Source organism: Symsagittifera roscoffensis, chromosome 6 (assembly GCF_963678635.1).
Source record: "Symsagittifera roscoffensis chromosome 6, txSymRosc1.1, whole genome shotgun sequence".
NCBI classification, from domain to species: Eukaryota; Metazoa; Xenacoelomorpha; order Acoela; family Convolutidae; genus Symsagittifera; species Symsagittifera roscoffensis.
In genome coordinates, this window is record NC_087067.1 from 5,268,666 (window position 1) to 5,340,754 (window position 72,089).

The 72,089-nt window shown below is 34.4% G+C and overlaps 2 protein-coding genes and 1 long non-coding RNA gene across 3 annotated transcripts in view; all 3 read right to left on the minus strand.

The window, feature by feature from the left end:
- Positions 1–594: 594 nt before the first annotated feature.
- Positions 595–7,266, minus strand: LOC134848575 (uncharacterized). The gene is made up of 4 exons (XM_063866090.1): positions 7,082–7,266; positions 4,599–4,821; positions 1,363–1,446; positions 595–757 (listed from the first exon to the last, which is right to left on the minus strand). Exons 1-4 carry the CDS (start codon positions 7,264–7,266, stop codon positions 611–613), a joined length of 639 nt encoding a protein of 212 aa, XP_063722160.1. The 3' UTR covers positions 595–610.
- A 292-nt stretch (positions 7,267–7,558) lies between these two features.
- Positions 7,559–37,176, minus strand: LOC134847569 (uncharacterized). The gene is made up of 3 exons (XR_010162859.1): positions 37,052–37,176; positions 26,460–26,781; positions 7,559–7,689 (listed from the first exon to the last, which is right to left on the minus strand). It is a non-coding gene; the product is annotated as an uncharacterized LOC134847569 (long non-coding RNA).
- Positions 37,177–50,937: 13,761 nt separating this feature from the next.
- LOC134848576 (uncharacterized) overlaps positions 50,938–72,089 on the minus strand; it is a 26,254-nt gene continuing 5,102 nt past the window's right edge. Inside the window, exons 3-7 of the mRNA XM_063866091.1 lie at positions 61,805–61,943; positions 61,236–61,340; positions 54,362–54,578; positions 52,516–52,599; positions 50,938–51,084 (exon numbers count right to left, since the gene is read on the minus strand). Coding sequence (XP_063722161.1) covers positions 50,938–51,084; positions 52,516–52,599; positions 54,362–54,578; positions 61,236–61,340; positions 61,805–61,943 — 692 coding nt within the window. The remainder of the gene's footprint in view (positions 51,085–52,515; positions 52,600–54,361; positions 54,579–61,235; positions 61,341–61,804; positions 61,944–72,089) is intronic.

The following is a 72,089-nucleotide window of genomic DNA, read 5'->3' on the forward strand; positions in this document are numbered from 1 at the left end:
AAAAAGTGCATGCCATAATACGGAAATGTCAGTTGCTCCTCACACAAAACGTAGGACTTCTATTTCTCAATTCGTTAGAACTAGCTGTAAAAAAGGGCTTCATTAGTTTGAAGTTTTTACTCGGAATCGGAAAAGAATAAATTTCAGGTGATTTTATACTTTCTATAATTGAAAGCTCTTCAGGGAATGAGTTGTGAAATAGCTTGGATAGTATAGGGAAAAACCTGAAACCCAGCACAAAGAATGTTTGTTGCTGAGTTATGCTGAGTTAAATAAATGATTAAAAAAACATCCCAAAAAAACAATTTACGACTAAAAAACTTAATCCCAAATTACAGCAATCAATTTTTTGGAAGTCATTGCCGTTTTGTTTTAATTAGTTTATAGGTAATCTGTCTATTTAAACTCAGCACATTAAGCATCTCAAGAAAAATCACTCAATAATTTTAGCTTATTTTCAATTTGATTTTTTAAAAAAACCAATTGGCTTAAATAAGTTTTGATTTTCATCGATTTCTAATATTTGTTAACCTACTGAAATACAACTGTGCATCAATTTCTTGATTTTACTTTTTTATTATTTTTATGGTGATTTTTCTTGAGTGAAGAATTACTTGGATGAACAAATGATGTTGACAGTTTTTTTGAGCGCTTTGCGCATTGTAGGTATGGCCAGGTAGCTGAATGCTCTAGCAAATGCGCCCACTGAAGAGAGAATATGAGCCATGGTCACGACCAAGTTATTTGACGTCAGTCCCTGAAACATTTTTAAAGTTTTCTTTGTTAGTTAAAAAGCTTTCTTTGTTAGTTTTCTTTGTCATATAAAACAGTTTTCTTTGTTAGTTAAGAGTCCTACTTTGGTATCCCAATTTTACAGAAAGGCAAACAGTTCAGAAATTGAAAACCTACCTTCCAAAATGTGTGTTTCTTACTTGAGTTATGAAAAGTTCATCGGTTTGAAAATCCGTTCTAATTCAAGCTTCATAAACTTTGCCATACGTTATCGTATGACATTTGCTCTGCTTTGCTTAGCTGAACTTACATTTTTATGAGTCGTTTAGCGCAAATGAATCAATACTGGTGATTAGTCTAGGTTGAACCAGTTGATATTTGAATGTTTTTTTTTGGCACTGAAGTGGCCAATTAGACTTTCTAGAAGCTAGGTGTGATCAGTTTTGTACCCCAAATTTTAGCGTAAAACATTGAATTAGCAAAAATTCACATCAAAAACAGGATGATAATTGTTCGCGCATGTACATTTGCGCAGGTTATTGTTGTAGAACATTAAAACTTTTCATTTTGACGTTAACATCAGTTTAAAATTCTGTCTTTTGTAGAGAAAAACGTCAACTTTTCATTTACCCGGTTGTGTATGAAGAGCAAAGTTTGCTGGCCGAACGCAAATACGGTATACAACACGCAGTAAACCATCAGTCCTCTAGTCACCTGAAACCATTGCAGGAGATTAAACAAGTGTTAATCAAATTTCGAAATTTCACGATCATTCTTAATGAAGAATATTTCAAGTGTTTTTATTTTCTTTTTATTTTTTCAACAAAATTTGCATCAAAATGTTAATAGTCCCTCTAAAGTTAAAATTAATTATCAATGAAATTGATAAAAAAGATTTTAAAAACTTAAAGCAATTGGGTTGATAAAATATGCTGTTTTCAAACCTCAATATAATCTCATTTGATGTTACTACATCACGAGGCCAAACTGTGCATTTTGTGAATTGTAAGCGGATTCCGCAACCAGCTAAAATCAGATTCCAAACAAAAATCGTGGAATCCGCAAAAATTTTAAAGGAATACGAAACAGTTTATAGAATCCATGAGCAAATATATAAAATATAGGTGTTTAATAAACTTAAGCTGTCGTGGAATCCGCAACTAGAAGTGGAATCCGCAAACTGGAAGTAAAATCCGCAAATTGTATGTGAAAGCCGCATAAATTTGCGGAATCCACTTACATTTGTAGAATCAACTCACATTTGCGGAATCTTGAACAACTGCATACATTCGCTCGTTGTGGAATCCGCAACAAAACTAATGTGACCACAAAATTGACGTTACAGGTATTTGTACGCGGAATCCATATAATTTTTTTAGTGGAATCCACTTGCACTTTGAAATATCTGACTTGTCTCTGGAATCCACGAACATACAAACAAAAAATTGAGCTCCTATCCAGTGCACAGCTTGGCCTCGTAATGTATAATCTAGCTGAGAAATCTTCTAAATATAATTTTGGTAGCCGAAAATTTCTTATCAGTTATGTCATAACAGCGTAACATTAAGCACCGCTTACCCCAGATTTTTTTGAAACTCAGTATTCATGAAAAATCTACATCTTGTAAAATAACTTCCAAAAATTTTACTTCGAGCAAAATAGAACTCAAAAATTTAAAGGATTCAACAAAATTTTGTACAGGATTTTGATTTGAGTTTCGGACTTTGCAGTCTTTCAAATGTTTATTGATTACCTAATACCACTTAAAATTATAATAACAAATTTGAAGTCCTTTTTCATGCAATTAACGGGCCCATTTTTTAAGAAAAAGATGGAAAGGTTACAAAAATCTCACAGCATGCAAGCAAAAGTCAATTTTTAACAAATCTGCTAGAACTTTGCGAATGATTGATTTCAAGCTTGGAGTTTGATGTCTCTAAATTTTCTTTTGGGAACCTTACAAAAATCGAATTTCCGGGAAAAAATCTCTGAGCTCCTTTCTGATTTCAGAGCTCCTTTCTGATTTCTGAGCTCCTGTCTGAAAGAAAAAAACTCTTTGGGAACCTTACCAAAATCGAAAATCAAGAAAAAAATTATCTGGGCTTCTTTTTGAGCTCCTTTCTGATGAGGTCATTTTTTCCCGATTTTGATTCAGGAGTATACATAAAAGTTCTACTGACGTAGAGCTTTAGAATGATAGCTTTTTGTTATCTCAGGAACGAAAAGTTATGTGGCCCAAAAGAAAAACATGCGAAACAAAAAAAAACTTTTGAAACAACGTTCAGTAATCGTGAAAATATATCGCAAGATATTCATTCACTGCTGAATTTCAAGCGAAAACTTTAACCAGATATAACCAAAATATTCTTAAAAAATACTCTAGATCGGACAATTCTTTTTCCAATCATTTTTGTGGTTACTTTTTCAATCAATTGTTTTAATTCATTTCAGAAAGAGACGGCAATAATTGTGCAGCAAAACTATCATAGACGAATGAAAATTTGGAAAACACTCAGAACGAGAAAACCCGGAAACAGTTCTGGGGTCTCATGGACCAAGAAGATACATAGAGCCGAAAATCAAAGATCCGAAAGGGCAAATAGATTCGGAGGAATCAACATCTTCAGCCGGTAAAAACAATTGGGATTTCGAGGAGCAATAACCTGTAAGAAGTATATGTTTCTAGGTACGTTTCGACCGCGTGCTCGAGGTTTGTTTCGAATTTGTGCTCGACACAAACCTTTGTCTCGAGGATTCTTTTTCGGCCGGGCGCTGACATATGCTAGACTTTGAAAGTCAAAACAAAAAGTGAATAGCTCGACCCAGGTGCCAAGCACTAAAGGGAAGCACTAAAAACCAGTCACCGGAAAAACTAACGGACCACTAAAACCCAAAAGCAGTGACGATTCGAAGAAAACAGCCAGCAACTCCGAGTCAGCAACTCCCCAGTATTGGCTAAACAATGGATAGCACAATCGCTAGAAGACCTTGCCGAAAAGAGTCTCCAAACGAAAAAAGGCATGTTAAGGCAATTGACACAGAAACCTTTTGTGATGAAACATCGGACGTGACAAAAATCGTAGAATATAGCAGCTACCAAGATTACCCAAGATACGGCGGAAAACTCGGTGGCAAATGAAAACTAGGATAGACGGTTACTGCGCAAGTAGCACAGAATTTTCTGACCATAGTCTTTAGAAAACTATTTTTTCTGTTTGGTGAGATAAACCAATTTTTACGTAAAAGCATAACTTAGGCGTATTAGACAGTCATAGTATTAAAAAACATTTTGTAGAAAAATGAGTAGAAAAACTGAAAACCAATTTTTGCAGAAAATTTTTGAACTTTTTGAAGTTTTGGGTTTTCAAAATGAAGATAAAAATCTCCAAAAACTAGTTTTACTTACTTAGAATTAAATTTTAACGTCTTAAATGAAGCATAGTTTAGCTGCTCGCTCGAATTAAGACGAAAAATTAAAAATTTCAAACCGGTTTTTACTCGACACTGGGAAAATTTTAGCGATGATTATTTGTGGTACCTGATTTTGCGCGGAAAACAAGAAAAAAAAACAAAAACACATCCACATACAAAGTTCCTCCCCTTTTTCAATGGTCGGAACAAAAATAGCAGAGGTGAGGAGGAAAGAAAATCTGTATTGAACTGGTATAGAACAAAACTTAGACCACTGATAGAACAAAACGATTTGAGTTTCCTGTCTCTTTAGGAGTGTTCGCAGACCTTACCTCTTATCTAAGCGGTTTAGCCTTCAACACCGATTCCAAGTCATACACCGATAACCAAGTTGTTTCTGTTTCTGATTCCTGGTAAAAAAGAGGGGGGGGTGTAAAATCAGGTTGTAAACCAACAGCTTTGTTGTCCGATCTCTGCACAGTAGTATTGTTGGTGTCAGCGGCCGCCACTCGACTCTTGACTTGTTTGACTCTCCGTTGCAACATTGTCACCAAAGTCACAGTCAGAAGGGCCATGATAGTTATGGTCGGGATGGCCACCACTTCACGCGTGTTCTGAATGAACACATTTGTCCATGATGGAGCACACCTGCTGCGTTTGTCTGTTGCATCAATCCCGCTTGAAACATATATAGGTCCAAATACTTACATTGGACAGGGGCGGACATAAATAGTCGGGCAGAAACTTGATTGACCGAAATTGGAACGACTTACCAATCGAAGGCAACCTGCTACATAATGTGCTGAGTATCCAGATCTTAGTAAAACAAATATCCAATTAAAAATCAATTAAAATGCAGCCGGTTTCGTCAATTTCAACTTCAACAGGCATTGATTAGAATCTGAAAAAAAAAACACAACTAGACATCATATTCTGTACAAATGGTAAAAATTATGGAAATGAACAGGAACTAAATTTTAAAACAGCAACCGGGAAGACTCAATGGACTCGCAAAAGTTCATAAAGATCAAAAAGACTCTTCTGTCCGACCTAATCTGAGCATGATCAATTCGTATAATCACAGCCTTGCCAAGGACTTGGACGCCTTGTTTAAACCTCTTTTAGTGGCAAATATTTGCCTGAAAGATACTTTTGATTTTCTCTCGAAATTGGATGAAATCATCGAGAAAATGAGCTATAAAACGATTTATGGTCAGCTTTGAACGTAACATCGCTTTTGACCAACTTTCCTGTTGAAAAAATTTTTGGAAATATTCTCAAAAACTACCAGACGAATTTCATCTCCGCCCCAAACAGTGAAAGTGCTTCTGGAGATGGCTTGTCTTGATATTCTTTTTTGAATTGATGGCCAAACGTGGCAACAAACAGAAGGATTGGCAATGAGAAGCCCTCTTGGTGTATTGATGGGTGGATTTGCACTTGACATGATAGAAGCGCAGATATCAAGCTATGAGTTCCAACCAGAACTTCACCAGCATTACGTTGATGACTGATTCGATATCGTTGAAAACGAGAACCAGGCGACTATTCTTCTGAAAAGCCTGAATATTATTGTTCCTGAGTTGCAGTTCAAGCACAGAACAGAAATTTAGGGGTCGCTGAGCTTTTAAGACGTTAAATTGAGTAGAATTGGTGACAATTTTTCAACATCTTGGTACGTGAAACCCTCCAACACGGGGCTTCAAATATCGTTCTCATCATATTGCGATCCAAGATACAAAGAAGCGGTCCTTAGAAAGTTTTGCAGAGAGCTTTAACGAATAGCTCTGATTACCACGCTGTCATAGCAGCTTTGACAAAAATTTTGACGTTCGATATTTCTACTGATTCTGACAAGAAAAATGTGTTTTGGATGTTACTATTTATCGAGACTATCAACCATGTGCTAGCCTTGAAAATCTGGGCACTTAGAAACCGTGTCAAAAGATCCCCATGCCCCTACGAAAACTAAATTCAAAACCCTCATGAAACATCTGAGGACGAAAAATGCCGAATCCATCATCTTAAAGTGCGAAACTCGCGGAAAAGCTATGCTCAACAACTTTGGCAGTTCTCATACTTTGCTGCTGTTTTGAAATTTTGTTCTTTTTTATTTCCATAATATACACCAGTTGTATAGATTAGAATGTCTAGTTGTGTTTTTCAGATTCCAATCAATGCCTGACAAAGTCGAAATCGACGAAACCGCATGCATTCTAATCGACTTTTATTTGAATATTCGTTTTTACTGCGAAGACAACCTAATTGTTATTTTTGGGGCTAATGAACCCTATGTTTTTCTAAAAAGAATATTAAATAAGTTGTCGTTACGAATACAATGGTTCTCGAAAAGCTTACCAACCGGGTTCGAGTTGCTCGAATAAAATTGAATACATTTTGAAAATTTTGGCCAAAATACAGAACGTTTTCATTTTCTCGACAAACTTTCGGCATGATTAGATTACATCACCCCAACAAAAATTTACTCAATCCAGTTTGAACATGTTTCAATTTTTCGCCTAATTTTTGCATGTTTCGACTGTTTTGACTTTCTGGATCGAAAAAACTGTCCGTTAATTTGCTCGTGTCATCTCAATTTTGACTTTCGATCATAAGTCAATCAAACTTCTTATTTTGGATTCAAATTTCCTAAAATCGCCGTCCCTGTATTTGATCATCACCTAAAATTAAAAAAAAAACCAAATGGTTTACAAAAGTATATGTTAAATTATTGGCAAAATAGATTATTTTGATCTACTTCACATGGTCGAAAAATGGCGTTCGTCAGGTCAATTTGAATTTTGATGCAATTTGTGATAAAATCAGTGAAATGTTTCTTTCAGACGACAAATTGAGCAAATCTTGGTTTTTTAACAACGTAAAAAAAACGTATTTTGCCAACAATTTAGCAATGACTGAAACAGTGAAAACTGATCACAAGAATGTCATTCGGAATGAGCCAATCAGGAGTAGGACGAAGATTGAAGTCAGGACAGGAATGAAGGCCGCCTTCTGAGTGCAGTTATTTTTGTACCACACGCCACCTGCTCGATAGAGTCTTTTTTCACTTTTTATAACGAATTGATCAAAAGATGTTTTGACAAAAATGATTCTATCTGGCATTGAACTAGCAATTTTGTTTGAAATAATTAAGAGGAAATAGCTTAATCCATAACACAGAAAATCTGTCAACAGTAACAAAACTATTTTAAGAAAAACCGGAAAAAATAACCTTTTCAATTTTTGTTTTCAAATTTTTTTAAGGAAATTGTATGTTTTTTGGCGCAGAAAAAGCGCCAAATTTTTTTCACTGTATTGAATTAGTTTCAATCATAGGCAGAAAAAATGCCAAAACAATTTCACTGTAGGTGAATTAGTTTGACGCTGCTTAATAAGACTCGCTCGTTCCTTTTCTGTGGACTGCGATGATTCTGTCCAGAGACACGAGCACAGCCATCCAGCCAGGGGCGGTCGAGACCACGAAACTGATCATCTGCATCAATTTACAGCTGATGTCAGACAGCTGATAGAAAGTTCCGCCGCCAACTGAAATATTCAAAAGTCAAAAAGTATTATAGGATGAGCTGATTTGAGTCATTGTTATTGGAGATGAATCAATCATCTGCGTAATTGTAGCATTTTTATCAATTGAAATCTTTCTAACTAGTGAGTTATGTTTGAGGTGTAACTCATAGAGTAGTTTCGGATAGGGTACACCGCCTGCTCGTCGCGCTATCTTATTTTCGGCCGGATAGATTCGTGCAACTTCTTAGTCTAATACCGATCCTAATCTTACTCTTATATCTACTAGTCTCAGGGTGTTTAACTAGTCTCTGCTAGGCTCAATAGATCTAGAGTATACTGGCTTATTGCGACTGCTAAAGTTCTCTTGGAGAGGTAACTAATTTCTAAGTGAAATTCAAATCTCTCTGGTGCTGAAATTACAAGTAAATTCAGCATTTACAAATAAGGGGGTTGTTAGTTAGATGGATCGTGATTGGTTAATATTAAATATTTTAGAGAGACAAAATATCCAATTTATAACCAATAAAAAATATAGTTTATATCTGGTTCCACCCATCCGGGATTTAAAGAATTTTGAATCTTAGATCTTCTATCTGTAATGAAGGATGGATGTTGGTCGTTGTTATTTGGCGAGCATCATTTCCTGTTCTGTTCTTGGAGAAGAAAGCTCCAGGAAATTGGAGTCATCGATAGGAAGTTATTAGTTATCGTTTGACAAAAACTTTGACTGTCAAAGAAATCAATCTGATTTCAAGATGGTTTGCTATGATCGTCTGTTCTTGATTGGTTGTGGAGAACTGTGTTTCGATCTGGTTTGGGAATGGTGTGAAGATTGTGCTTGGAGGGGATGCCTTGTAACTCGGATCTGTACGTATACTTGAACATCGAGATGGTCATTGGTCTGATTCAATGAAGTCCTTTTCTGCGAAATCAAGTCGTACTCTAAATCCTTTATGAGTCGTGATTCTGAGCGGCATGTCAGTTGTATTTAGCCATTCTGTAGGTTGAGTGTGATGGGGTCGTGTAGTCTTTGGGTGCTAGTTTTTGTAGTTGTTTGTGATCTATGTACTGCATATTATAATTTACATTTTTTTATAAAATTTTGTTAATTTTAGTCTTTAGTTATGATTTTGATTAATTGTTTTCGCAAAAGCGTTTTAGTTTTATTTCAGTTATTTTTAAGAGTTACTCACACTTGAGTACCTCTTGTCAAAAATCGTGATATGGTCACAAAGCGTGGATGTAGCATGATGGGTTAGGCCGGCTATAGAGCATGCTCAGGACGTCCTCTCTGGTGGGTTAGGCCAGGAAGAGGAGTATGATTTCGTGCTGGTTTTTAAGGGGTCCTGTTTTGTGTTAACTTTTTTGTTATATTATTTTTTGTTTTCCTTTTGTTTCGTTGGTTGTGTCCTTTTCTCAAAAATCAAATTGTTTTTGGTTTGGGTTTGTCTTGCGACTTTTTGATGTTTTATTGTTTCTTTTTTAGACTGGTAATAGTCTTCAAAAGAATAAATTATCCAGTTTTAAGCAGGTTTGATCCGTTTTGGGTACCTTGGGTTTTCTTTTCTTAGTCTTGCTGTTATTTTATGGTTTATGGTTTTTAGCAAGCTGCGTTGGTTAGTTTGGTTATTATATAATTCCATTCCAACCGGGTTAAAGGAAAAGTGGAAACTTGTTTTTGCTTGTTTGAGTTGTTGTTAGTGCAAACTTAAAACTTGAATTCAATATTTTAAACAATTCTTCGTGGGCAAGCTGTGCGATTGTGGATAGAATTTCTGTGCGTTTGAACAGAAGTTATAGAAAAGGTTAGTGCTGCATTTCATTGTATGGTTTTACTGCTTTTAAGACTAAATTTACTGCTTTTGGGATTGAAAAGTATAAATTGATTTTCATCGTTTTTAAGTTTACTACATTTGGGGAAATAATTTAGAAATGAATTTACTACTTTGAATTAACTTTTACTGCATCATTTAGTGCTGTTGGTTTATTAGAGTTTAAAATGGAAAACAGAGTTTATATTTTTATTTGTCTTTTCTTGTTTTGAACGGCTATCGTGGTGTGAAGACTAAAGAAAAAGCAAATTACTAAATAAAAAGGTTAGCTCAATTTTGAATTAGTTAGTTTGAAAAATATTAAGATCGTAGTTACCTTCAGTCGTCGGGGAAAAAACCGTGAGGGAAAACATCGTGAATAGCGTCTGATGTAGTTAGTAGTTTTGCTAGTATGCGTATTATATTTTTAGTTTGCAGCAGTGGCCAAAGCAATTGCAGTGGTTTTATGGTTTTTAGTTCTTCGGTGCCTACTGCAAACTCATGAGGTGTGTTCTGAATTAGATTACAAATTTTATGATTGTGTTGTGGATGAATTCTAAAATGGGTACTTCTATGGGTTGGATATATTCATGCGGAATGATCAGGGGTCGGGATTCTTCGTCGTTGAAGGTCTTCGTGAGGGGACAAAATATATACACATGAGTGACGAGATCAGATTTCCGGAGGATGCCTTGGAAGTTAGTATTTTTAATGCAATACGTGATGTTTAGAAAAATGGTGAGCTGTATTTAGAATTAATGAATTAAAATCTGCGGTGAGGTTGTCGTGATGGTGTGTGTAAATGAAAATGATTTTGGATAAAACGATAATAAGTATAAGTATGTGTTTTCTTAGTTCTCAACTCAACATGATGTCGTGTGAGCAGTGCAAATTGCGTCCTTTTGATGTCAGGAAGTAAAAGGTTAGTGAAAAGGTTTGAAATTTTTCGTGAAAGGGTTCATACGTTTGAATGTCTGATAGTGCTTCTGAAATAATGTTATCATGCCTTTTATCAAGTATGTTAAGTGTGAATATGTATGATGATTTAGTAAAAAAAACTTTTTTGTGATTTGTGGACTAGCAAATTTATCGTCGTCAAGAAATTGGTCGTGATTAGATCTGATGATGTTATGATCGTAATATTCAATTGAGTAGTCGTTAGCGCGGGGTGCAGTGAATGTTTTTAGCAGTTTTTTATATCCTACGTATGTAAATTGTTGGGGAGTGAGTGCTGTGGTTAATCTGAATAATGGGTCTTTATTCCTTTCAATATCGATAGTGGTGTTATAGAGTGATAGCGTAAGGGGGTTAGTGAAATTATAATAAACTGTCCAATGAAGTGTAGGTATTAATACATGTTCATCTACAAAGTGACGTGGTTCAGGGTTAGGGTCGGATTTATTTAGTGTATATTGGGGAAATAAAGGTAGGGTTATTTGAACAAAATTCGTAGTATTGGTGTCGTCTGGATGGTTGATATATTCTCGGGTGGTTCCGGGTTTGGATGGGAATGGGTGATTTGGGAATTTACGTTTAAAATTTCTATAAGCACGGTTAGTACTATTGGATGATTCTGTTGAAGTGGATGAATGAGCTAATGATGGAGTATAATCTGAAATTGGTGTAGGTGTTGGTGGATTTGATGATGTTATTGTTGATGATAATTGGTGAATAGTTAGGGTGTGGGGAGATAGCAATTGTTGTTGGAGTGTTATAAAATTATCTAGTTCTTCGGAAATTTGAATATTATCTGGGGAGTTGTTGGTGGAGCGTTCATTATTGAATGGGGAGTAGGTTGGGGTTACTTGAAAAGGAGTGTAGGGAGATGTATGTTGGGTTTGGATAGGTCGGAAAGGGGTTTTGAGAAGATTGTTGAGCTGGTCGGGGTATGAGTTGAAGGGGATGGTTCAGAATCTGCGAAATCATCGGGAGTTTCGATATCAGAATTATTGAATTGTGAAAGTGTTGTATAAATTGTGATATCTGAGTTAGTTTCAGAAGTCATGCCTGATGATGTAATAGCTTGTGGTGAATCAGGTGGCGGAAAAGCAAAAAGTGGGATAATAGGGAGAGAATTTTGGAGGTTCGCAGTAAGGGAGTTTGATCGGTGGAGTAATCCAACTTGTCTGCTCATCTTTGGCTAAAAAAATGATTATTTTGAGACTGAAAGGTGGTGTTATGGGGTTATTCAAAGATTTGTTCGTATGTGTCGTCAATTGGAGGTTGTTGTGTCACTATATGTTGGATGGGGCTTTGTGTGTGGCTGGTTCTTAAGTTTGGGGGGTTTGGTAAGTTTCGAAAACTTCGTGAGACTAATGATAATGGATGATTATGATGTAGATTTGGCAAATGGGGTGCCGCAGATAATGCGTTTGTTTTATTATTTGAGTCATCCTATGCGTTGGGACTTGTTGATAGTTTTGTTTTATATTTTTTAATTTGTGCATCTAGGAGGATTTTATTTATTGATGATGAAAATATTCCAAAAAATCCTGCAAATAATATGCGTGCTACGCTGGCTTGTCGGTTTACTTGTGTATATGTTGCGCATGTGTTATAGATTCGTTTTAGTAATGAGAAAAGAAATCCAATAAAAATAAACATTGCTTATAAAATAGTCAATCTTTCTAAGATGTATTATGGCCATCCTAGAAAGGCTAAAACTTCGTTTTTGAGTTTTACAAAACTAAAAATATTTATTGGTGAGATATCTTGTGGTCTATATTTTTCACCGTTTAATTATATGTAATTTTTAATATCTTTAAATTATCCGCTGTAATCTTGTGCGTAAATATCTGCAAATCCTGCTGTTTTTGCAAGTTTTCGTAAATTTTGGTCTATTGATTGTCGTTGTATAGAGTCCATATGTGTTAGTAGTTCTTGAAACTGTTGTGTTCTAATGTGATGTTGTAAATCGGATTTAGAATATATACCGATTGATTGTAAATCAATATTTGGGTTGCGAGCAATAGCTCGAATGCTTTCTGGTGAAAACTTTTTTACTGGCTGCATGAGTGTAGGGTATGCTGGAAGTAGGTAGTATTTTTCTTCGTCAGGGTTAAATTTTACGACGTTGTGGCTATTTTTGGATCCACATGGGACTGCGGTATCCCAAAAATATGTTCGTCCTGAAAGTGTATCAACAAAATGTACTTTATTTTTGTAGAATATGGGGATTCTTTTGTAACATCTTTTATCTTCAAAAACATACAATGGTGATACTTTTTTGGTGAAAGTATAAAACCATAAAATGTTTCCTTCATATTCAAGGAAATTTGTTCTATTTCTGGATAACAAATATCCTGCGTATGATATTTTTAGAAATGCTAATGCGAGTGATTGTATAATTTGTGTTCTTTCTCATTCGCATAATTGATGGAGTGTTTCTAATTCAGAAACTGAAAATACTTAAAAAATTCTACTAATTGTGTAGTCTAATTTCATATCTAAGTGAATGTCATAATGTATTGCGCCAAAATAAGTTTATGTTCATTAATGATAGTTCTTGTAAACGTGTGCTTTCACTGTCGTATGGTTCTATTCTTCCACCAGGATTTCCTGCGCTTTTGCGGAGGTTCACTGGGATGTATGATGTATCTTCGTTTATTAGGTGATGTGTTGCGTAGGGGTCAAATTTTTTTCCAGTGGTCATGTCAAAACCTTCGTCGTATTCGTTGTTTAATGATGATGAAAAAATTCCAAAAAATCCTGCAAATAGTTTACGTGGTACACTTGCTTGTCTGTTTACTTGTGTTTGTATAGCGCATGTGTTATAGATTCCTTTTAACAGTGAGAAAAGAAATCCCATAAAATTAAACATGGCGTATAAGATAGTTAATTTTTCTAAGATGTAATAGGGCCATCCTAGAAAAGCTAGAATTTCGTTTTTTAAGGTTACAAAACTGAAAATATTTATGGGTTAAATATCTTGTGGTCTGTATTTTTCACCGTTTAAATATATGTAGTCTTTGATATCTTTAAAATATCCGCTATAGTCTTGTGTATAAATGTCTGCGAATCCTGCGGTTTCGGCAAGTTTTCTTAAATTCTGGTCAATTGATTGTCTTTGTATTGTGTCGATTTGTGTTAATAATTCCTGAAACTGTTGTGATCTAATGTGATGTTGGATATCTGATTTAGAATATATTCCAATTGATTGTAAATCAATATTTGGATTACAATATTCGGTTGAAAATTTTTTGAGTGATTGCATTAATGTAGGATATGGTGTATGGAGATAGTATTAATTTTCATCGGGATTTAGTTGTACTACATTGTGGCTATTTTCTGATCCACATGGGACTGCGATATCCCAAAAATATGTTCGTCTTGAAAGTGTGTCGACAAAATGTACTTTATTTTTATAGAATATAGGGATTCTTTTATAACAACGTTTGTCTTCAAAAACATATAGAGGTGATACTTTTTTGGTACAAGTATAAAACCATAAAATGTATCTTGCGTAATCTAGAAAATTTGATCTGTTTCCTGATAATAAGTATCCTGCGTAAGGTATTTTTAGTACTGCTAGTGCGAGTGATTGTAAGATTTGTGTTCTTTCCAATTCGCATAGTTGATGAAGTGTCTCTAATTCGGAGAGTGACATTTCTTGAAAAATTCGACTAATTGTGTAGTTTAATTTCATATCTAAGTGGATATCAATTTGAATATTACCAAAATAGGTGCTATTCATTAGTGATAGTTCTTGTAAACGTGTGCTTTTACTGTCATGTGGTTTTAGTTTTCCACCAGGTTGACCTGTGCTTTTTTGATAGTTAACAGGGATGTATGATGTTCCTTCATTTATAGGATGACTTGTGGCATAAGGGTCAAATTTTACATTTCATTTTACATTTCCAGTGGTCATGTCGAAACCTTTTTCGTATTCGACAAGTATTTCGGAGTATTGTATTTTGTAGAGTGGGTTTTTGTATTTACATGCAAATTCTGTTTCGTGATAAATTTGAAAACGTGTCAATTTGTTTTCTATATTATGGATGTTTCTAAATTTGTTATTTCCTCTTTGAGTTGGTTTTACTTTTTCAAAGGGGATTGATTCAATAAAATATTTTTGGTGAAATTTAATCATTCTAGCGTGTATTTTTGCGACTTGGAAAACTGTGCAGGTCTCTGCAGGAAAGCATACTATGGTTGCTTGTGTGCGTGTTGTAGGATCGCAATAACCTTGGTCATTTTTGCAAGGAAGTCGAATGCTTTGGTAAAGAATTGTATCGTCTTTTAAATCTCGTGTTAGTTGTACTTTTTCAAGTTGTATTTTCCAATCAAAAAACATTTTTTGTTGATATCCTTTATTTTTTGTATCTGCTTTGCATTTTGAGGGATCATTGATACCTATATGTGGTAACCAGTGTTTATCATGTAGATCGTATGTCAATCTTCCGTGTGTTCATGAAAGGGGAAATTTCTGTCTAGTCTAATGTGACCTTGGTGTTTTTCAAGTTCTGCTTGATGTGATAAGTCTGGGAAAACTTGAAAAAATATAAGTTTTCTTTTTGTTCCATCTTTTTGTGTTAAGTTTAATCGTCTAAGTTCATTCTTACAATCTTGAGGGTTAAGATATAGTAATCTTTCTATGTTACTCTGATAGAAAGATTTGTGGTCTAGTCGGTTTTTATTTCCGTTTGAGACTTGTGAGCAATATATTTTCTTTTCGGAAAATATTGCTGTAAACTTGTATCCTTTTAATGTTGTTGATCGGGATTTTGCGTATAGTGTTGCTATTACATTTGTTCTTTCTATAGCTTGTGGTTCTGATTCGCATTGTGTTACTTGGTTTATAGCGTATTTGTGTAGTGTTTTTTGTTCGTTTTCTTCACAATCATAGTGTGTTACTAATAAATCCCGAGGTCCTGTACGAGGGGATGGATTTGTGTTTTGTTCGGAAAAAATTAGAAAAAGGAGGTGTTGAAATGTAAATATCTTTAAAATATACATATGTATGATAATCCAGAGTATGGGTTATAAAACTTGATATTTCCAATTGTGTTTTTGTTGTATCTATCGTGTTTATATATTACTTCAGTTGTTATAAATGGAGGAGGTAGTGATTGAGCTGTTATGTTTGGTGGACTTAGGGGAAAAGGGTGTTGAACAATATTATTAAGTTTGACTGTGATTTCAAACTTTAATTGGAGACTGTTTTGTTGAAGTATTTGAATGTTATATTCTCGGATATCTTCGTGGATATCTTGTCTATATTGTAGTCTATTAAGTGCCCAACTATGGAGTCGGTTACTTTCTTGATGTTGTCCAAATAGTGTGGGAGGTGCTACGAAAGTATTCCAATCTAATCTTAAAGAGATATTTGACGATGATTGTTCTCGGTATCTAGCGTCGAGGTTGTTTGGAAAATTTATAGGGAAAAGTGTTGGTGAGACTTGACTTATTGATGGTGTTGATGGAAGTGAGAGTGTTCCTGGTAATGATGATAGCGTTCTATCAGAAGAAATATCTATTGGTTCAATTACTATTTTCGGTTCACCTTGAGTATATGGGTGTGGGTGTGATGTCCAATATTGTGGTCGTTCTGTGGTGTCTGGGGGATTAAACGGGTTTTCTCGGATTTGTTGTGATGTTGTGGTTGAACCTAGGTAGTCTGAGGGTATATTTGAGATGCTATATTGTGAAAGAATTGTGGGAGTTTCTGATAGTGTACTGCTCGAAAGTTCTGAGGTAGTTGGTGTTGGTGATTGGGGTATATCAAAATGAACTCTGGGGGTTTGAAAATACCTATTTCTTCGCGGGTGTATAATTTGTCTATGTATCTCAAGTGTATTTTGATTTTAGCTAATGTGTCTGTCTCGAGTGAGGTCTTGTTGCAAGGTGGGATATAAGTTACATGTTGTTTCACTTAAAGATGCTTGTCGATGAACTGGTTCTAGTGGTTCTGATAAGCGTGCTTGTCGTTCTTCAAAAGTGTATGGGTTGTCTTGAAAAGAAATGCGTGTTGATGGTTGGGGGTTGTTTGTAAGTGTAGGTGTTATTTGACTTTCTTGGGATGTGGTTGGTGGGGGTTGGTTTGGTGGTGGTTGATTAGCAATTTTGGAAGATTATTTAAATTTTAATTTTTACTGGAAAATTTGTGTTTACTATAATATTCTTCAATAAAAAGTATCAAGAGAATAGTTGCTAGGGCAAAGGTGACTATTGCTTTTTTTATACATTTGCACATTGTCATGATGAAGGAGATTAAAAATGTGAGGAAAATTATGAATAAAAGAAAAATATCTGTTTGACTGAAAATAGTTCGTATCATTTAGATAGATTATAAGTATTCGTACCTGTAGATGTGGTCAAGGATTTGGGAGAGTTGGAGATATATCTCAAATAGGGAATAGAAAATTTAAAAAGGATTGCAAAAAGTTATAGAAATTATTATTAGAGATTCAAAGGTTTCAATGAAAAAGTATATCAAAAATTGAAATAAATTGAAAAAATTTGTGGAGAGGCTAAGAAGTTTTTGTTTTACGTGATCAACTGTTATGGAAAGAAGCATTTAAGAAATGATTCGTTCGTCGAATATTTTTTAAAGTTTTGAGGCGAAATTCGAGTGTGGTCGGATTATTCATTGATTTTTTGACAAGTGGGTTGAGTTTTGTTGAGGGCTATTTTTTCGGTGTTCGCGAGGTCTTCATAGTATTGTTTTCATTTGTTGGATAAATGGGGGTATCTTTGAAATACTTGTACTTTAGACCAAATGATCATGGGTCTTTTTTACTTTAGGCTAATTTGCTATTTTTGGTTGGGGGACTTTTGAGGTCTGAATTGGGAAAATATTGTTGATTTTTACATAATCTGTAGGGTAGGGTTATAATATTGAAGTAGTGTTTATTTTAGTTGTCAAATTTTAGCAAATTGCTTATTTTTGACCTGGAGGTTGTAAGGTTATAGTTATAGATATGCCTGGAAATTAATTTCTATCGGCTAAATAAGCTTGTGTTAGACATATAATGGTGACAATTTGAACAATTTCTATTGGCTGAATTTGAACTAGAATTGATCGAGGTTATTTTCAGCATGTTTTTACAGAAATATGAAGGTTTAAAGTGATTAAAAAGAATGTTTCTGAAATTCAAATTTTTTAAATATTTTAGATTGTGGGATGAATGTTTTATAGTTTTTTCGTGGTTGACTTCTAAGACGTGATGATTCTCTATGTTCGGATTTTTGTTGTTGATCCTGTGGTAAAATATTTTCTGTTAATTTTCTGTTTTTTTTTCTTTTTGAGGTATTTTTGGTTCTGGTGTGTTTGATCTTTGAGAGTCTATACTTTTCTGTTGAATTGTTTTTGTAATTTTTGTGGTATTAACGTTTTGATTTTCTTCTATTTGTGGGTTGTTTTAAACGATGTGTAAACCCGTGAAAGAATATATTTGAGTTAAATCGCGGAGTGCGTTTTCTTTTGGGTAATAAGGTAATAAGTTGTTACGATGTTGAGCGATTTCTTTTTTATCTAAATCAGTAAGTTTGTATGTTACTTCAGTAAGTTTGTATGTTACTTCAGTTGGTTTATCAATTATTTGGTAGGGTCCTTTTCGTTGTAATTTTTTGGAGATTCCTTTTTGTGTATTAAAATTAGGCATTAAAACAAATGTTTCATTTTTTAAGTCTGTTGCTGGCATGAAGCGTGAATTAATTTGGTTATTTATATTTTGCCTTTGTAACAATTTCTTTGTTACTTTTTGGTAGATTTCATTGTGTTTTTTATCTCATTTTACATTTGGTAGTGTACCGGAAGCTAATTTCAAAACTTGTGGATGATGAAAGTGGTCTTCATCATGTGTGTGTAAGGGTAGGTTATAACAAATTGAATCTTTGTTTGGTTGACAATAACCTTGTGCATTTTTATGAGCGTTTGCTGTAAACATGATTGGTTTTTGTGGCTTTTGATTAAAAATCCTTTCGTATGGTGACATTCCTGAAGTTGTTGTGATTTGTGAATTATAGGATTATGGGAGTAGTTTTACTTCTGTTAACCATTCAGTGTATCTTGTATCATTTCCATTAATGATGCATCTAAGATATTCTTGTAGTGATTTGTTCATACCTTCGAGTAATCCATTTGTCCAAGGTGCATGAGATGTACGTGGCTTATGTTTAATACTATACAGATGTCATAATGTGATGATTTCGTTGTTAATGAATTCTGTTCCATTATCTGTGACTAGTATTTCTGGTAGTCCGAATTTAGCTATCAATGTTCGTAAAATTTTGTGTATGCGTAGTAAGCATTACAATGTGGTACTGGGTTGAGTGCTACGTAGTGTGTAAATGCATCAACAATTACCATAATAAAAGAATTTCCTTCGGAGGATGGTGAAATTGGTCCTTTTGTTTCGAATGAAATTCTATGATTGAAACATAGACTTTGTCCTTTGAAATCTTATTTTGTTGCTATTTGTTTTTGATTTGGATAAGGTTTATTTAATTGAAATATTATGCATTTGTTGCATAATACTTTAATCCAAATCGGTGCATTTGGGAAGTAAAAAATTTGGGTAAAATTTGATTATGTCTTTTCTGATCCTGAGTGTCTTTTTGTATATTGTGTATGGGATATGTCAAATGCTATCAGCATCATGCTTAGGGGGAGACAGGGTACTTTAAAATCGGGTGTTTGATATTCTAAAAGGTCTGTGGTTTCATTAATAGTTGTATCATTGTATTTTCTAAAGTATCGGAGGATTGTTTTATTTCCTAATATTGTGGTATCAGCTTTTGTTGCTTTTTTTTAATACTTGTGCCATGATTTGAGTTGTCGAATTACGGGATCAAAGTTTTGATATTTCTGTAATAAGTGTAGTGTAATTTTTTCTGTTGGTGGTAGAAAAATATTTTCAACTTCTCTTTTTGATAAAGGAATTGTGTCGAGTGGGTCATGAAGATCAAAATCTTGATTTATCGTGTATTTTGAATTATTTATTGGTGGTCCTGATAAATTTATTTTGTCAGTTAAATTTTCTTTTTCTATCAATGGAAAGGTGTCTTTTTTGTGTGGTTGCTGTTTCATTGTTTTTTGTAGAGTATTTTTTTTTATCCAATGTGAAGAAGGAATTGGTTTGAATGTGGATGTTTCTCATAGATCTACTTCATAGTGGTTGTTTTGGCAATCTAAATAGAGTGAGAAATGTTGTAAGTTATTTATTTGTGACTGATCTGTATCAATTTCTACTGCGTATTTGCATTTTAATCTTGGTGATGTTTCATGCTTTTTGCAATGTAGAATTTAATATGTTGTGGTATTTCAACTGTAGTTTTTTGTGTAAGTAGTTCAGGTGGTGTATTTCTACTTAATGTATCTGGTAGTGCAAGATTTTTTCCTGCTGTCCAAACTATATGTAAATTTGGGAATTTCATTAAAATTAATTGAAATATGTAAACTCTATGGTTTGGGTTTGATTTCTGTGTAAAAAGAAATATTATAGGTTTATGATCTGTAAATAGAACTGTTAGAAATTCATATTCGGTAAGTTTGTATATTAAGTTCGGTAAGCGCTCTGCTTGTGTAAATAAGCGAGAACTTGCTGATATAAGATTCGTTTTGTTTGTTCCACTGTGTGATTGTAGCAATGCTGCGCCGATGCCAAAATTCATATTCGGCAAGTGCTCTGCTTGTGTAAATAAGCGAGAATTTGCTGATATAAGATTGATTTTGTTTGTTCCACTGTGTGATTGTAGCAATGCTGCACCGATGCCAAAATTTGCAGCATCGCACATTGCGTAAAATGGTTGATTTGGATCTGGGATTGTATTTGATAATTGTTCTATTAATATTTTTTTAATTTCTTCGAATCTTGTTTGATGTTCGGTAGTCCATTCGAAGTTATTTTGTTGTCTAAGGGTGTTATAGAAAGGTCTTAAGTATAATTGCATTTTGTATACATATTTATTTACTAAATTTAACATTCCAAGGAATTCTTGGATTTTCTTTTTATTTGTGGGTGGTTGAAATTTCTGAATTTCGTTTATTTGTGATTTCAATGTAGTTATAGTATTTCTTTCGATAATGCGGCCAAGAAATTTTACGCGTGTTAGGAAAAAATCTGATTTGTCTGGGGCTGCTTTCCTGTTTTCATTTTTGAGTATTTGATGATATTGTTCTAAAATTATAAACAATTCGTCTTTCGTTTGTGACTGCATGAAAATTTCATCTAAGTATGTGATTGCATGTTTTTTGAGTATAAGTGGTCTAAAAATTTTACTCATAAAAGCTGAAACAGCTGCTGGTCCTATGGAAATTCCATAGAATAATCTATTGAATTCGTATTGTTGATTTCCAAAAGAATTGTGTTAATCGTCGTGACTGTCATCTAGTGGCATTTGATTTTATGCACTATTCATATCTGCGGTTGTGAAATATTTACCATTTATTTTTGTTAGAATTACTTGGATAGGTTCAATGGGCCAATTACATTTATATTCGTCAATTAGTGAATTGAGGTATCTAGCATCTAGAACAATTTTTAGTGATTCTCCTTTAGCTAAGATGATAACTGGGTTGATAAATGTATTACCTTTTAGTTGTTCTTCTTTGTTTACTGGTGATATAATTTCATATTGTTCTAAAATGTCAAGTAGTCTGTTTACTTTATCTTGTAAGTGTGTCGGTACTTTACTTGCTCTTTGCTTTTTGAAAGCTGCCTCAGGTTTTAAAAGTAGATGTAGTGGTGAACTAATTTTTCCAACATCGAATTTTAATGTTGCATAAACTGTTGGAAGTTTTAATAATAGGTCGGCTAATTTATCGAATCCTTTTTGTGTTAGTTGAGAATGTTGAAAATTAAACATTGTTAGAAACTTTTGTTGTTCTTCCGTATAATGTGATGATTTAAACGTTGGTTTAAAATATGGTGTTTTTTGTGAAGTAGTCAGTGTTTCTTTTTTCGTTGCTTTTTATGTTGTTTATTGATAATTCTTCATCAAGAATTGTGGATTGACATATATCTAGTAATTGTAATATATTATTGACTGGATATGCTACTTCGTTTAAGGGTGAAGTTGTAGCATTTGTTTCGCAGTATCCTAAGAGTCCTAAGGGTAGTGTTATCTGAAATGGTGAATTGTTATATACGTGTAATGAAATAATATCTGAGTTTGAATGTTTCATATATTTTCTGGATGAAATTGTGATTCCGAAAAATTTATGGATGGGTTTAAATTCAAGATCTGACATAAAGAAATGTTGTTTGTTTTGGTCTTTATCGTACTGGTGGACTTGTTTGATTGAAAAGTTATATACATTTCCTGATAGTGGTTTCAGGTGTTTTCGTTCCTGACTGTAAATAGGATAAAATTTGGAGAAAAATGGTGGTTGATTGTTTAATCTTTGAAAGAATGTTAAGGATGTGTTTTTTGTTCTTGTGTATTTATCTTTTATATGAAGTTTGCCATTTAAAATGTTTATTGTGGGAATATACTTAGTTATAAATGGTATGACAATGATATTGTTTTTTATGTCTGTAATGTGAAATGTTTGTTTAAATGGTTTATTTAGTATTTTATTTTGTTCCATTGTTCTAGTGGGAACAAGGTAAAGTTGGATGTTTCCATAGTTTACTATTGTTGATCCTTGTGCTGTTGCTAATTTACTGGCTGTCTTTATAGGTGTTAGGATTGGACGTAACGATTTGATTTCATTCCAGGTAAGGATGTTAATAAAATTTGATTCTGCTCCTCAATCAATTAAAAAATCTATTTCAAGATCGAGTGGTTGAACTTCTTTACTTTTTGGGCTTTCTAAGAGAAATGGGATTGTCCAAATTTTTTCTCTTGGCTGTTCTTTTTGTATATTTTGGTAAATGTGATTTGTAATTGAGCATTGTTTTTCGTTATTGACTACTGTATTTATTTCATTTACATTTTGTTCAACTGATACATCGTTTCTTATGGGTCTAGTATAGTAGTCTTGAAGAAGTTCCGATTGATTTTCGTAAATGTGTGAACTAAAGGGTTGTTCGTATACAATGGGTTTGTAGTAGTTTTCGAGTGTGATCATATTAACTGAGATAGTGTTATTTGTATCACTTTCGCTGTCTGTTGATTCACAATTAATGTGGTTTAATTGTAGTTCGGTACTCTCTGTGTTGTCATTATCAGGGGGATTTGAAGTTGTTTCTTCAGTTGCTTGTACCTGATTAATTTGTCGCTGATGTTTCGGTGTGTTACTTCTATATTTGGGTTGCGAATCAGGGTAACGATTGTTGTTTCGATAAGGGGATTGAAAATAATTTATTCGATTGTATTAATTGGGATTCCTATTTTGTGAGTTGTTTCGTGACCTATTATAGTAATTGTTATTGTTTCTTTGATAATTAGATCTGTTGTAGGAAATGTTTCTTGATCTATTGTTTTGGTAACGTTGATTTATGTTGTTTGAATAACTTCTATTTCTGTTATTTGAGTATTTTCTATTTCTATTGTATGATGAATTACGTGATCTATCATTTGAATAGTGTCTGTTCCTAGAATTTGGATAGGAACTGGTATCAAAAAATGCTGTTCTGTTTGAATTTGATCGTGAATAGTTGTTTCTATACTGGTTATCTTGGCTATTTGATCGACTATATCTATTTTGTGAGAAATTTCGTGAATTTCGTTGTTCTGGTGATCTACCTCTATAACTAGTAATTTGAATTATCTGGGAGTGGTTTACCAGAGCTGTTATTACCATGTATTTTTTTGTTTGGTAAGTTTTGATCCTTTTTCCTGAATTGATAGAATGATTTATTTGGTTATTTGTACTTTTGCGGTTTATTCTGGTTATCTTGTTGTTTTTGTCTACATTCAGCAATGCTGTGTCCGTATCTTCGGCAATAATTACACCCTTTCTTGAAAGATGGTTTACCTTTGAAATTGGGGTTTTTCTCATATATGTTCAAAATTTCAGTGACTTTTTCAGTTAGGTCTACATCTGAATCGTGTATGTTGTTTATATGATTTTTTGTTTCTTCGAGTTTCTTTGTGATTTCTGCTTGTTCTAATTTTTTAACTAGATTTCCGAAATCTAAATCTGGTTCTCAGTTTGATGAGGGATGTAAAATTCTCTTTTAATAGCTATTTTTCTTAATTGGGGTGTTAGAGTCATCATTAAAATTTCTGTCATTTTCGTGTTTTTATAATAATGAGTGTTCAGTGAATATACTTTTTGAACTAGTGTTTCGATTTTAACTGCCAATTGTTTAATTGTTTCGTTTGGTAGTCTGCAAATTTCATTGCATAAAACTCTTTGGTGTTGTTTATATCTTTCAGAATCAAATTTTTTTGAAAATTCTTGTGTAAATCTTTTCCAATCTGTTTTTATGTCTATTGGTAAAACTGAAAACCATTTCTGAGCTGCGCCATCAAATGTTGTTTGTATTAACGCTGTGCGTCTATGTATCCAATTTTGATGGAGTGGTGTATTGATTGGTTCAGGTACGATATTTAAAACTAAATTTATTGTGACTGCGTTTAGATAGTCTTCTAGAGAATATTCAGGGTCTGTGCCTGTGAATACCATTAGTGTTTTATTTGATGTTATTGATGATCCACCCATGAGGTATGGACTCATAGTCATTTGTAGTGATTCTTTGGCATTTGGCATTTGTGAAATGATTGTCAGTTGATTTTTTGTTTTTTCTGGTTGTTGCAAATAATATGTTAGTGGTATTTCATTTTGTATTTGCGTTGGTTGATAATAATCAGTATTTGCTGGGTTCTGTGAGTAAAAATTATTATTTTTAGGTTCGTGATTTGATCTAGGTTGTCGCATATGTTGTTCTCGTGTGTATGGTTCAAAAATATCTGGTTGATTTACGTGATAAGAGTGGAGTCTTTGGTTTTGAAAATTTTGTTGATGGTTTTGGTCATGAAAATCGTCAGCATCTGATGAATGATGTTTAGTTGTATAGTAAGATGGTTTTTTTATTTTGGTATGGCTGTTTACTATTTTTTTCTGTTGAAAAAATGGATAGTTTTCACTGGGGTCTGTTGAATTTCGTTTGTAATCATTAAAATTTACAAATTTTGATGTTTGTTGTTGGAAATTTGGTCGTTGTGAAGATGAACGATTATGCGGGTTTGTACGAGGAGGTTTAGATGTTTGTGATCTATTTACAATTGTGTTATAATTTTGTTTTGCAATACAGTTATAATTTTGTTCTGCAAAATTACTTCTGGTGAATTTTCTTTGTTTTTGTGGTGGTTTCGTCATTGGTTTAAATGTTTGGTAATCCATATGTGAATATTTGGGAGCAACCGAGGGTTTAACCGTAGATTGCAATGTTACTTGAGGTAATAAAGAGGTCTTTGGTTTTGGCGCTGTAAAATTTGGATGTATTGGTGAAATACTTTGCTGTGTAGTTGTTACAATTGTTTCAACTATTTCTTCATTTATAAAATGTAATGGTGTTTGAATATCTTGTTGTGTAAGATTTCTATTTCCATTCAGGTTCTCTTGTTGTACAAGGGTTGAATTTAAACTATTATTTTGTCTTCTATCAGGTAAAAATGAATTATAGTTTAAAGGTGTTGCATCTATTGTAAGGGGAATTATCTTTACATAGTCTTTGTGAATAGAGATTATACTGATTTCTCGACTTGAGATGTCTATTGGTGTGTTCCGAAATAATGGATGACACCATTTAGGGTCCCAAATATAGTCTGATTGTTCTGCAATGACAGTGTCGTCATTGGTACTTTGAGGTCTGAAATTTTTTCTTGCTTGTGCAATTAAATCAATTTTATGTGCAAAATAATCAATTATGAACCATGCTAAGATTTTTTGTAAATCATGTTTGACATTTGGTGAAATTTTAGTGTTTGAAAAATTTTTACGAATTGTTTTTAAAAATGCTGAGAATGCGGCAATTTCATTTCTGACTTTTGTGTGTCTTGATGTTTGAACCGGTGATGTGCTTTCAGTTCCTATATTTTCTAGTATAGATACATAACAATATATTAGTGAAAAAACATCGTTGGTGAATATTGGGTTTGCTCTTTGGGAATTTTGGTGTTGTATATTTTTAATGTATTCTGTGAATACTTTTGAAAATTCTATGTCGACCTTTACTGTTTGAATAACATGTTTGCTGTGATATCTACTTTCTGTGCTGAGTTCTATGGTGTAGATTCCATATGGCTGTATTCTGCTCAATATCACAAGGTGTTCCAGCAGTGTCTCTTGTTGTTTAATGAGCCATACTAGAGTTCTTTTTACAGGTTACAGAAAAAAAATCAATTTGAGGAACGTGAAGCTGGTGTTCATCTAGGGTGAAAAGTTCTGGGAAACATTGAATGAAATTTATTTTTGGCTAGTGTTGTCATACTTTTTCAATCAACTTGTTACAATTGAACAATTGAAATGAGTTTAGGCAGCGATAACAAGTAATGCAAAAACTATGTCTACACTTTTTTAATTTCCAAATTATGACTCACAACAAAAATGTCAAAAAGTATATAGAAACAAAAACAATTTAATACATTTTTTTGTTCAAAGTTTTTCAATGGAAGGCTTTTCTTAGATGTTTTGGGCAACTTGCACATAAGCTTTTCACTCATAACATTGGTTTTTTTCCAATGCTTACGTTCTCATCAAAATTTGTCGAAACTCTAACGAAACAATTTATTCATTTCAATAGTTTCAAAATTAAGTGTCGTACAAAATACAACGGTGGTACTACTACAGGGGCGGATTTACGGGGGGGGGGGGGGAGCAGAACCTTTTTAGTGTTTTGGGAGAGCTAGGAAAATCAATATGGTCGCCCCCCCCCCCCCCCGCCCCCTTCGCGAAAATCCTAGACCCGCCCCTGGCTAAAACATTGTTTTTTGCGCTCAAAGGCGTCTGAAACCGAAATAATTTGCCGAATAATTTGATAAAAATGGACATACTGCAATCACTTTATAACTATCACGTGAACTCTCTGATTTTTGAAGTTGTTAAATTAGCAAAAGTTTGGGGCGCGAATGTGTCATCGTACTCACGTATGTAACGTTGAGTCGCCATGAGCACATTATGTACTCGCTTCAAACTTTCGAAGGTGGCTTGCACCCACATCAAAGTCTTGGCAGAGTAGTCGCCTTCTAGTCCTTTTGCTATCAAAATCACAAGTGCCTGTGACAGGAAAGAGACACTTGAAGTTCCTCCATTCGCAACAACTGCCCAAAATGGAGGGGCCGCCCTCAATGAAACAACCCGTCCTGCTCGGGCCTCTTGGTTGAATCCTGCTGAGTTTTCATAGACATCGATGATCGAGATATTGTTGAACTGATTTGATGCGTCCATTTTTACTGATGGACTGAGACTCTGACCAGAAAAGTAAAACAAATGTAAGCAAAACCAAAAGGCTATCAAAATTCTTTTAAACGAAATGAGAAAACAATCAACAAATTCCTGGTAAAAAAAAAACTACGAATAACTTTTTCTCTGTTTAGTTCAACGAACGAGTTGAAAATTCGTGAAATTTTAGCCAAACACAATTAACTTTTATAAAGAAATTCATAAATTTATGAAACCGCTGAAATGGCTAACTGATTTCGAGCTGTATTCCAAAGCAGGGGCGGATCTAGGTTTTTCACGAGGGCGTTGGGGGCAGATTTTCAAAAAATGTTCGAAAAATTTATCGACCTTTTTAGGGTGACTAAATTTTAGACATTTTTTAAAAAGTTTTGACCAGAAAAAATGAGTTTTTTTAGGCGCGCGCGCTCCTCTCAAAAATTAGTATATATTGGCGCCCGTTGAAAAAATTTAGAGTCCATCAGCCAAAAAATGGTATCTCATATTAGTGAAAGGTGGGAGCCTTTGGGTCGGCAGGTGGTCGACTGAAGGATTGATAGTTCCATTTTGACAAAAGATGAAGTGTCAAAATGGAAATTTCTTTGAATTTCCCTAGAATCAAAAACAAGCTGTTCTTCCCAAAAATTGATATTCGGACTGTTTAGTCAAAATAAAATAAATTTGATCAAACTTAACCTAGTAAAAAGCTTTATTACACAAAAAAATTGATGCTTATGGTAGGTGGGAGAGAGAGAGAGAGAGCCTGAAAATGACTTTTAATTTCTCTTTCACAATGTCCCTTGAGCAGTCTTCAGTGGCTAAAAATTACAAAAAAGAAAAAAAATTTCAAATACCGATCAAAATTAATGGCATCAATTCAATGAAGTGTCCTAAAAAGTAACTCAATTTTTCGAAATAGTTGCCAATTTAAAATGATTCGATGCTACCTTAACAATAAGCAAGGATATTGCAACCGGGTACTAATTTTTTCCCGTGAACAACTTTGTCCACAGGACTCAACTGGACGCCTGGACTCATCTCTACTTTTTTTATGATGTATTCAATTTTTCAATTTTCTTAGCGTTCCCGGCCAACTTAGCCTGGAGGTAACGAATATGCCTGGGACAGCGGTGGTCGTGGGTTCAAATTTGACCAGGACCTGTTTTTTTCAAATGGGTTATATTCTGTTTCAAATAAAATTGTTGGTCAATTAATTATCTGCATATCTGTTGTCGGCTTAGTTGTCACATCTTGGAAATGTTTTTTTTTGTGACCGCATTTTCTTTTAATATTGTTTTTAATGTTTGATTTACGTGTACACTTCGTATTTTACTTATCTTGACTTCATATTTACTTTTTTGTTTTTTTGTTTTGCTAATAAAATTCCTCGCCAGAATTATTTCGGCCTATTGACTCAATTTTTGGACCTTGGAAGATAAACACAGTTTTAGCACACGCCTCAGCATTTTTGCAAAAAATTAGTTTATCTCAGAAACTTTCCTAATTCAAAAAAGGGGATATCAATTGACAGACCAATCGCTCTTCTGTGAGCATGCGATCTCCTCAAGAGTCTTTTTACTTGATACTCCGTCTACAGCCTTCAAAAAAGTGTGGCCTAATGTTTGACACATCATTTTGATTTTTTTGTTTTCTCGATAACTACTCCTCTCAAAAATGAGTTTTTAATTCCAATGAATTGAACCATTTTGAAAAGTTACCCTGCATAAATGGCTATGAATATTTTTTGTTGCATATAAAGTTATGGCCCTCGAAACAGTCAAATTTTTGATTTTTGACTACTTTTCGAATCCGTTAGGTGGGGTCTTGTGGGTTCCAATCTTGTGGGTTCTCTGCTTAAGCGCCCATAACCTGCTGTTTACTGAGAAACATTATGGATTTTGGGAAGCCTTTTGAATGTTTTGGTCGAACATTTTACCGTTTTTTTGGAATCTTTTCGAGTTTTCTTATTATTTACACAATCAAACTTGAGTAAAAATTTTTACTGAAAAAACGGATTGCGATAATTGTTTCCGCAGAAGCGTCGATTCTTTAAGTTTCTGTTAAAAAACTTTACCTCCATGAGAAAATTGATTATCTCAAAATTTCTACTCTTCCCACTTGTTTTAGTAGAGGTTTTAGGCAAAAGTCTTAGGCGAAGTCCAATTTTCGAAATCAAACTTTTCGTGCCGCATCAAAATAGCAAACTCATTCAATATCAAATTCGTACCTTTAGTTTTAGCTGAAGGCCCTTAGTTTGTTTTTTATGGAGACAGGAGAAGTGCAATTCACCTAGTTTTTTTCATCATCTAATTTTGTTTTGACTTTTTTAATGTTTGTGTTGCATATATATTGTTACTATTGTTTCAAGGTCATACTGTTTTGATCGCAAACGTAACCGCACTGAGTTCACTATTCCGTACGTAGTTACGGAACCCAGTCAAACCTCACTTAGTTTGTGCTTAGTAAAACAACAGCAAAACTTCGTGTTAAATTACCATTTGAAATCTAATCAGTTTTCAACAAGACTTATAGGTATTGTGCTCAATATCACAAGCTGTTCCGAACTTGTTTGTACTTTTTTTCTGTTCAAACAAAATCAAGTTCCACAACAGTGTCCTATGGTGTTTAATGATCCATACTAGAGTTCTTTTTACAGGTGGTTACAAAAAAAATCAATTTGAGGAGCGTTAAGCTGGTGTTCATCTAGGGTGGAAAGTTCTGGGAAACTTTGAATGAAATTTGTTTTTGGCTAGTGTTGTCATACTTTTTCAATCAATTTGTTACAATTGAAATGAGTTTAGGCAGCGATAACAAGTAATGCAAAATTTATATATCTACACTTTTTTTAATTTCCAAACTATGACTCACCCAACAAAACTGTCAACAAAATAAGATATAGAAACAAAAACAATTTAATTCAGTTTCTTGTTCAAAGTTTTTCAATGAAAGCATTTTTTTAAGATGTTTTAGGTAACTTGCACATACGCTTTTCTCTCATAACATTAGTTTTTTTCCAATGCTTACGTTCCTATCAAAACTTGTCGATACTCTCACGAATTAATTTATTCGTTTCAATAGTTTCAAAATTAAGTGTCGTACAAAATACAACGGTGGTACTACTACAGGGGCGGACTTAGGGGGGGGGTGGCTTCAGAGTCTTTTTAGTGTTTTGGGAGAGCTCGGAAAATCAATATGGTCGACCTAAAAAGAAGGTAGGTGGGAGAGAGAGAGAGAGAGAGAGAGAGAGATAGAGCCTGAAAATGACTTTTAATTTCTCTTTCATAAAGTCCCTTGGGCAGTCGTCAGTGGCTAAAATTTTAAAAATTACGAAGAAGAAATTTTCTTCAAATACCGAACAAAATTAATGGCATCATTTCATTGAAGTGTCCTAAAAAGTAAATCAATTTTTCAAATTACTTGCCCATTTAAAATGATTCGATGCTTAATTACCCTTACAATAAGCAAAGATATTGCAACCGGGTACTAATTTTTTTTCCCGTGAACAACTCATCTGGACGCCTGGACTCATCTCTACCTTTTTCATGATGTATTCAATTTTCTTAGCTTTCCCGGCCAACTTAGCCTGGAGGTAACGAAAATGCCTGGGACAGCAATGGTCGTGGGTTCAAATTTGACCAGGACCTGTTTTTTTCAAATGGGTTATATTCTGTTTCAAATGAAATTATTGGTCAATTAATTGTCTGCATATCTGTTGTCGGCTTAGTTGTCACATCTTGGAATTGTTTTTTTTTGTGAGCGCATTTTCTTTTAATATTGTTTTTAGTGTTTAATTTACGTGTACACTTCGTAATTTTACTTATCTTGACTCCATTTTTACTTTTTGTTTTTTTGTTTTGCTAATAAAATTCCTCGCCAGAATTATTTTGGCCTCTTGACCCAATTTTTGGCCGTTGAAAGATAAACACAGTTTTAGCACACGCCTCAGCATTTTTGCAAAAAATTAGTTTATCTCAGAATCTTTTCTAATTTTCAAAAAAGGGATATCAATTGAATGACCGCTCACTCTTCTGTGTGCATGCGTTCTCCTCAAGAGTCTTTTTACTTGATCCTCCGTCTACAGCCTTCAAAAAAGTGTGGCTTAATGTTTGACCCATGATTTTGATTTTTTTGTTTTTTTGATAATTGCTCCTCTCAAAATTGAGTTTTTAATTCCAATGAATTGAACCATTTTGAAAAGTTACCCTGCTATGAATATTTTTTTGCGTATAACGTTATGGCCCTCGAAATAGTCAAAATTTTTATTTTTGACTACTCTTCGAATACGTTAGCTGGGTCTTGTGGGTTCCAATCTTGTGGGTTCTTAAGCGCCCATAACCTGCTGTTTACTGAGAAACATTTTGGATTTTGGGAAGCCTTTTGAATGTTTTGTCGAATTTTTTACCGTTTTTTTTTGGAATCTTCTCGAGTTTTCTTATTATTTAGACAATCAAACTTGAGATGAAAAACTTTACTGAAAGAACGGGTTGGGATAATTGTTTCCGCGGAACCGGTGATTCTTGAAGTTTCTGCTAAAAAAATTTACCTCCTTGAGAAAATTGATTATCTAAAAATTTCTGCTCTTCCCACTTATTTTAGTAGAGGTTTTAAGCAAAAGTTTTAGACAAAAACCAATTTTTGAAATCAAACTTTTCTTGCCGCATCAATATAGCAAATTCATTCAATATCAAATTCATACCCTCAGTCTTAGCTGAAGGCCCTTAGTTGGTTTTTTATGGAGACAGGAGAAGTGCAATTCACCTAGTTTTTTTCAACATCTAATTTTGTTTTGACTTTTTTATTGTTTGTGTTGCATTGCAAGTGGTGCAAAGCTCGGCTACGCCTCTGTGTTAAAAGATGAAATAAGCAAATCAATAAAACGCCAAAAAAAGTCTACTGAAATAAAACCATCAAATTCAGACGAACCAAAAAAATTAATGGATTTTTATTAAACTTCAATCTTAGAAAATCGGAAAAATGTTAAAAAACGTGAGCTCCAGGAGGTTTGTAAATGTGGCGAGGATGGCGTGAGTGAGGGGAAATGGGGGGGGGAACTAATGGGATGGTTCATAGTGGAGTGATTGGTCACGGGGGTGAGGAGGTTCGGGGGAAGTTGAGTGCTCTGCCTTTGTCTTCCAGCACAAAAAGTTAGATACAGAGCATAGTTTTTCTTGCAAACTTTCTGCAAAAAGATTGAAAAAATAACAGAATTTAGTCATAGACAAAATTGATTATAATCAATTAAAATTAACCCGAGGAAACTTTTATTGAATAAAATTACCCACATTTTACTTTGGTTTGGGTTTTAGTATTGAGTAAGTTTTTCTGCACGACACGTTTTAATGATTCCATTGAAACAATTAAAAGGATCCCAATTTTCAAAGTTTTACAGGATTTAAATCTATTAGAGATCATATGAAAAAAATCATGGTTGTTGATCATTCGAAACATAGCCATTATGATCCTCTGTTGATTATAATTAATTATTTTGATCGCATTTTCTAAATTTCTGTTGTATAGTTGATAACAATTTAATTGATAAACGTCAATTTTATCAGTTTTTGCCCATTTTCGCTTCAAACCATGCATATAAATTGCTTTTTTTGAAAAATTGGCGCATGTAGAACTTTGAAAACTTGTTTTTAGCAGTATAAAATGGATTTAGTTTTATATCGTTTTCAATTGTTCCTTTTCCTGAAATATTTTTTTTGAAACGCTTTTATAAATTTTCAACCACAGAATATCAACATCTTGTTTTATTTCCAAGATTTATTTGATTCAGACAAACTAAAAGAAAACAAGACTACTCACATTAAGAGATTTTGTTAATTGTAGCAAAATTAAAAGACATAAACTATAGGATATACTTTCTTTTGAAGGGTCAGTATATTGGTGAAAAAAGTTACTTTGTCGACTTAGAGAAGTTTTCCGATAAAACTCTTATCGAATATATTCGATTATAAGATAATACAATCATTTGGAAAAAATCACACATAAAATCAATTATAAGTCCATTAAAAACTTTCAAAAGTTTTGCAAATTATAATTGTCAAAAATCAACATAATTAAATCAATTACTTCAGCCTAAACTTGGACGTAGAACGTACAAAATATTGATTAAAAAGAAATGACCTTGGCTATATTATTCCTTAATACATGATTATTTTTTGAATGTGTCAGTTATAATTTATCAATGGTTCGTAGACATCATTCTTAGGGTATGGATGGAATTGGCGGATGGATGGATGGGAGAAAACAAAACATTGTTATCGAGAAAACAAAACATTGTTTTCTCGATAACTACTCCTCTCAAAAATGAGTTTTTTATTCCAATGAATTGAACCATTTTGAAAAGTTACCCTGCATGAATGACTATGAAAATTTTTAATTGATTTTAATTGATTTTGTTGCATATAAAATTATGGCCCTCGAAATAGTCAAATTTTTGATTTTTGACTATTTTTCGAATCCGTTAGGTGTGTCTTGTGGTTTCCAATTTTGTGGGTTCTCTGCTTAAGCGCCCAGAACCTGCTGTTTATTGAGAAACATTATTTATTTTGGGAAGCCCTTTGAATGTTTTGTCGAACTTTTACCGTTTTTTTTTGGAATCTTCTCGAGTTTTTTTTATTATTTACACAATCAAACTTGAGATGAGAAGATTTACTGAAAAAACGGGTTGCGATAATTGTTTCCGCAGAAGCGGCGATTCTCTAAGTTTCTGTTAAAAAAATTAACTCCTTGAGAAAATTGATGATCTCAAAATTTCTACTCTTCCCACTTATTTTTGTAGAGGTTTTAGGCAAAAGTTTTAGGCGAAGTCCAATTTTTGAAATCACACTTTTCGTGCCGCATCAATATAGCAAATTCAATCAATATCAAACTCGTACCTTCAGTTTAAGCCGAAGGTCCTTAGTTGGTTTTTTATGGAGACAGGAGAAATGCAATTCACCTAGTTTTTTTCAACATCTAATTTTGTTTTGATTTTTTTAATATTTATGTTGCATTGCAAGTGGTGCAAAGCTCGGCTACGCCTCTGTGTTAAAAGCTGAAGTAAGCAAATCAATAAAACGCCAAGAAAAGTTCACTGAAATAAAACCAACAAGTTCAGACGAATTAAAAAAATTAATGGATTTTTATAAAACTTCAATCTTAGAAAATCGGAAAAATATTAATAAACCTGAGCTCCAGGAGGTTTGTAAATGTGGCGAGGATGGCATGAGTGTGGGGAAATGGGGGGGGGGGGGGACTTTTGGGGTGGTTCAGAGGGGAGTGATTGGTCGCGGGCGTGAGGAGGTTCCGGGGAAGTTGAGTGTTCTGCCTTTGTTTTCCAGCACAAAAAATTAGATACAGAGCATAGTTTTTCTTGTAAACTTTCTTCAAAAAGATTGAAAAAATAACAGAACTTAGTCTACGACAAAATTGATTATAATCAATTAAAATTAACTCAAGGAAACTTTTATTGAATAAAGTTACCCACATTTTACTTCGACTTGGGTTTTAGTATTGAGTATGATTTTTTGCAAGACACTTTTAATGATTCCATTGAAACAATTAAAAGGATCCCTATTTTCTAACTTTTACAGGATTTAAATCTATTAGAGATCATATCAAAAAAATCATGGTTGTTAATCATACGAAACATAGGCATAATTATCCTCTGTTGATTATAATTAATTATTTTGCTCGCATTTTCTAAATTTCTGTTGTATAGTTAAAATATTTTAATTGATTAATGTCAATTTTATCATTTTTTTTTGCCCATTTTGGTTTCAAACCATGCATATAAATTGCTTTTCTTACGTTTTTTTGAAAAAGTTGACGCATGTAGAACTTTGAAAACTTGTTTTTAGCATTATAAAATGGATTTAGTTTTATATCGTTTTCAATTGTTCCTTTTCCTGAAATATTTTTTTTCTTGAAACGCTTTAATAGTTTTTCAACCACAAAATATCAACATTTTGTTTTATTTCCAAGATTTATCTGATTCAGACGAACTAAATGGTGACAAGATTACTCAAATTAAGAGATTTTTTTGTTAATTGTAGCAAAACTAAAAGACATAAGCTATAGGATATTCTTTTGAAGAGTCATTATTTTGATGAAAAAACTTGCTATAGTCGACTTAAAGAAGTTTTCCGATTGAACTCTGATCGAATTACAATCATTTGGAAAATATCACACATATAGTCAATTATAAGTCCTTTTAAAACTTCAAAAAGTTTTGCAAATTATAATTGTGAAAAATCAACATAATTAAATCAATTACTTCAGCCTAAACTTGGACGTAGGACGTACAAAACATTGATTAAAAACAAATGACCACGGCTCTATTATTCCTTAATACATGATTTTTTTTTGAATGTGTCAACTATAATTAATCAACGGTTCGTAGACATCGTTCTTAGGGTATGGATGGAATTGGCTGATGGACGGAAGCGAGAGAACCTCAATTTTTTCTACAGAAAACGTACTTTTTGCCTCTCAACAAATTTTTTTCTGGTTGGGCAGTACGCGACACAATCACGCCATTTAAAAAAATTCTCAAAAATGAAGCTAGAGCAAAAAAAAGCAAAAAAAGCTCCTACAGCGTAAAAACGCAAAAAACTTCTGCAGGGCTTTCTTTTGTTGGGTTCTGGCTAAGAAAATCTATTGGTCGACCTAAAAAAGCTTTAGAGATGCCTTTCATCATCTCTAAAAGTTTTTTTAGGTCGACCAAATGATTTTCTTAGCCATAACACAACAATTCCATGTCTGCTTCTATAGATCTCCCAGTATTGCTTATAACAAATATTCCCTGCCGCTGTAAACGCTCTGTTAATTTTTTTCATAAAAATTATCCTCAACACGTTATTTTAGTACAAACTGATCATTTTGGCTTAGTTACGTATCACTTCGAAAAAACAGCATGTCCAAGCTTATATTCGAATTTTCTCAAAATGGCAAAATTATCAATTGCCCAAACCATTCGTCACTTTTTTAAAAGTCGGAACAATTGCCATAGAACTAATGGCGCATAAAACTAAATAACTGTTACAAAACAACACAATGCTGCTCGCATATTAGAGTGAAGCCCTGAAAAAACCGAATGAGCTGTAATGCCTTTTTTTCTTCATGTTATCCTTTCACATGTTATGTAAAAAAGAAAACCTGCATTTAATGTCTGTTATCCTAAAATTTGGATCCTCGCGTCAAATTGGATAGGTTTTCTCTGCAACTTACACAGTAACAAAAATGCAAAACATCTCGTGTCAATCTTCACAAAAAAGCCAAAATGACAGCTTTCAAACTCCATAACTTTACAAAAACCAATCATTGATAAATTTTGTCTTATGTATGAGCTCCGGACAGCAATATGCTTTAGATGCTATTTAAATTCCTTAAAATGCTAATTGTTGGTATAAAAATGCTGGTTAAAAAATCATCAAAGTAATTAAGTTAAAAAGTTGAAAACTGACTGAACAAAAAACCACACCAGTTTAGATATTCCGTACTTCATATGACTGACGTAACATCAACACTACTGTAAAACTGCAAAATTTTCAAAGCTTTTTTTTGACAATTAAAGTACTTTTGATTTAAAAATGACGCTGTTTTTGAAATATATACTAGTATGTCCAAGACTTGCTTCTGCGTTTAAAACCGAAATGAATCAAATTGCAATTGAATAAAATTGATGAAGTTAGGAATTTTCCGCGCTTTCTTTCTTTTAACTTTAAATATCTAACTTACTCCCACACGCTATTAACATCACAAGTTGATTAATTTTGCGCCAACTAAGTCTTGCAAAAGACCAAGTACTTGGCCCACTCCATTTTGAAACAATTTTTCAGCCGGGTTATCCCACGTTTTTCTCGTTGAAGGCACACTATTTAACGCGTTAGATGTCATGATTTGGTCCAATTCGCATTTAAAAAACCCTTAACTCTTCAAAGTTCCGGGTTATTTAGCCGAAAATAGTGTGGTGAAAACAATGAAAAACTGTGACGAGGTTCCGGGTTATTTAGCCAAAAATAGCGTAGTGAAAAAATGAATAAAGTTGTGACGAAAAACAAAACTGCGCGTATAAGAGCACTAAAATCTTTAAAATAGCATAAATAAAATTCCATAGAAAACTTGTTAAGAAGTGGAAACTGGGTTGAATAAAAAGTCAACCATGACCTAAATATTTAGACTTAAAAAGAAATTAAATAATCTGGAAAAAAATTGTTAAAAATTAGAGGCAGAGAAAAAAATTGTTAATCTAAAACTACGTTGATTTTGAAATCTTTTTAAAAAAGTCTGTGCAACAAATTACATTACTTACTTCAATTTTGTTGACTCAAAACTTTTCGGCTTATTTCTGCAAATTTTATTTCAACAACTACTTTGAATAGCACAAGCTAAAAAGTATAGAAAAATCAATTTTATGAAAATGTCATTGAATTTATATCTACTCAAGCTGCTTATATAGTTAAAATAAAATGACCGTAAACAATTTGGGAGACAAAATTCGCCAATTATAAGTTATTTTTGATAACAAAATCACTTATTACAATCAATTAAAAAGTATATGCTTTTTTGCAATAAGATTTGATTTTAATTGCCCTGTCACTGAAACAAAACTAAAAATAACTTCACAACGCTCGAAAAAACAAATCTGCATTTTTGCTAATTTTTGTGGTGTATTCTCATATTGGAGGCAAATATTTTAACCAATCAGAATTGTTAGACGTTCCTATTAGCTAAATGACTTTTGCACAAAACCAAAATTTTTATTAACAGAAAATCAATTATAGTAACTATATTAAATGAACCAAGTTAACATCCTGGCCCGCATGGACCAATTGACATTTCCCGTCCCCAACCAAATAAAAGACAAAGTTCACAATTTATTGGACAACTAGCCTGGCCCGCTTGAACAGTCCCCCCACAACCACCCAGTGAAATTTCTCTTCCCCAGCCAACTAAAAAAAGACGAACTCAACAATTTATTGGATAACTAGCCAGTTTGATTGAATTTTTTATACCTTTCGAAATATTGGTGTCCTGGCCTAAAAATTAAAAAGATTTAATCTATGTCTTTTCCTTGTAAAATTGTGGGGGTATAAAGATTGCCAATTTAGCCGATTTGGGACAATTACCTCGCGACAAATAACCCAGGGAACTTTATGCCCCTAAATCAATTGGGAAGATTGTTGATATGATTCAACTTCTTCTCCCAAACACGTTTAGGGAGGATGTTAATTTGCTTTATTTTTTCTGCCAATCAGAACAATGCATTTTACTCGCAGCGGTTAGCAAATTTCATTTAATATTTACGCTGGAGGTGGGCATTTTAACATGGGGTATTTCGACATGATCATAAAAAGTGATAACAAACAAACTTTTTAATAGTTACTTTTTTCCCGAAAAAGGAAACCGTCTGTAACAAATTTTTGACGGTTGGGATGTGAACTAGTCTGCAGTTATTATTAGGGATCAACCGTACCACCTCACTTCCTAACTGTCCTACCGTGAAGCGCCCGTCTCAAGCATGTACAATGGAGTAGGTATAAATAAGGAAATTTTTCTTATAAAAATAGCATGAAATGAAATCGCGCAAATAACATTTTTACATTTTATATGCGGGATTGCTTTTGTATGCTGTCACTTGCTTAGATTCGTGTTTTAATTCAGTTTTTTATGTAAAAAACTTACTTTTCAATAAATTTAGGCTATTCTTAAAGTTGGTTAATAAAGCTCTATGTTTTCTACCCCCTAAATTGATAGGGGGATTGTACTGTTGATAAGATATTAGTTTTGAAATAAAATCATGATCGTTCTGACTTTCGAAGAAATTGACGAAATATTTGTTCTCTGCGGGTAATTTTTGTTCTTTAGAAAAGTTTCGTCTTTGTAACTAGCCATTGTTGACGAAATTTTTTGTTTCAGTCAAAAGATATTGATGTGCTGAGCACAAATTTAAATGATATTTTACCTTTGATATTTTTTATGCTGTTTTGGGTTTTTTTTTGTTAATTGTAGCAAAACTAAAAGACATAAACTATAGGATATACTTTTGAAGAGTCAGTATTTTGATGAAAAAACTTGCTATAGTCGACTTAAAGAAGTTTTCCGATTGAACTCTGATCGAATATATTCGATTATAAGAGATTACAATCATTTGGAAAATATCACACATATAATCAATTATAAGTCCTTTTAAAACTTCAAAATGTTTTGCAAATTATAATTGTGAAAAATCAACATAATTAAATCAATTACTTCAGCCTAAACTTGGACGTAGGACGTACAAAACATTGATTAAAAACAAATGACCACGGCTCTATTATTCCTTAATACATGATTTTTTTTTGAATGTGTCAACTATAATTAATCAACGGTTCGTAGACATCGTTCTTAGGGTATGGATGGAATTGGCTGATGGATGGAAGCGAGAGAACCTCAATTTTTTCTACAGAAAACGTATTTTTTGCCACTCAACAAATTTTTTTCTGGTTGGGCAGTACGCGACACAATCACGCCATTTTAAAAAATTCTCAAAAATGAAGCTAGAGCAAAAAAAAAGCAAAAAAAGCTCCTACAGCGTAAAAACGCAAAAAACTTCTGCAGGGCTTTCTTTTGTTGGGTTCTGGCTAAGAAAATCATTTGGTCGACCTAAAAAAGCTTTAGAGATGCCTTTCATCATCTCTAAAAGTTTTTTTAGGTCGACCAAATGATTTTCTTAGCCATAACACAACAATTCCATGTCTGCTTCTATAGATCTCCCAGTATTGCTTATAACAAATGTTCCCTGCCGCTGTAAACGCTCTGTTAATTTTTTTCATAAAAATTATCCTCAACACGTTAATTTTAGTACAAACTGATCTTTTTGGCTTAGTTACGTATCACTTCGAAAAAACAGCATGTCCAAGCTTATATTCGAATTTTCTCAAAATGGCAAAATTATCAATTGCCCAAATCATTCGTCACTTTTTTAAAAGTCGGAACAATTGCCATAGAACTAATGGCGCATAAAACTAAATAACTGTTACAAAACAGCACAATGCTGCTCGCATATTAGAGTGAAGCCCTGAAAAAACCGAATGAGCTGTAATGCCTTTTTTTCTTCGTGTTATCCTTTCACATGTTATGTAAAAAAGAAAACCTGCATTTAATGTCTGTTATCCTAAAATTTGGATCCTCGCGTCAAATTGGATAGGTTTTCTCTGCAACTTACACAGTAACAAAAATGCAAAATATCTCGTGTCAATCTTCACAAAAAAGCCAAAATGACAGTTTTCAAACTCCATAATTTTACAAAAACCAATCATTGATAAATTTTGTCTTATGCATGAGCTCCGGACAGCATTATGCTTTAGATGCTATATAAATTCCTTAAAATGTTAATTGTTGGTATAAAAATGCTGGTTAAAAAATCATCAAAGTAATTAAGTTAAAAAGTTGAAAACTGACTGAACAAAAAACCACACCAGTTTAGATATTCCGTACTTCATATGACTGACGTAACATCAACACTACTGTAAAACTGCAAAATTTTCAAAGCTTTTTTTTGACAATTAAAGTACTTTTGATTTAAAAATGACGCTGTTTTTGAAATATATACTAGTATGTCCAAGACTTGTTTCTGCGTTTAAAACCGAAATGAATCAAATTGCAATTGAATAAAATTGATGAAGTTAGGAATTTTCCGCGCTTTCTTTCTTTTAACTTTAAATATCTAACTTACTCCCACACGCTATTAACATCACAAGTTGATTAATTTTGCGCCAACTAAGTCTTGCAAAAGACCAAGTACTTGGCCCACTCCATTTTGAAACAATTTTTCAGCCGGGTTATCCCACGTTTTTCTCGTTGAAGGCACACTATTTAACGCGTTAGATGTCATGATTTGGTCCAATTCGCATTTAAAAAACCCTTAACTCTTCAAAGTTCCGGGTTATTTAGCCGAAAATAGTGTGGTGAAAAAAATGAAAAACTGTGACGAGGTTCCGGGTTATTTAGCCAAAAATAGCGTAGTGAAAAAATGAATAAAGTTGTGACGAAAAACAAAACTGCGCGTATAAGAGCACTAAAATCTTTAAAATAGCATAAATAAAATTCCATAGAAAACTTGTTAAGAAGTGGAAACTGGGTTGAATAAAAAGTCAACCATGACCTAAATATTTAGACTTAAAAAGAAATTAAATACACTGGAAAAAAATTGTTAAAAATTAGAGGCAGAGAAAAAAATTGTTAATCTAAAACTACGTTGATTTTGAAATCTTTTTAAAAAAGTCTGTGCAACAAATTTTATTACTTACTTCAATTTTGTTGACTCAAAACTTTTCGGCTTATTTCTGCAAATTTTATTTCAACAACTACTTTGAATAGTACAAGCTAAAAAGTATAGAAAAATCAATTTTATGAAAATGTCATTGAGTTTATATCTACTCAAGCTGCTTATATAGTTAAAATAAAATGACCGTAAACCATTTGGGAGACAAAAGTCGCCAATTATAAGTTATTTTTGATAACAAAATCACTTATTACAATCAATTAAAAAGTATATGCTTTTTTGCAATAAGATTTGATTTTAATTGCCCTGTCACTGAAACAAAACTAAAAATAACTTCACAACGCTCGAAAAAACAAATCTGCATTTTTGCTAATTTTTGTGGTGTATTCTCATATTGGAGGCAAATATTTTAACCAATCAGAATTGTTAGACGTTCCTATTGGCTAAATGACTTTTGCACAAAACCGAAATTTTTATTAACAGAAAATCAATTATAGTAACTATATTAAATGTACCAAGTTAACATCCTGGCCCGCATGGACCAATTGACATTTCCCGTCCCCAACCAAATAAAAGACAAAGTTCACAATTTATTGGACAACTAGCCTGGCCCGCTTGAACAGTCCCCCCACAACCACCCAGTAAAATTTCTCTTCCCCAGCCAACTAAAAAAAGACGAACTCAACAATTTATTGGATAACTAGCCAGTTTGATTGAATTTCTTATACCTTTCGAAATATTGGTGTCCTGGCCTAAAAATTAAAAAGATTTAATCTATGTCTTTTTTTTGTAAAATTGTGGGGGTATAAAGATTGCCAATTTAGCCGATTTGGGACAATTACCTCGCGATAATTTTCGCGGTATTAACGCGTAAGTAGCGACATAAGTGACCAAATATTTAATCATCAATATTCACTAAAAAACGCTTGGTTGAAATTTCGCATCGTTCAATTTGCGAAAAAACAAAATAACCCAGGGAACTTTATGCCCCTAAATCAATTGGGGAGATCGTTGATAAGATTCAACTTCTTCTCCCAAACACGTTTAGAGAGGATGTTAATTTGCTTTATTTTTTCTGCCAATCAGAACAATGCATTTTACTCGCAGCGGTTAGCAAATTTCATTTAATATTTACGCTGGAGGTGGGCATTTTAACATGGGGTATTTCGACATGATCATAAAAAGTGATAACAAACAAACTTTTTAATAGTTACTTTTTTCCCGAAAAAGGAAACCGTCTGTAACAAATTTTTGACGGTTGGGATGTGAACTAGTCTGCAGTTATTATTAGGGATCAACCGTACCACCTCACTTCCTAACTGTCCTACCGTGAAGCGCCCGTCTCAAGCATGTACAATGGAGTAGGTATAAATAAGGAAATTTTTCTTATAAAAATAGCATGAAATGAAATCGCGCAAATAACATTTTTACATTTTATATGCGGGATTGCTTTTGTATGCTGTCACTTGCTTAGATTCGTGTTTTAATTCAGTTTTTTATGTAAAAAACTTACTTTTCAATAAATTTAGGCTATTCTTAAAGTTGGTTAATAAAGCTCTATGTTTTCTACCCCCTAAATTGATAGGGGGATTGTACTGTTGATAAGATATTAGTTTTGAAATAAAATCATGATCGTTCTGACTTTCGAAGAAATTGACGAAATATTTGTTCTCTGCGGGTAATTTTTGTTCTTTAGAAAAGTTTCGTCTTTGTAACTAGCCATTGTTGACGAAATTTTTTGTTTCAGTCAAAAGATATTGATGTGCTGAGCACAAATTTAAATGATATTTTACCTTTGATATTTTTTATGCAGTTTTGGGGGTTTAAATACAGCCAGTTTGGTACAATTGGGATAATTAAAGGTCAATATAAATCATGCTATTGACGCATGAGCGGAGAAATTGTTCAATTTGAATTGAGGCATATTTTTAAACTATTTTAAATCTGCTATATGCTAGTTGCGTTATTTTGTACTTCAGATAGCATGTGGGGTTGAATTTCGCAAAAAAATCTGAAAAAAATCATCAATTTTTTGAAAGCAGCACTACTCCATGGATTCTAAAAGGCAGTCGGAACGCTCAGGGCTTTACCCTGTCCTACGAGCAGTCTTTGTTTTCTTTGTATTTTTTGTTACTTTTTGAAATACTGCTATAATGTTTGAGGAATTTTAAATTAAGGTTATCAAAACCATTCAGTTCATTCAACTAATTGGTCTGATTTTGCTCCTCAGTATCTAATCTTGGGCAGTAAAAGTTGCCAAAAATCAAAAATATGTTCAACAGTGCGGAAAGTTTTTTAAAACTGTTATTACTCATCAAAATTCACTTACAAGTATTTATACTCAAATTGACAAAAATTTAGAAGCCAAAAAAGACTATTACAATTCATACCTCTTGTTAAGCAAAGCAACAATCCCCAAGCACGGCGTCATACATTTTTGTGGCAATCAATTAACTCAGTAAAGTTGTCAAGTTTTTCGCTCGGTTTGCTCCAAAATAAAGTTATATTTAGACAAAAAAGCCAAATTCTCAAATAAAGCTCCATATTTTAAAATATCATCATTTTTTGGCACTGATGAAAACATTTGCAGTTTCGACATTGTTGTATTTTGGCACTGTTGATCGTCCCCATTAATCTGTTTTAATTTGTTCCAATTTGCTTGCATTACTTTGATCCAATTTACTTGCATTATTTACGTAAATGCTAAAGAATAAAATTTTGTTTTTGCATTTTTGTTTTGTATTAATTCAATGAGAGCTAAACATATTTATCAATCAAATCTCCTTACTTTGTTCGCAAGTTTGCTAGCTAATGGTCTGCGAAAACTGAGTGATTTTTTTTCTCTAACCGATATCAGTGTCAATATTGTGACGAAATAATTTAATTCATTTTGTTAAAACTGGAGATATTTAGTTTTTCGGCTATTCGGAAATGCGGCTCCATTCATTAGTCTCTGAATTTTAGTTTATCTGAAAAAAAAGTTATCTAAACTGCTAAAACGTTTAATTATTTGGCGTCAGTCAGTCTTGAGATTAAAAAATTATCGCCGTTATAGTTATTATCTAGTGAATCAAACTGAGTTAAAATAGCTCAGCGGACACTCGAATGGCGTCATTATTTTGACCGCCAGCCTTTGCATTTTTTGTTATGAAGAAGGCGATGAATATATATGCTCGGGTTTTTTTTTCTTTCAGACCAGACCACTTTTACAAACCTCTGGTTTCTCGGGGGATTGAGTTTTTGATCTGCATGTTGGCGGCCGAGTTTGCACATCACTATGGCTCGAGTATTCCTGCCTCAAGTATTCGTACAACTGCTTGCTGCAGTTCAAAATCGTTCCAAATTAAATTGAGTCTGCTAATTCAATTTGGTTTCATTAAACCAAATTGCGACTTTTAACTTTTGATATTATCAGCCTAAAATCCATAGCTTTGCCAATATTTAATTTACTAAAAATTATCCCAGAGCAATCAACACGCAGTCGGAAATTTCAGGGCTGGTTAATTTTTTCGCCTGAATTTTGTTCAATTTTTTGTTTAAATGCGCTGATTGGACATATATACATATTTACAAAAATATACATTTTTTTAAAATTTAACTTTTAGTTTCAAACGGCAGCAATGTGTTTTACTGACGCAAAGATTTGAAATGCATTAGTACTGATCAGACTTTTGAAAAGAGTGGGAAATTTTTGCTTTTTTTTTATTCGGACAACATTTAAAAACACTCTGGTCTCGCTCTGAATCGCTCTCTTGACCTACTTGCCGCCAACCGAGTGTACACAGCTCTATAATATCCCGCCATCTTGCACTGACGAAACTGGATAGCATTTAGCATGAAAAAAGTGCAAAGTGTAGATTAAAAATAATTAAGATGGATCTGCATAAGTTCAATTTAAAATTGGTATAAATTGATTTTAAATCTCAACCTATAAAACATCCAGAATGGTTTGAAATCATCTTAAAACCAATTTTTTTTGCCTATATATTTTTTTATTTTAAGAAGAGATTTAAATCGATTTAATTTTTTTTGAGTTTGTCTTGCTTTCGAGTTTCTGATGCCAATTCACTTTCTACCATTTAGATTCATAGCGTCTGGTAGCATAAAAAAATACCAATTAGTTTTTAAAAACATCAATAATATTCGATATTTTCCTTGCATACTTTCACCATTTAGTTGATTTGTTACATAAGTTTTTGCCCAAAAGCTGATTTGCATTGATGAATTTCTATCATTTCATTGCCTATTTATGAGCTCAAAATAAAATTTACATTGAGCATTTTCCTGGGATCTTACATATAATTTTGCTCAAAAACTGATTTACGTTGTTGCTTTCTCTGATCATATTACGTGTTTGAGCTCAAAAACTGATTTACATTGTTGCTTTCTCTGATTATATTACGTGTTTGAGCTCAAAATCTGATTTAATTGGAGAATTTTCAATTTTTTTTAAACAGGTTTTGCTCAAAAGTTGATTTACCTTGATGATTTACTATGATTTTAATGCATATTTTGAGCTCAAAATCAGAATATTTTGAACTTTGCTATGATTTGAGGAGTAGATTTTTTCCCAAAAGCTAGTTTACATGAATGATTTTCTAGGATGTCGTCGCATGTTGTTGTGCTCAATCATAATGATATTGAACATTTTCTCAGTTCGTTATATAATTTTTGCCAAAATCTGGCTCACGTTGGTGTTTTTTCTGATTTTTGTTGAATTTGGTCATTAGATCTTTTATCCAGCAAGTGTGTTTTTATTTGAGAAATCCAGAAGGAAATTGTTTTAATTTTTTTAATCGCATGTTTTCGCAATTGCAGCCAAAAAATTAATTTATTTCATTGAATGGAACGTTAGACATTAAAATTGATCTTCTTGTGAGTCCGGATTTCAGTTAATTTGGCTGGACTTACGATAGATTTTAGAGAGCCGAAATATCCATTCAAATCGAACTAAATAAAATTTTTAGACAGTTAAATTGATCCAAATTTTTTTAAATTTTTTAATTTTCGTAAAATGTACATTTTTAATCCATTTTTTTCATTTTGAAATCAGTTTAAAATCAATATAAATCAATCTTTACCATTTTGTCAGTTTTTAACACAAAAAATTCATTTTAAATGGACTTCTATATATTGAATTTCAGAAAAAATTAAGGGTTACTGGAAAAGATCCGAAAAACTAATGTGATCAAATTAGTTAGTCATAACGGGGCCAAACTGTGCACTGGATAGGTGCAAAAATTGGTGTCTGTATGGTTCTGATTTCCAGAGACAATTTTGTAAAGATGTTCCAAAATGTAAGGGGATTCCACTTACAAAATTTCCGCGGATTCTGCAAACAAACACCTGTAACGTAAATTTTGTCGGCACTATTTTTTTCGCTCATTCTAAAATAAGAAGCAAATATAGCTAGTTATTTTGATTCCGCAAATCTTTACAAGTTTTTGCAATTGAAAGCGTATTCTACGAATATAAGTGTAATGCAGTTTTGTTTGTTATGCTGAACTGAACCAGTCCTCGCGTGAACAGTTAAGAGGTATAGCTAAAATTGTTCTCTATTACATGTCGAATAAACCCGCAAGTTTTTAACTATAGTTAGTGGAATTCAATAACACATCCTAAGTCATTGATCAACGAAAATTGTGAATGTACCACTTTAGTTTTTGGATTGTATGAAAATGTTTAATAATTTAGTATTATAACCCATGAAATAATTTAATTCAGTTTGTTTTTGTTCTTTTAGTGTTTGCGATTGGAAAATTTTTCTTTCCTTCAGTATTTGAGATCAGAAAGTTTTTCACTCTTCCAGTATTTTAGATGGGAAAGGTTTTCTTTCTTTCAGTATTTGAGCTTGGAAAAATGCTCATTTTTTCAGTATTTCAGATCGAAAACAATTCATAATTTGGGATTGGAAAATTTTTCAATCTTTCAGTATTTGAGATCACAAAAGTGTTACATTTTTAGTATTTGAGATTGGATGGTATTTGAAATTTAGCCGATGAGTTCAAATTGTTTGCAGATTAATCTGTTGGACGGTCTTGCTGATGACCGACAACAATATTTAAAAATACGTAAATTCAAGGCGTAACTATATATGCTACTGAAATCCGAAAACAAAATACGGATTCCGCTTATAATTTGCGGATTCCACGTTCAAGTTACGGATTCCGCTTACAGTTGAGGATTCCGCAAGAGCTGAGTTTTACTATACCTAAATTTTATTTTTTTTATATTCCACAGATTGATCCGGATTCCGCAAATACTGTTGCGGAATCCATTTAAAGTTCACAAAATGCACATTTTGAACTCGTAATGGTTTATTCACAATGCAAAAATTCAATACATTATGACAACGCAACGTTGAGTTAATTTTTCAAAATTGAAATTCAAACGTGGAGGAACACTGCCCGGATCTTTTTCCCCTGCTTTTGCAAAAGGGGCAGATTTTCTACTAGGTACAAAGTTCTGAAGTGCTTAACGTTGATTCATTTCATTATAGGGATGGAGATTCGTTACTAGCAACTGGAGGGGGGATATAGTAAAAGAGATCCCGTAGTTCATTGCTTTACTCCTTTTTGTTGCATGAAGCTTAGTTTTCTGTAAGCAGCTTTCGAACTCCACACACTAAACGTTTGTTCAACTAAAAATGGGTGAAATTATGACACTGAAACAAAGCTACTGAATGGTTGCTTTCCCCCCGCTCATCGATCCCCCAATAAAAAAATTTGAGTTAGAACATCGACTGCACAAAATTTCCACCATAAAAATGATTTTTTTATCACAATTCTAAAGTTCACGTCTGATAAATTTTTCATTGGCAACAGACATTTTCTGAGTATCAAAAGTCTTGAGCTATACAAAAAATGCTGTTCAAAAAAGTATCAATAGTACAATCCCCCCATACGATATAGGGGAATAAAAAACCGGTTTTTTCCGAAGTTGACTTCGAGGGCAAAATAAATTGATCTAGTTAGTCAAAAGTTAATCCATGCCAAATTACCCGTATTGAAATAGCTGGTTTTGGATTCAATCAATTAGTCTTCAAATCACTTGTATATCAACCCAAATCGATTAACAATGTACTTTCGAGAAACAAAAGTTGGTTTGAGTTCGATTTAAATCAATATTTATGAAAAGTTTGGATAAAATTAAGTGCTTAAAAGTTCGATTTAAATCGATTTGTATGAATTTTTCATTTCCATTTACTAAATATCAAGCAAATCTTATTTAGTTCCAGCCAAATTGAAATCTACTTTAAAGAAAATCTGAGCAGATCAATTTTAAGTTCTAACCATTTAAAATCGATATAAGCCAAAACAGTCACGAAAATGGTCAATAATAATCAAACTCTGAGCTCAAAAACATGCAATTAGTTTGTTAAATAAAATCATAGTAAATCAGATTTTGGGAAAAACAAATAGAACGAATAAGAAAAAAATCAATACAAATCGGATTTTGAGCTCAAAATATGCTATGAAATCATAGAAAATAATCAATGTCAACCAGATTTGGAGAAACACAAAACATCAAATCAGGAAAATTGTATAAATAAATCAGATTTTGAAATTTAAAAAATATGCAAATAATCATAAAAACTTGTTAGTTTAATCAAATTTTGAGCAAAAAATGTGCAACAAATCAAAAAAATCAGATTTTGAGCTCAAAATATATATAGAGTCCTTGAATATTATCAATCTAAGAGTACGCGGCGATTTAACACATGATTTAAATTTGAAACGAAGTTTGAGTTTTCAACATTACTTGGTCTTTTAACCTTGGCACCAGATTCTATAGATTCTAAAGCTAGGAAACAAACAAGTCCAACATAAACTCAAAATTGAAAAAACTAGTCGAAAAAAAAATTGATTTAAGTCACTTCAACTCCTTTTTAATCCCCCTAAAAACAAAAAACAAATTCAGACTGGAAACATGGATTTAAGTAAATTTAAAGTCAATTTGGATCGGTTTTTATAGTTGAGTTTTAAGATCAATTGAAACCAATTCTAACATCTGGGAATAACATGTCAAAGTTTTGCATGGATTGTCCTGGACTTTCTGGAGAAGTCTAAGAGTCCAGGCAACTAAAAATTTAAGGCAACTAAAAATTTATCAAACATTTTTGTAAAAAAAATATCAGATTTCTTAGATTTCCTGGGAATGTGCCTAGCAGGTGTCCAGACCTGGTTTTCCAACGTTTTTATCTTGGACTTCTTGGCAAGGGTGTCTATATGGCTCGGGCAGGAAGTCCAGGATTGCCCTGGACTCTTTAGGTTCCTGGTAGAAAATCCGAGGTTATACCCTGGCTTTGTAACTGGGGAAACTAGCTTCGTTTTGACTGTCTCGATCAGAGAAAACACGTCTTTGACAGTGTTCGACCCAAAAAAGCTATGTTAGGAAATTCGACCAAAAAAATGTGTTCAACTGTGTTCGATCCTCCCGTGCTTTGTTTTGACGATCCGACTCAAACTGGCTATGTTTCGAACCGCGTCCAGACAATTCGGCCACCAACAATTCAGCCGATTTGAAATTCAGACAATTCAGCCAAAATTATGCAGACAATTCAGCCAAAGACAATTCAGCCAATAATTGTGACCGCCGCAGTCGCGCCAACGTGTTGCGAGCTTGCCAACAGAGGGTAGGACTCTATACAAAATTTAGAGCCGGTTATCGCCGCGAAGCGGTGACGCGCGCGTAGCGCGCCCACCGGCGACCTTAAACCGAGAAATAACTCCAATTCCAAATTTTTTTCTTCCGAATCTAGGGTTTTGTAAAACTGGCTGAATTGTCTCAGGCTGAATTGTCTGTATATTTCTGGCTGAATTGTCTGAATTTCAAATTGGCTGAATTGTTTTTGGCCGAATTGTCTGTGCGCCGTTTCGAACGAATCAACAAAAAAATGTTTGACTTTGTCCAAACTCTATATTATGCATTTCAACAACTGGCCTTCCTTAAAACTAGTGTACTAAATTGATTAATTTTCATTTGACATATGGATATATTTGATTTGGAGTAGTCTGATTTTTTAATTTGTTGTTGTCAAAAATGATAAAAAAATTTTAGTTCGTCAAAACTTCATTAGTAATTCTTTCTATAGGCTTATACCTATGATCATGAGTAGCATATTTCGTGAATTGCACTATGCTTCGACCTTTTTCTGTTCGACTTTGTGTCGACCATTCTTGATGGTCGACTTTGGGTTCTTCCATGACACGAAATTGTGTTCCATCGAAAGGGCTGTTTTCTACCAAAGATTTTGGGTCGAATTACATCCGTGTTCAAGTGAACTCTTTCAAAGCATAATTCGAGACATGCACCAAGACAAGATTGGGAAAGTATATGATGATTGATTTTTCCGATCTGTACAAATTTTATGAAAGAGATTCAAACTTTGCCGGCTTATTACTCGCACTTTAGCGTTGTATAAAACAAGATATGATTGAATTTTTAATTTCAGGATAGAATCGGAATGATAAGTTTATAAAATTCGAATGATTTTCAGGAAAAAGTTTGAGGAACAGTTTTGATAGCTTTGGGAGAAGGGTGCAGTCAAGATCGAACAAACTCTTATTGAGAAGAGGCAGCAAAAAATTAGCAGCAGAACATCAAGAATTGAAAGTTTGAATCGTTTATTGATGGTATTTTGCAATAAAAAGCATTGGACTCAATTAGAAAGTTCAATTCTTAAATAATTTTGCGTTAAAAAATTCAGCATAAAAAGCATCACAAGAAAAATTGCACAACGGACTAGCATAAAATTTGAATGAACTGATGGCTTCAAAATTCTTAAGTTATTATGATAAATTTTATTATGATGTTACATTCATTCTCCTTCGACTTTTAATTTTTTTTTTCATCTTCATTAGCCAGGTTCAAATATGATAATTTCTATATGGTTGTGATGTTCTTGTATAACTTTCTAGCGTGAGAGGATTTTATTTAGAAGAACAGATGTTCTTGACTGAGTTTTTGAGTGCGTTGCGCATGGTGGGTATGGCCAGGTAGCTGAATGCTCTCGCTCCAAGTCCCACTGCAGACAAAGTGTGTGCCAAAGGACGCACCAAATTACTCGTTGTCACTCCCTAAAGTAAATAATTGGAAATGAAGAGCGATTATCTTTCGTATCATCGTATCAACTAAACCTACACACCCCCTGCCCCCCCCCACCAACCCTTAGATTCCATTTAGACAGGAGCGGAATCAGGAGGAACGTCTTCCCCTTCATCCTTCTCATCAGGAGTTCGTTCCCCTCGCCAATCAAAGGGTCCCCTTTGGTACTATATTATGACATCTTTTTCGGCCGACGAACTTCTAAAGGTGTCTTAGGTGCCAATATACAAGCTGTGAGTTATAGCGCGCGCCAAAAAAAAAACACAATTTTTTGTCAAAATTTCCCAAAAGAGGCCTAAAAACCGCATTTTGCTAGCAAAATCAATTTGGTTGACCTTACAAATGATCGACATAATTTTTGAAAAGCCACCCCCCTTCGAACAATTGTGTGGTTTCGATCTCCTTGAGGTAGATCATGTGAAAATTTATGATGTCAATGATACAAAAAAAATGCAAACTAACAAATCAGTGTGCAATTGAAGCTGGAACGGCTCAAAAAGCGTCTCAGACGATTTTATAAGTTTTATGATGCGGAAATATAATCAAAGAAAACGACTGCTTCTAAAAAGAAAACTTTTCTGAATTGGTTGCTTCTTTTTCATTTGATAGGTCAACTGATTTCATTCCAGAGCAAATAAATTAGATTATAAAAACAGAGCAAAACTCAATAGTTTTTTTTCTAATTTCACATTCAGTTGTGATTTTCTTGAATTTTTCTGGAAATTTTGTATTTTCAGTTTCTAGTTATCAATGATAAATGTAAACATATTGTTCTTTTTAGCTATCGGTCCTCGTTTGGTTATCTAGTGGCTATCAGTGACTACACAGGGTGTTAAAAAAGTCCGACAAAATAAGCTTTTTTGGCGTAATCAGGCTCATCCATTTTTCCTTCTCGAATTTTCCTTTCTAAATTTTTCCTAAAACTATTGACCCCTAAAGCTGAAACTCTAAAAAGAATACTTTCTCCCATCGTTTTTTGAATGTTTTGTGGTGTTTCAAAAAAGGACCAACTTGATTATGCTCTGCAATAAAATATGCTTGCTGTGAAAATTTGTTGATGATGCTGAAAACGTACAGCAAACTATTTCTCCTAAATTTCGCCTAAAATTTGTTTTCAATTTATGACGCCCGTTTTGTTCCACCAAGCTAATATTTTACCCTAAAGGTTGTAAATTTGACTTCTCGCCGATGAAAAAGCGCTTGCTAAAAAACAGCCTTTTCGACAAAAAACATTGCGTGAAAGCCCAAAAACAGTATTTAGATGCGTGAATCTGAGAACAATTCTCCCGATTTTTTGGAAATTTCAGATAACGATCACATAATCTACTTTAAAGAAACTACCTAAAAAACCTAGTTTTTCGTCCGATCAGGACGGAGTGGAAGCAAATATAATGTACTCTCACCCTGTTGCTCATGATGAGCAGTGTTTGTTGGGCTATCCCAAATATGCAGTACAGTACGCAGTAAACCATCAGAGCTAGAGACACCTGAAATAAAACAAGCTTAAAACACAACAATTTTTGTTCCGGTTTTCCAGAAAAAAAACGGACGGAGTGTTTGTGATTGGGTTGGTTTATTTTTGTTCAGTCAAAATTCGGCGGTCAAAATAATAGTTTCTGATAAAGTTATCACATTTTTCTAAACTATTGACCCCTAGAGCTGAAACTCGCAAAACCCTATTATCTCCCATCATTTTTTGAAGGCTTAAATGTTGTTCAAAAAAGGACCAACTTGGTCCTAATCTAAAATCCAATAGGCGCGCCTTGAAAATTTGTTTATGATGCTGAGACATAAAAAAATTCATTCAATCAATCTGAAACAAACCATTAAAATGTTGGAGACGTTTTACTTATTCCGATCAAAAATTAAAACTGCAACGTCTTGAGCTGATAATATTCTTCAACGTCTTGAACTGAAAATATTTTGCTTCACTATTTTTGGTTAGAATTAGCCAATCAAATTTCAGCACCATCTCAAAACGTTTTGTTCAAAATTGTAAGTCAGGTTTTTAATTAACGAATTGGCCAAATTAGAGAGTTTATGGTATTTTCTTCAAAAATATATTATAAACTAACTGCAAGACCTTGCCCAGACCAGTAAGAAAAGTTTTTGGAAAGTCTTCAGGAAAAAATCACCACCTTCACATCTGCTCAAAGTTCGGCCATGTTAGAAATCGGCTTAAAAAAGATTTCTGCGCTCCATTTACCTAATAAAAAATTTGAGCTTTTAAGGAAAATCGTAGAGTAGAGTGTTACTATAACATTGCTTCCCCACCCCCTCATTCGCTCCTCCCCCTCTTCTCCACCCACAAACCCCCCCCCCCCCCACTTTATTCATATGAAAAGAGAAATTGATCACAAATAGAGCAGCCGTGGAGCGCCTATGACGATGAGGATGAAGATTGCAATGAAGACAGGGATGAAGGCTGCCTTCTTGGTGCAGTTCTGCTTGACTAACTGCAAGACCTTGCCCAGACCAGTAAGAAAAGTTTTTGGAAAGTCTTCAGGAAAAAATCACCACCTTCACATCTGCTCAAAGTTCGGCCATGTTAGAAATCGGCTTAAAAAAATGATTGCATATGCAATAACTAAGTAATCACTGCGATGAATGTTTCGATTGTCTGCATTTATACATTGAATACTACAAAATCGCAAAATTAAAAATAAGTAAAAAAAACTTTGTTTTTGAAAAATAATAATTTTAGTCTTGAAACAAAAAGTTGAAACAATTTGAAGTGAAAATCAATGCCTTACTTAAAACTAATTAGTTCCAAAAACACTGCATGTCAACATATTTTGTTATAAAGGCACGACTATTTGTTTGTTCAGTAATACTGAGCTTTTTTTCGTGTAAAACACACGTGTTCAGTTTGTTTCGAGGCCGTATTTGAAAAACTAGTGAATTATATGAAAAAGTGATGCAATCTTTAAAAAACTAGTGCAATTTTTGAAACTAGTGCAATTTTTGAAACACTAGTGCAATATTTGATTGGCTACGGCAATGTTTTCCTTAGAGCAATCAACTAAAACAATAAAGAAACAAAATTGCGGGTTAGCGTGAATGTTTTTTCAAATAATTAAATGCTTCAAATATTTTGTTCGGTTTCATCAGAAAGATTTGATACCAGATGGGCAGCAAATTTTTTTACATCTTGAAATTCATTCGCATCTCGATACTGTGTGTCTCGATTTGTTCACAAAGTTTCTCGATGCAATATATAGCTGTTCCTTAGCTACTACGTAAACTCACCGCGTTGTTATCCAGTACTCTCTGCACATGAGCGGTGTCATTATTTACTCGATTGTTCGTCCCCTTCATTCGCCGTCGCAGCATTACGACCAGGATCGTCGTCAGAACTGCCATGACTAGGATACTCGGGAGCGAGATCAGTTCCCGAGTATTCTGGATGAGTACATTTGATGTCTTCGGAGCACACTTGGCGCGTTTGGCAGCTTCATCAATACCGCTAAAAAGTACTTATGCATAAGGGATACACTTGGGAACCGTCCCCACCCCATGCAATCTAGTGAAAAAATTGTCTGGACAAAAAGAAAATTAGTAAACTAGCACTAGAGCGTTCTATTGTGAATTCTATTTTTGCAGAAAATTAGTAAGCAGAAAACTATTGTGAATTCTTGCAGAAATTTTTGCAGAAAACTATTGTGAATTCTATTTTTGCAGAAAATTTTTGCAGAAAATGAGCGAAGAAAATTAGTAAACTAGCACTAGAGCGTTCTATTGTGAATTCTATTGGTCCAAAGTTCTGATTGGTCGACCTAATTTAATCTACTCAACAATTACCTTCTTCTTGGAAGAGGGGGAGGGGGAGGCTAATTGCTATTTCGATCCCAAAAAAGTACAGATACACGGGCGAGTCGAATAAAAAACAATTGAAGCGTTGTGCCCATCGACAAGTGATTTTATAATTGAGAAAAGGGCTTCAACGGGCTGGCAATTTTACCAGAAAGGTTGGCAAAGTTTTGGCCATACAATTTTGCTCTTTTCACTTCGAAATACCGTTTAAACAGATCAAAAAAATTGGCTATTTTATTAAGATTGGAATCTCTGTAAAATTTATTATATCCACTGAATATAACAGCTTTTATTTAAAAAAGGAATCCTTCATCTCTTGACGACCAAAAAACTGGCAAACAGATCATGAACTAAGTTCAAAGGAGAACTCAAAGCGAATAAAAAATCAAGAAAGATAAAGGAGAGGAGTTGAATTTGGTTTTTGTTTATAACGGCACTAATTTTAGCACAGTCTTACCTCAATTCTGCATGAAATGAAGTGCAAACGCACGACGATGAAAGGACAAATTTAGAACGTTGTGAGTTTTTTCATTTCGTTCATCAGTGTGGGACAACAACCGATAGACTCTCAATTAATAAAACAAAGCGTATAATGTAAATTGAGAAATGGAATTGACAAGAATGTATTCTGTATCTTTCACCAGAAAACAAGAGAGTGATTCTTTTATTCAAAATCAAGCCGCTAACTCGGTCGTCTGGTACCGACATTGATATATCAATCAACATCACCAAGCTCACTCACACAATCACAATGACTTTTAACAATATCTTAATAACACAAAAACATTTTCATAAGGGGCGGCCCTCCTGCCGTACCACACTTCCCCCCTTTCAAAAATTTTTGATCAACAGAAATTATAAGTTGAAAAGTAAGTTAAAATAAGAGTTTTGAATGTTTCAGTTTTAGTTTTCGCTAGTTCTCCTTCTTCTGAGGCTCTATTTTAGGGCTTTTTTTACCTCCTTTACCGCATGACGTATGGGACTGCCGTAGAATTGTGTCTGCTTCCTACTGCGTCCTGAAGTTTGCGACGACAATGATTCTTTCACATCCTGCTCTGCTCTAGTATCTAGTGTGAATTTTTGTGGGGTGTCTGCCGACTTTATTGGGCTGGTTTCCGGAGTTAGTTTACAATTTCTAGGGGGCAGGACTGCGGAGTAACATTAGATTCCGCTACCTGGAAATCTTCCAAGAACACTGGCACTAATTTAGCTGCATCTGAGACAACCTCTGCACCAGGTTGTATTGTGACTCTCCTGGTCTTATAGGATCTTCTATCATCAATCTTGACCGAAATCGGAGCTGTTTTAGAACTTGACGGTTGTTCAATGGGTGAAGAGATCGCCATTGGTGTGTTGATGACACCTCCTGAACTTGACGACGATAGTGTTTGGTCCAATATCGGAACTGGTGGTTTAGGAGTCTGGATCGGTGTGCTCATTCTGGATACGCTGGGTGCAATCCTCCGAAATTTCTCTTGGAAAGGGACCGCCGGTGCTGCCAGTTTTGTTGACGCTGACAGATGTCTCGGGTGTACTTGTGCCTTCGGATCTATCAGCTCGACTGATGAGGAAGATGACGAGAATTTTCTTCGTCTCTTTATTGTTTTTCCGGTTACTGGCTTGCTGGGTTCTTGTCGACCTGAAACTTGGGAACTATTTAACATTTATGAATTGTCACTTTTTCTAATAACTTTCCCTACTTATATTAGTTGAAAAAGTAGCTATGATAATTTTATCCAAAAAACGTTTAAATAGTTGTTTCCCTGACTTGCGATTTACCACTGTCCTGGGTACCTCTACTGATTTTGGATTAGATAAGAGCAATGACTCTAGTTTACATTTTGCATTGGATGTTGGCGAATCCGATGTATCTTGTCTAAATCTCAGAGTCCCTGTTGTTAAGCTGTTTCTGAGAGAAACCGCTAGCAGTTGATATCTCTCTGCTAGTGTGCGAAGAGCCCGGCTCCTTCTTCGTGAGTCAGCTTCTTTTTCCAAACCATCCATTCATTCGCTGATTTGGCTAAATGTTCGAGGGATCTATACTAAGGTGTGTTCGCCATCTGTGTAGTTTCTTGTTTGAATTTAGGCGATACATCTCGGCTTTGGCAGCCCTTCCTCGCTACTTTGATGCGAGGTCTGCTGTCGCAAGTCTCTTTTCTGACCTCTGCAGTCGAGAGATCTCTTTCCAGGTTTTGCTCGTCTAAAAGTAGTTTAGATTTAAAATTGTCGGTCGCTAACGACCATTCAGAATTTAGCTTCCTGCCAAAATCTAATCCAAACGGAGATAGTCTTGTAACTGACTTTTTTGCTATCCGTATATCTTGGATTATCATTTTTGGAGCCGAATTGTTAGCTGGTGGATTATCTTCCAACTGTAAAGTTCCCAATCTCCTTTTAATCGTCTGTTTTGCACGCTCGACCAATCCGCAACCCCGGTGAAATGTGTTTAATGCTTTTTGATTTGCAAAATTGATCTACAACCTTATTTTTATAACCAGAACATTGATTTGTTCTGATTGCCTTTGGAATACTATGCGTAAAAATATAGTTCTCCAAGTATTTTAAAAAGTTGTTGACTCCAGTCGATTTGGTTAGCATTACAGACGGATATTTAGAATAACCTTCGATAGCTCTCAGAATATACAGTTCACTGTCTACACTGTCTTATAAAGGGGCCGCGTAGTCTAGCTGAATTTCCTCCTTGGGAGCATTTAGTAGAGGAAAAGATTTGTAAATTTTAAAAGGACTCATTGGTTTTAATTACCTACTGAATTTGATGCATTCTCTGCAGTTCTTGCTTAGGTTTCTTACGTCCATATGGATCCTCGGCCACCGTAAATTTTGGGTTATGTCAACCATCGCTTCTTGACCAGGGTCAAGAAGCGGGACAACACTGCAAGCGGGACAACACTGCCCGTTGGAGACAATTTGGGATCGCGATTCTGTCATTGATGCAGCTGAGTCCCAAAAGGTCTAGATGTAAGGGTGCTAATCCTTTCTTACTATCGTTGTCTTCTTCAGTCTGATCGGTGCACCTTTGTCTGTTAGCTCGCTGAGTATGTCTGCGTCTAAAATTTCAATCAGTCCCGGTAGTGACTTTTTATCTTTGTTGAGTCTTCTTTGACCCAGTGAGGCTCGATTTACTTGTTTTTTCGTTCGTTTCAGTCTAATCATTCTTTGCTTACGGAAGTTCGCGATTATAGTGGCGTGCTTGGTTCGTCGGAGATCACCTGCTTCCGCTGACGACATTCGTCTTAGTCTCTTCGCCCTATGTCTGCAGGTAGGTCTTGAACAATTTTATGAAGAGGCGCGACTTCATTCGAGAGTCATCTAAGACACATATCCATTATAGGCTCTTCCGAAGCATTCGACAAATCTAAAATTAAAGTTTTTTTACAAGTTGATGATCCGATAATGACAGACTGATGTTGACAATATGGCACAGATGTTTTTGATATTTTACAAATAGGTACAGGAAGAGACTGGGTTATATTACAGGATATGATAGAATGCTCAGAAATTCTGAACGAGAATTGAGTACAACATCTCCGATCTTATTGGTTCCCGTTTGTCCATAAAATAACTGCGCCCTCTCGTGGCGAACATCCATAAAACAGTTTGATTAATTCTGATTGGCTCAATTCTGTGCATAAAATAACCGCGCCCTCTCGTGCTGAGCATCCATAATACAGTTTGCTCAATTGTGATTGGCTCGATTCTGTGCATAAAATAACGGCGCCCTCTTGTGGCGAGCATCCATAATACAGTTTGCTCAATTGTGATTGGCTCAATTCTGTGCATTAAATTAAATGCGCACTCTCGCGGTGTGCATCCATAATACAGTTTGCTCAACTGTGATTGGCTCAAATATGTGCATAAAATAGTAGCGCCCTCTCGCGGTGTGCATCCATAATACATTTTGGCGAGATTTGTTTGGCTTGAAAATTTGCCTAAATTGACTGAGTCCTCTTGCGGTATGAGTCTGTAATTATTAATCCTTTCTGATTGGACAAAGCTACTGGCTAATTTTCTGTCGCCCTCTTGTGGTTTTGTGCAATCGTCAGAATACTTGGTCTGAACAGACCAGTATATGTACAAACTATTGTTTATACAAGGGATGCTTTCTGATACACCCTGTTTAAGAACAGGGTTAGGTACATAATTACATTCTTTGTTGTAAGACTCTACATTCTTTGTTCTACACTCTTTGTTGGTTTTGATTATGCCTGTTGTTGAATTTCCCTCAAGAGCTTTGTGCTCGATATGTTCTGTCTTGGATGTTGTTTTTTCGCCGAACTGATAGGGTTGGTTCCTGTTCGATTTTAAATTAATTTGGATAGTTCTGACCGGAATAAGTATTTGTGTTAGACGGTCCTGAGAGACCCATCTGTTTTTGCAAAGTAGAGGCAGTGACACAGCCTTTCTCTTGAAGGAGAGCCGATTTAATGATTTCTTCAGGAGAATTACCCGGTCCGGTACAAAGATCACGTTGAATGTTTTTGAATCTCATTTTGGCGATCAAGATGTCGATGTCACGGACAACCTCTTTTTTAATGTCAATTGCCCAACCCCTCTGGGCTGCTTAGCCCGAAATTCTCAGGAAGGTCTCCAGACTTTCGCGATCTGATTGTTGCGTGTTGTAGAGATTTATTCTTTCAATAACATAGTTTTGGTCCTTTTTTGAACAGTGTCTCGCAAAGTTTCTCGCAGTGTCTCGCAATTGTAGAAGTCGCGGAAGTTGATCGTTGCGATATCTACATGAGCGTGGCTTTATCAGAATCTTTTAATACCTTTTGTCCCAAAGAGAAGAATAATCGCGATTTGATCCTTTGGTCCGCCTCATAGAAAAATGCATTTGTGTAGTGAATATTGGCGTTACAATGTTTTCTTAGATTTCCGGCTAAGAAAAGTTGTCCAATCCAGGATTCCCAGAGGAAAAAAGGCTCTGTTGTTGGTTTGGGCCAGAAAACTGGTACCCCTATAAGATCAGTTCGGTCCTCGCCGACCGAAACTGCTGAATGCGCCATGTGGGATAACAACCGACAGACACTTAACTGATAAAACAAAGTGTATAATGTAAATTGATAACGTAACGTATTCTGTATCTTTCGCCAGAAAAAAGGAGAGTTATTCTTTCAATCAACATCAAGCCGCTTACTCGGTCGGCTGGTATCGACCTTGATATATCAAGCAACATCACCGAGCTCATTCATACTATCACTATGAGCTTTAACAAAATCTTAATAACACAATAACATTTTCATAAGGGGCGGTCCTCCTGCCGTACCACAATCAGATAATTACACAGAACATAAACATATTCGTTCCAATTTAAAACAAAGAAAATGAAAATCAATAATCCTCGATAGATGATGAAAATAAAACTATGATTAGCAAAATCAGCAAAAAAATTGCAATTTGGGTGTTCATTTAAAAAAACGTTTCATTTTGCGTCACCTGAAACACTTCTACAAAAAGCCGAAGTCCCGTTTAGTTTTGTTTCCAATAATTCCTGAAATGTAATTACAAGTAGTCAAAACAGGCTCTAAATGGTGAAAAACTGAAAACAACCAACTGCAAACTTTCACGGGGAAGCGTCCTCGGGATACAACTGTTCCTGTTAACTATAAATGATTTACCAAAAGCTACAAAGTAAATGAAGAAAAATTTATATATTGATGATACAACACTGAAGAAAATAGAATTGAATTACATCAAAAAAATCAAAAACAGAAAATTGTTTCAAAATCAAAAGGCTACTTTGAACTGAAAAAACACAAGCAAGTATTCTAAAAAAAAACGATTTATACTTGTAGATAAAAACAACGGGAACTCATGTTGTTAAAAAAGCTTCTACACTAAGACAGTTAGCATTCATTATGACGAAAAACTAAAAAAGTGTCAAATTTTAGCAGAGCTCAAAAAGTTCCATTCTATTTTAAGAAATTCATTGCGTTTATTCATTGCCCATGAAAATTGTATGACAAACAATTTTCCACACACTTGATGATTGTATTTGTATGAAAAGCATTTTCAGTGTACGGAGGTCAAGCGGGGTTGCTTCAATTTGGTTGCATTTGTGCAACATTAACGTCAAACCGGCGTACTTTGTTTTTTTTGAAATGTTTTGGCATAATAATTTAGAAATTTTTGCTCTCCATTTACCTATTTAAAAAATTTGAATAATTTGAGCATTTAAGGAAAATCGTAGAGTAGAGTGTTTCTATAAAATTGCTTCCCCCACCCCCTCCTCCCCTCCTTCCCCTCTTCTCCAATAATTCCCCCCCCCACACTTAAAGAAATTGATCACAAATAGAGCAGCCGTGGAGCGCCTATGACGAAGAGGATGAAGATTGCAATGAAGACAGGGATGAAGGCTGCCTTCTTGGTGCAGTTCTGCTTGTACCACACTCCACCTGTTTTTTCATGATCAGAATGAGTCTTATTTCCACACGCGCTCAAACAATCAAATTTGTAAGCATACCATTAGAAACTGCAGGTTTTTAAAGTTTTTTCTAATCCCTGTTTCAGATTCAAACTAACTCTATCTTGAGCGATTCAGCAGAGTTTTTCTGCAGGTTTGGTTTCGAGAAAATTGGAGCAAATAGTTTGCAAAAAAAAACGTTTCCTCATTTTCCAATATTTTTTCATCGAATGTTTTTCTTTGTTTTGATGGGCTAACTTTTTTTTGTTAAGATGGCGCTTGTTTCATCTTTTTTGCGCGATGAAATGCGCTAAAACGATTTCTTACATGGTATTCGCAATACAAAGTCATTGAATTTTTTTCGCCAAACAATAGCGAAAACAATTGGTGCTTAACAATTGCGCTTCGAATTTACAAAAAAAGCTCCTAGAGCTGCTGAATGAGACTCGTTCGTTCCTTTCTTGTGGACAGCGATGATTCTGTCGAGCGACACGAGCACAGCCATCCAATCTGGTGCGGTCATTGTCATGAAACTGAGCATATGCATGATTTTGCAGCTGGTGTCAGACAGCGTATAGAAGTTTCCACCGTCGACTAAATTTTAGAAAAACTTTAAACCAGAAATCTTAACTGCTTGTAGAAAAATCCTCTGTCCAATTCTCGTTACAAGACGAGTGAACATGGCGCTATCTAAGAAGTGAATGGCCCTCAATCTCAACAAAACATTGTCATTTCATTTTTTTCCTCAAGAGAAATCAGCACAGGAAAACACTCAAGGCTAGCACCCGGGTTGACCTTCAAAAATGGCAGGCCAAAAAATAATTGTCAATGCAATTAAATGCAACTCATTGAAGTTTTTAATTGCCCGGGTTGACAAAAAATGGTTATCATACATTTTTCATTTATGAAAAAAATGCTTATTATACTCTTTCATACAATTTCATAGAGTAAAACAATATGTATGAAAATAGCAAAATAAGCATTTTTTCCATATATGAAATTGTATGATAAGCATGTTTCCATACTATGAAATTGTATGATAAGAAATTTTTCGATAAATGAATATTCAGAAAATTTTTGTTTCGAAATTTCATGTTTCAACCGAAACACTAACCAAGGATTTTTTGTCATGAGAAAACCCAGAGAGTAACTGGCAGTTGCCACGCAGATAAACTGTATTTGAGGGTTTCAGCTTTAAAAGTTAAATTTAACATTTTCACATGGAAATAGATACCAAAAAATGCTTTTTTGAATATGGCTAGATAATTTTTAGCTTGAAAATTATGATGGTTGAGAAAAAAAGGCCTGTTTTTTTTACAATTTTATTTTTATTTTTGCAAATGAAACAAAAGATAATAATCGTGTTTACAAGAAAAAACATTTGCATGTGATTTTTGGGTTTTTTGGGTGAGAAACTCATCCTGGACTACGGTATAAACGCAAAAATATCAAATTTCGCATGCAAACTTTTTTTTTCGTAAAATTTATATTTTAGCACAAAAGCAAATTTGCAGCCAAAAAAGGGATTAGAAATTTTATACCTCAAATTTTTATTTTTGTTTATGAAAAAAATGCATATTATACATTTTTCATATATGAAAACTTTAAACTTTATGATAAGCATTTTTCTGACCGAAATTAAAATTATGTTTTTGATTGTCAATATGCCCTCTATCATAGATATACTTAGGTAAATCTATTTAAAGTTACCCAGACACGTTTTTTGGTGATTCTTGAAAATTTTATTTTTTCTATGACAAAATGACTATTTAATAATTTTCATACATGAAAATTGTATGACAAGCATTTTTTATAAAAAATTTTAAATTATTTTTTTAATGACCAGAAAGCTTCAAAAGAGGCAATTAGACCAAAAATGTTCATTAAAAACTTTTAAAATGAAACTGTATGATAAGCATTTTTCTTCTATGGACGTCAACCCGGGTGCAAATAATTGATTGCGCTCTGCCAATTGATTGCAATTAAATTAACCAAAAACACTTTTTTTTAGAAAAACCCGCACAGTCGTCTCAGAAAAAAAGTCACTTCAATTTATGTTGCTTGTTTTGATCTTCGGCAAACTTTGTTACCACAAAACCTGGAAATGCAGTTATTTCTGGAAATCAACAAAAAATACTGGAATAAAGAACTCGTGTCAAAAGTTGTTAGCCACTAAGAGTGATGCTTCGTGCTTGCCATTAACTTTACAATAATTACAAATTGATTTTGGGTTGTGTGAATTAGATGCTAATTGGGTACAATTGTGTTGTAGGGTCCCTTGAAACTAACAGGGGTCCTTAATGTAAATACGAGGCCTAAAAATTGTTCATTTTTTGCCTCGGTGATGCCAATTAAAACATAAAATCATTTAGCGCAAAATGAATCAAGTTATCTTTTTCTTTGCGAAAACTCTAAGTGGCGTCCACTTATTTCACTTAATTATATATTTGTTCAGACGTAGCGTGATTTGGGGCACTTGCTTTTCACTGGGAGGCTTCTATCGCAATTGCACCGAATTATTTTTTTTTGTACAATTAATTTTTGACCTGCCCTCCCTCCGTCCATAGACCCACAAATCAAACCTTAAATTTACATAATCTAAACCTACAGAAGGACACTGTTCATGGAACAGTTATGCAAAATCAGAAATTATTATCATAAACGCCAATAAGTCGTTGTAAACGAAAGAATTTTTTTTGGGATCAAAAAGCTTATCATTCAGTTTTATTCCGACTATTGAAAATTGGATAAAACTTCGTATTGGGGTGTGTTTCAGTCTTTTTAGCGCTCTGCTGTGACATTTGCACAATAACCGGCTATCTTTTTCATACTTGAAAACAACATGAACAACAATTTTGGTGACGAACTGATCGTAAAACAATAACGAGTTCTTTGAGCAAACGAATTTATTCTGATTTTTTGCATGTAAAATTACAAACTTAAATCTTGAGCTTATTATAAGATACTAAGAGCCCACAAACACAAAATTTCCCTTTTTCTAGATAAATTTTCTGAAAAACGCTCAAAAATATGTTTTCTGGCTTTGCATGTTTTTATGCCCTGGGTAAGGAGAAAAGGATCTAAATAATCAGAAGCCATTAAGTTTGTATCTTCAATATTATGTATTGGAGTTTTGATTTTTCCATTTTTTTGCCTGTACAAGAATCAATTAGTTCCCAAGAAAGATCAATCATATGCAAAAGTTTGAATCAAGTGTTTTGAAAAACCAGATTTTTTTGTCATTTGTCTATGGAGTTGTATGGAAACCGCTATGAAACTTTTTCTTAAGACCCCAATTTTTCCATGTTCAAAAAATGGTGAGACTATCATCTTTTGTCATTTCGGGCATACTGTCGCTGCTTTTCCAGAGTCTTCCATTAAAATTATGAAAAGTTTTAGGTTGATAGCATGCTTAATACTTTTTTTAAATATCCTGTTTGGTCATTTAAAAAATGACTGTTTTGAAAAGCAACCAATACATAGCATGTCTCTTGCTCAGGTTTTTTTTGGTTGAATTTTGGTATCGGTGGTTTTCAAAAAAAATGTTTGAGTGCAAGCGTTTTCGTGAAGTGAGTAGAGTTTTTTCATTTCAAAAATTCGAACAGTATGGAAGATGAACGTACCAATTGATTTTTATTTTTTTTACTTAACTCTTATCTCATTTACGTGAAGAGTTAGGGATCAAGTTAACATCCTCGCCCTCAAATAGATCAAGCTCAAATCATCTACCCCAGTGATCATTTTAAAACAAATTGGCTAACTCTGCACGTAAAATGTTTGAATTTGATCGGCTGAAAATTTGCTGAAAACGGCTGCAAATTTAGTACCAAGTTAACATCATCCCCCAAACAACTTGGAGGTAGGATGTTGACTGAGTCTTCTGAGTTAAGATATGATATCGTAAATGCAGTATTGAAAAATCTATACTGATAATAAAGAGTTAAGATGTACCACTGGTAACTATTGTATCTAACTAAAGTTAAAAGAGAATAAAAGTATTGGTTGAATTAAAACCGACTGTAGTCTAAAAAGAGCAACTAGTGAGTCGAAGTCCACTGGACTTCGTAGAGTTAACATTGACTGGTACGTAATTAGGTAATAGAGGTCAAGGTTATAACATACTAAAAAAACTGAATCACAACATTCCCCAGTGCACAAAAATTAATATCTGCCCGCTCAACGATGTAGCCAATATCACACATATACTCCATCTCCCCTCGCTCCACCAGGGCCAAAGAAGAAACAAAACGTAACCGCATTTAGCACCAATGGATTTTTACAGAGAGTACAAGTTACAATGGAGGTAATTACATGGTAATATATACATGCTACATACAGGTTTACACAGATATCAACACTGAATGTACAAAATGATATGTACAATTGGGGTTATGTGGCATTTGTACAATTAAAGAAAACTAACTAACTCACTAACTAGGTAAATACTAAAAAAAAAAGCTCTGGGTATCCAATGGATAAAAGCTAAATCAAATACGTTTAAATACCACAGTTTAAACGTTTTCGGAGTTTGAGACCGTAGAGTTGTATCTAGTATGGAAATTATCTGCTTCTATTCTTACATCGGTATCGATGCCCGAGGATATGTCACTAACGTTGTCATCCTGAGTATTACTGGTCACTTCTACCAATGGTGACGATACCCATGCGGTCCTTGTCGCCTGAGAGGAAGGTGTTGAGAGTTCGTCTTGAGTGGTTTCAGCAACCAAAATCGTATGACGTGGGATCTCGTCAATGGGTGTAAGATAATCCGAGGGGGACGTCGTACAGAATGAAGGAATTTGTTTCGGACTCTTTGCACCGGAAAACGTAATAAGCGGTTCGTCATCGGAGTCTACTGCACTAATGGTCTCCGTACCGAGCGTCACTTGGTCGATAAACCGTCTATCGCCATAGAATTTCGGGGGGCCTGGGTTTCTTCTTACACGATGTTTTGAAGATATCGGGGTTTTTGGTGTCTCCACTGTCTTCTCCGGAGAGCTATCCACTCGAATTGGGTCGTCGCTTGTGCCCGTTGGTAAATTGAATGTTGTCTCAGTGTTTGTCTGGCTTTATATGGTACTCCTTGGTTGATCTAAATTACTATGAAGGTTAACAGTTGGTGTATTATAAACAATTTCCGATTCCGTACCCAAGTAGTCGTCAATGACTTTATCCCAAAGGTCTAACGCTAACGACGAATCTAGATTATTATAGTCGAATTTTGAACCTTTCGAGGTCGTGAAGAATGATCTCCTCTTTTTGCTTGAATTTCCACCCGTTGGTGAGAAAGTCATCGAAGGGCCTCCTATATTTGAGTCTCGTCTCTTGGAAGGGGAATTTCTTTTTCGCTTGCCTGCTAAATCATTACTATTAATTAGCGCTTTCGGTCTTGCCGTGAAGGTCTTAGGAGCTGCCGGTTGGGTTTTGTTAAAAGCTAAGTCCGATTTTCTTATCACATGTCCGTTATCTAATGTGACCGTATGTTTCGTGTCTGACAAAGGTTTACTCCCCAGTGGTTTAAAATAAGGTTCTCCTTCCCTCCTGTTAACTGTTTTCCTAAACCAGTTACCTCCTTGGCTGAAGGGATTCGACAGTGGGGCTCGCTGAAGATTTCTATCTACTTTGTCAGCGGGGTCGCTCTCATAGCCTCTTTCATCAATTGTTCTGTCTTCCAAGTAGCCATCTTCGAACGCGTCATCAGCCCCCCAGTCTTGTGCTCTGTCCTTCGTTATGATTGATTTCCCCTTATCTAAACTAATTGCGTGAGAGACCAAAGATTTCCAGAACGTATTGGGAGATCTATTAAAATGTTTTGAGAAAGGAGAGTATCCAATGGATGATTGTTTCGTCGAGCGTATGTTCCAAATAATTTTATCAATAGCCGTATTTAAGGATGGTTTTGGATCGTTGAACGACATTGCCAGAAGCTTAGCTTTGACCGTGTAAATGAGTCTTTCTACTACTCCATTGGATCTATGATCGCCAACCGTACATAGAATTAGATTAATGTTGTTCTTCTCACAGAAGTTTCTAAAATCAAACGAAGTAAAACATGACCCATGGTCGGCTCTAATGGACTTTGGAAATCCGTGAAGATGGCAGTAATCTGTCATGAAGGTTAAAATTGAAGAAGTCGAAGTGTTGTTTACTACCTTCGCAGACGGAAACTTTGAAAAGCGGTCAATGCATAACAAAAGGTATTTTTCGTTACCCCAGCTCTTGTCCAATGGGCCGGCAAAGTCTAAATCTACTTCTTCATTTGGTTTGGTCAGGTTCGGTAATTTCTCAGTCTTGTTCGTCCCTAGCAACAATTTTAGGTTCTTACCGGCCATTATGCACTGAGTGCAATTCTTTCCATGATGGTATATCTCTCTGTGTAAGTGTGGCAACCAAATGTTTTCTGCCAAGGCTTTCAACCCAAACTGCCCCGGATGAGTCTCGTGAAGGAGTGACAGGAAAGGCGATCGTAATACAGCCGGCACTATCAGTTTGTTATCGTTGAATAACAGCCCTTCTTTCACATGTTAATCCCTCTGGAAGTTCTTTAAATAGGCTCCGAATTTGTCCAATGGTTTGCCTTCGTGTACCGCCTTCTTTACTTCCTTGAGGATTTTGTCTTCGTCCCTCATGAGTTTAATCAGCTTATTCGAACAATGATCTGATAGTGATAACGGGTTGTCTGGCAATCTGAGATCTCCTTTGTATTTGGCCAACAGTTTTTTGTGTAGGTCTGACATTATGTCGTTATTAAAATTCAAGAAGATTCCTTTCTTTTCTGCCCTGAGGGAAATTTTTAACACGTTGACCGATGTAATAAATTCTTGTAATTGTTTTTCTTGATCTGAATTTAATGACTGATTGATTAATAATACTGATTGCGCAAGAAAGAATAAAAAAGTTTTGTCTGATAGGTAAAAACAATTGAAATCAAATTTTGATAAGTTTAAAGGAACACAACCGCTTGTGCAAGACTCTGAACGCGAGTGATTGGAATTACAAATTCTGATAGTGTCGTTTACGTAATTCAGAATATTCGAGAAGAACGACCGCTGGATGCTTTGTGATAAATCTTTCTTTCCACCCATTGGATTATTACAATCCAAGTTACTAATCGTATTTACATCCAATTGATAATACACTTCGTTCTTTTAACAATTATTCTTTTTACAATCGTTATTTACAGAGAGGTTTTCTACAATCTTTTGTACTGTCGCCACTACAAATTCGCTATCGTAGTGTGATGTAGGGAGTGCTTTACCTGAAGGTAGTCTCGACAATAAATCTGTAAATCCCATTTCTTTTCCCGGAATGTGCTTGATCTTAAAATTAAATAGTAACAGTCGATTTACCCAACGGGTTAATCTGCTATGCATAGTTTTGTTGCTCTGGTTTGCATTTAATGCTGATAATAATGCCTTATGGTCCGTCACAATTTCAAATTCGGCACCATACAAGTAATTTTTAAAATGTTCTGTAGCCCAGACTACTCCCAACAATTCAAGTTCGTTTGTAGAATATTTACTTTCGTGGTTGTTCAAAAATCGGGAGGCGAATGCTATTGTTACCCAATTTTCTCCATTCCATTGTTCTAGGGTAGCTCCTAAGCCGTTATGGGAAGCGTCTGTCTTTAGTCTTGACATCCTTTTTATGTCGAAGTGGTTGTTCTCTGTTATCTTCACTATCTGTTGTTTTAGTTCTTCAAATGCTTTAGTATGTTCGTCATTCCATTGGTAGACTGATTTCTTCACATGAAGTGGTCGTAGGGGGGAACTTAGGGCGGACAAATTCGGGACGAATTTCATATTTTGATTGATCGATCCAAAGAAAGACCTAAGTTCAGATATGTTTTTGGGGTTTGGTAGGTTTTTAATCGAATCTGACTTTCCCACCAATGGTTTCACGCCCGATTTTGATATCTTGAAACCTAGTCACTCTATTTCTTTTTGGAAGAATGCACATTTCTCCCATTTTACCGCCATGTTCTTGTTGTCCAAAATGTTTAAAAAGTTTGTTAGTATCGCTTTGTGTTCATTTAATGAACCTTTCGAAGCTATTAAAATGTCGTCGTTATAACAATTGGTAAAAGGAATGTCTTTCAATAAAGAATCCATTACCCTCTGGAATTCGTTTGGCATATCGCCCAATCCGTAAAATCCAGTTAAAAACCTATAGGTTCCAGTGGTTTCGCCCCCCACGATACTAAAGTTACACTGTTTGCTAGTGTCTGTGCATAATTGTAGTAGGCTGTATGCGTTCTTTAGATCTAGATTACTAAACCAAACTTCCCCTGACTCTTTGCTTGACAGTTGAAGAGCAATATTATCGATCAGTTCATGTATGTTTGGTATCTGGTACTTGTTCTTGAATATCTGATTATTTAATAGTTTCGAATCTAATGCCAACTTGATGCTACCGTCTTTTTTTCTTGTAATCACAATTAGGCTTATAAAACAATCTTCATCGCATTTGTTCAACTTTATGATATGCCCCTCTTTTTCCATTCTATTTAGTTCCGTTTTTACGTTATCGAGTAGATGTAAGGGAACTCTTCTACCTTTGGTTTGGATATGTTTGAATGGGGAATGGAAATGAGTAACTTTTCTGTCCGAAGGTATTTTTCCCACTCTGTTAAATAGCGCTTTGTACCTATGATACAGATTAAGGGTCGTATCTGAATAATTATTTAACTTACACAATTCTGTGCGTGATATGTTGTTGACGGGTAGTAGAGGCTGTCGTTGGGCTATCTCTATTCCAATTCTCGGGAGATTTTCGTTACCCAGAATGTTCCTCTCATGTCCAGAAGTGATAAAAAATGGGGTTTCGTCCGCGGTCCATCCATTGGATTGTAACCTCACTACCACCTTCCCGATGATGTTGATTGTGTCGTTAGTGAATCCGCAGTATAGTTCCCTCGTTTTCTTCTCAACTGGCTGAAACTTCAACTGTGGATTTCTCAGCTTCAATTCGTGAAGTACATTTTGTTTCAGGAAGCTCACTGGGCTTGCCGAATCCACTGGAATGATCAAGTTGACTATCGCGTCGTCTCCCAAACCGATGTTGACAAGTTTCTTGGTTTCCAAACCATTGGTATCGTAGATTGTTCTAATGTTGAGAACGGAATAGTCATCGTTATCACTTATCCCCTCTTCAGTCCAAGCGTTAATTACTCCACAAAACTTTTCTTCGCTTCTCATTTGAAGATCTTCTGGGGAATATGAACAATTCTGACTATTTACAGCTTCATCTACAGTATTTACAGCGGGTTTTCTTCCTTTCGATTTACAAAGTCTTCCAAAATGTCCTTTATATTTACAAATATTACACACGATTTCTTTCGCAGGACACACATTCAGATGACCTTTGGTAAACGCATTCCCGCATTTCATGCAAGTATTTGATCTTTCTATGTTTAAGCTTGGTTCCTTTTTAACGTTGTTGAAGTTTTTATACCCTCTCCCACTATTTCCTGTCGTGTTGAAAGATCTAGTCATATTGGTCAGTTTGAGGTGGTTATAGTAGCCTTTTTTGTCAATTATTGCTTGGTTTAGTGCATCCAATGGATTGAGAGTTTCCGAAAGTAGTCTACGTTGTAAGTCGCAGTTTTTCATGTTAAAAATAAATACGTCTCTAATCCACTCCTGTTCTGCATTAATTCCAATTTCACATGATCTCGCCAAGTCTGATAACGCACCCCAAAATTGTTCATAGGATTCTCTATCCTTTTGTTTCCTGCTCAATAATTTGTATCGTTCAAATGTTATGTTGGTTGGTTTGATAAAAGCCAATTCTAGCATTTCGTAAAATTCCTTGAATGAGATTCCTAGGATTTTTACCCTTGGATGTTTCTGGGCGAAAACTCTTTTGCCTTCCGCTCCTAAGGCCAAGTATAGGATTGACCTTACTTTTTTATCGGCCTCGTATCTCCTCATTCCTCCGAATTTCCTCTTTTCTTCTGCTAGTCTTTTATCTTCAGCGTGTTCGTAGACTCGCATTGTTTCTTTGTTCCTGGCCTCCCTGGCTTTCCTCTGTTGGTCAGTTTCTGACTCCTGGGCACCTTCTAGGATCGGTAACGTCGTCTCCCCTTCCATTGGTTCTTTGAGGTTATCTAAGTCTAGGTTTTCCTTCGCGATAATGGCCAAATGGAATTGGTCTATCCAATTGTTCCATTGGGTGTTGGGTTCAACCGTGTGGTTCGGCGAAAAGGCGGGTATTCCCCTCAGGTTCGAATCAGTTGTTGACTGCGCCATAATAAAGAGTTAAGATGTACCACTGGTAACTATTGTATCTAAATAAAGTTAAAAGAGAATAAAAGTATTGGTTGAATTAAAACCGACTGTAGTCTAAAAAGAGCAACTAGTGAGTCGAAGTCCACTGGACTTCGTAGAGTTAACATTGACTGGTACGTAATTAGGTAATAGAGGTCAAGGTTATAACATACTAAAAATACTGAATCACAACAACTGATATGAAATCTGTTGATTGAACTGTTAACATAAGATTCGAAAGGACACTTTTTATCCGACTACACCCTAAGATTAGTATGCTTTTTAACATTTGGATCACCTTTTTTTCAGTAACTAAGCTGAAAGATTTAACAGTCGAACCTAATTTTTTCACTAGTTATTTTTTAACTGATTGTTTAATTTCTTTCAGTTTTCATTATCATTGAAAAAAGGCCAAAAGTCTTAGTAAGCTTAACGGTTGATCAAGGGTATTTAAAATTTAGCGACGACGCCA

Bases quoted from the DNA above. Each gene is read 5' to 3' on its own strand.
- LOC134848575 (XM_063866090.1), bottom strand. From the start codon at position 7,266: ATGCCAGATAGAATCATTTTTGTCAAAACATCTTTTGATCAATTCGTT. The intron at 4,822-7,081 runs GTGATCAGTTTT...ATATGTTTCAAG, and splicing joins TCATTCCGAATGACATTCTT to CGGGATTGATGCAACAGACA. The intron at 1,447-4,598 runs GTTGGTTTACAA...CAATGGTTTCAG, and splicing joins AGAGATCGGACAACAAAGCT to GTGACTAGAGGACTGATGGT.